The 72,089-nt window shown below is 46.8% G+C and overlaps 3 protein-coding genes across 7 annotated transcripts; all 3 read right to left on the bottom strand.

The window, feature by feature from the left end:
* Positions 1 to 34,225: 34,225 nt before the first annotated feature.
* On the bottom strand, positions 34,226 to 42,155 carry LOC123113004 (protein DETOXIFICATION 21). 5 transcript variants are annotated; one of them, XM_044534104.1, is made up of 11 exons: positions 41,742 to 42,154; positions 41,335 to 41,473; positions 41,133 to 41,254; positions 36,841 to 37,276; positions 36,177 to 36,718; positions 35,964 to 36,050; positions 35,696 to 35,752; positions 35,364 to 35,602; positions 35,081 to 35,199; positions 34,871 to 34,957; positions 34,226 to 34,672 (listed from the first exon to the last, which is right to left on the bottom strand). In XM_044534104.1, exons 4-11 carry the CDS (start codon positions 37,132 to 37,134, stop codon positions 34,592 to 34,594), a joined length of 1,506 nt encoding a protein of 501 aa, XP_044390039.1. In that variant the 5' UTR covers positions 37,135 to 37,276; positions 41,133 to 41,254; positions 41,335 to 41,473; positions 41,742 to 42,154; the 3' UTR covers positions 34,226 to 34,591. The 5 variants fall into 5 exon arrangements, with proteins under 5 accessions (XP_044390039.1, XP_044390040.1, XP_044390042.1 ...); XM_044534105.1 differs by having other exon boundaries at positions 41,335 to 41,413; XM_044534107.1 differs by lacking the exon at positions 41,335 to 41,473 and having other exon boundaries at positions 41,742 to 42,155.
* Positions 42,156 to 48,725: 6,570 nt separating this feature from the next.
* Positions 48,726 to 52,784, bottom strand: LOC123116785 (uncharacterized). The gene has a single exon (XM_044537692.1). It carries the CDS (start codon positions 52,014 to 52,016, stop codon positions 49,914 to 49,916), a length of 2,103 nt encoding a protein of 700 aa, XP_044393627.1. The 5' UTR covers positions 52,017 to 52,784; the 3' UTR covers positions 48,726 to 49,913.
* An 8,171-nt stretch (positions 52,785 to 60,955) lies between these two features.
* On the bottom strand, positions 60,956 to 64,596 carry LOC123113003 (uncharacterized). The gene is made up of 2 exons (XM_044534102.1): positions 61,697 to 64,596; positions 60,956 to 61,514 (listed from the first exon to the last, which is right to left on the bottom strand). Exons 1-2 carry the CDS (start codon positions 63,275 to 63,277, stop codon positions 61,314 to 61,316), a joined length of 1,782 nt encoding a protein of 593 aa, XP_044390037.1. The 5' UTR covers positions 63,278 to 64,596; the 3' UTR covers positions 60,956 to 61,313.
* Positions 64,597 to 72,089: the final 7,493 nt, after the last annotated feature.

The raw sequence follows: 72,089 nt of genomic DNA, 5'->3' as shown, positions 1-72,089 counted from the left end.
CCATCAGCGAACAGAAGGTGGACGTGGGGAAGGGGACGATAATGGAGCCGAAGGAACCATTGTTCCACAGCCGGTCGATCCCCCCGAACGTCTTCAAGGTTTCCGTGGCCAGTGTCAAACCGGGCCACGAGAATTTGCCTCCTCTAATACTAGTGGGGGATGACGACGAGACCCCGCGGCGGCTTGGTGATTGTTGCAATGGGTGGGTCCTGTTGTGGCCAAAGAGTCTGCTTCGTCTGGAGGCGGCCGGGAGCACACCCACGAGCACGCAGCCTCAGCAAGGTATGAACATCAACACCCCACCTACCCAATTAGCGTCGGGTGTCGGGTTGGGTGATAGCGGACGGGGTAAGCAGGTGGCTCCATTAGAGGCTGATGACGTCGCCATGGATGAGGATGAGGATGACGATGGCGCTGAACAGTATGTCTATACTGGCGCCTCCTCAGGGTTTGAGCATCATGAGTCGGTGCCTGAATTACCGTCTCAACGTGTTATTGACGACCATCCGGTGGTAAAGAAGCCTAGGAAGAGAGCGAGGAAAGGCAAAAAAGCTGATTCTATGATCCAGCCGCCTCAGCAGCCTCGGCTTCGGGACCGTGTAGATATCCCCGATGCGGATAAATGGCATATCCCCGGTAAACCAATCCTACCTGAAACAGCGCTACGGGCCAGATTCGGCGATCTAAGGAGACTTCATGACGATGTGCTGCGGGTAGAGAAAGGCCTCATCGCCTCGAAAGATCCAGGATACCCACTCTACGTGGTTAACGTTCCGCAGCAAATGTCGTACGTCAAGGGCTTCCCCGCGGATAAGTTCTTCCTCCGATTCGATTACATATTCGACATGTTTCACGTGAAGAAGCTGGATTTTACTTTTGTCCGCCTTTATGCCTTGCACATGAGCTACATCATTGGGGTTGAGCAGATAGCTCATATCTGTGTCGCTGACCCGTACTACATGCACGAGGCCTTCTTGGGAGTCTGTGCACAGCATCATGAATACGCGAGGGATTAGATCGTCAGTTTCATGCTCGCCAATAAGGACAAGGAGGCGATTCTCGTGCCTTATCATCCCGTGTAAGTCATCCGCGCTGCTATCCTTCCTTCGATTTCAATAATTCATTTGCACGGTGGAGGCTAATTAATTTGAGGTGTACTTATTTTGCGCAGCGGCGGGCGCGCCGTCCTCATCATCCTCTACCCTGATTCTCCCATGCTCTTTACTTGGACTCGTCGAAGAACATTCACAAAAAGGATTACACCCACATCAAAGATGTTCTCGACAGTGCTATGTTTTACTACCAAGCAAGGGGTGGAGAGGTTAGGGACAAGAAGAAAAGGGGCGGCAGGCACGCCTTCAGCCATAAGACCGACTTCTGCTGCATCCAGCAACCGAACGATTCTCTTAATGATGGATTCTATGTCCTACACCACATGCTGGAGTACCGACGGGATCACCAGAACCTACACATGGCACCTAGATCTAGCGATGCCCATATTCTGCAATGGGCAAAGGACATAGGAGATATCGAGGATCATCGACTTTGAGCTGAGTTCTATAACATCCAGTGCGAACTTGCCCAAATCATCATGAATGAGGTCGTCGGAAAAACAGGGATGTTCCATGCAGAAGGACAAATGTCGCGGGAAGACGTCCGAACATGGATAGCCTCTCAGCGTCTCGACATGAAGCCTTTCACAAAGCTCGATGACTATCTCCCTGACTTGGATGGATGGCACGACATGATGGAGTGATTGTCGATATATGACAATGTGTCCGTTTAGTCCATAGTTTCTTTTATGACAAAACTTTGAGTTATGCACGGTGAAACTTTATTTGTGATGTAATTAAACCGTCCTCCTCGACTAGCGAAAATCACTCTAGTTAGGTCATTTCGGTACGATGAACTTTGTTATTTATGCTTATGATATGTTGTTTCTATTTTTGCCAAGTCTATCTCTTTGTGTTGCTCAACTATATATGTTGCATATCATCGACTCATGTGACGATGCAGGTGCATAGATCATAAATGGCGAAGAAGTGCTACGCCAGGAGTATATATACGACAAGTGGCCGGAGTGTCAGGCCCAGGTGTACCGGTTTTCGGTTTCCGAGCGACACGCAGTACTTAGTTTAGGTTCACGCTAATGCGAGAGAGGGATACGAACTCATGTACTCAAAGTGATAGCTATTCTCATGTATATCATTATTTAGATGGATGATGATGTATTTGCAAGTAATCGAGACTTGTATCGCTATTTTCGAGATTGATGACGAGAGACCACTTTGTGTTGGATGATGATTATGATGATGACATGATTTGATGAGACTAATTGTATGTATATGCTATGATTACATTTGTATGTGGATGATATGCTAAAGATTATTGTATAAAGCCTATTCAAATGCAAAACAAATAAAAAACAAATCTGCAGGGAAAAAAAACTAATAAAACTAGTAGTAGCGAGGGGGGGATTTAGCAGTAGCGCCGACTTACCATTAGCGCTTACACCAAAACAGCACTGCAGATAATACCAGTAGCGTCCTTTTCTAAACAGCGCTGCAGCTATTCATGTGTAGCAGTAGCGTGTGTCAGCACGCGCTACTGCTATACGTTAGCTGTAGCGCCTTATTAGTAGCGCCGGTACCCGCGCTACTGAGAGGGCCCAAACCCGCGCTGCTGCTAGGCTTTTCCCTAGTAGTGGTTTCTCCTCGGCAAACACGGTCCAGGTCAGGTACCATCAAGGAAAAAAAGTACAATGATGGTACAATAAGGTATGACAAAATCAAACGTGCTTTTCTTACCACCACTGGTGAACCACTAAGTTTGGATGATGCTCTTGATAATAAGAATTGGAAGGAAGCTATGGATAGTGAATATGATGCACTTATGAAAAATAAAACCTGGCATTTGCTTCCACCAAAGTATGGAAACAATGTTATTGATTGCAAATGGGTGTACAAAATCAAAAGAAAGTCTGATGGAAGCATAGACAGGTATAAGGCTAGACTAGTTGCCAAAGGGTTTAAACAGAGGTTTGGAATTGATTATGAAGATACATACAGTCCTGTTATTAAGTCAACTACTATTCGCCTTGTCTTGTCTATTGTTGTTTCCAGAGGATGGAGTTTAAGACAGCTAGATGTTCAGAACGCGTTTCTTCATGGTGTTCTTGAGGAAGAAGTGTTCATGCGGCAACCACCAGGTTATGAGAATCCTAGCACACCACAACATGTCTGTAAGTTGGATAAAGCTTTGTATGGTTTGAAGCAGGCCCCAAGAGCCTGGTACTCCAGACTAAGTATGCAGTTGCAACGTCTTGGGTTCAGACCATCCAAGGCAGATACCTCATTATTCTTCTTTAGCAAAGGCAATGTTACTATTTTTGTGCTGGTTTATGTTGATGATATAATTGTTGCAAGTTCAAGTTCAGATGCCACTACTTGCTTGCTTAAAGATCTGAAGCTGGAGTTTGCTCTTAAGGACTTGGGTGATCTTCATTATTTTCTTGGTATAGAGGTAAAGCAAGTTAAAGATGGCATACTTCTCTCACAGGAAAAATATACAACTGATATTCTCAGGAGAGTAGGGTTGGAAAATTGCAAGCCAGTTAACACACCGATTTCTACCTCTGAGAAGCTTACAGTGGAAAGTGGAGAAGTTCTTGGACGAGAGGATGCAACAAATTATAGGAGTGTTGTAGGTGCCTTGCAGTATTTAACTCTCACCCGTCCTGATATATCTTATTCAGTGAACAAGGTATGTCAATATCTACATGCACCTAGAACCACACATTGGACTGCAGTCAAAAGAATTTTAAGGTATCTCAAGTTCTCAAAAGGTCTTGGTCTCAACATTACCAAGTCCTCTTCTCTGCTTGTTACTGCATACTCTGATGCTGATTGGGCAGGATGTGCTGATGATAGAAGATCTACAGGTGGTTTTGCTGTATTTCTGGGAACTAACCTTGTGTCATGGAGTGCAAGAAAACAGGCTACAGTGTCCAGGTCAAGCACAGAGGCTGAATATAAGGCTCTGGCTAATGCCACAGCAGAAGTAATGTGGATACAAACATTACTTTATGAGCTTGGAGTTAAAACTCCACAGGCTGCGAGATTATGGTGTGATAATATTGGTGCAACGTATCTCTCAGCAAATCCTGTTTTTCATGCACGGACTAAACACATTGAAGTTGATTTCCATTTTGTCAGAGAAAGAGTAGCTCGAAAGCTTCTGGAGATTCGGTTTATTCCCACAGGAGATCAACTTGCCGATGGTTTTACAAAACCCCTTATTGAAAGGAGGTTGAATGATTTCAAGTACAATCTTAACCTTGGCAAAGCTCCTTGAGGTTTAGATTGAGGGGGAGTGTTGGAATATACGTATAGTAGAAGTGTAGTAGAAGTTATATAGAGATAGAGTTGGTTTAAATTCTGTATTCTGTTCTATCTCTTCTTCTGTCTTTCACGATCCTTCTGTAACGACTTGATCGATCCCATCTGATTGATCTCTCCCCCTGTAAACTTGTGTGCCAAGGCTTCTGCCTAATATATGCATGCGGCCCGAGACAAAGGGTTCTACGCTTCCCAAATCACTTTTACAACCACCACCAGAGGAAACGCCCATCGAACGTTGGGTTTATGGGCGATTACGTGTGTGAGACCCGGTCATCAGTCCAACATGGCGGACGCTCCTGGGCTACCCCATATCTGCTCAGATTTGGGCTTGATATAAGGGGTGTCGGTCATCCCAGTCGTTTGAGATTGGTTTGAAACGCCCGACTATAAATGCTCTTAACTAGTTGTACATGCTTTGCTGCATATCATGGATCACTATACTTGTGTGCTCTACCCGTTTGGTCTCTATTTTTCTGGTCTAGTAACTAGCTTGATGGCATTCACAAAAAAGAGAGCATCATCTTCAGTATGTTCAAAGTGACCGATAGATAAACATGTGGCCTTAGGGAGGTTCATATTACACATAATATATTTTATTGTGCTATATTAGTATTTTCATGTAGAATTATGACATTTTATTGTATATTTATCTAATTTCCCTATAACTTTCACTTTCAGTTTTTCCTTTCCCTGTTTCCGTACACCTTTTTGTTGCACTTTTTAATTTTGGAAAATATGCCAATGACCGGTGTAAAATAACACATTGACATACCAAAAATTATGGAATTGAAAATTCAAATTAATATAGCACAAGAAATTACATTAGTTGCAATTCTATCTAAAATCAACAGGCGAGAATACCATTCATTGGGAATGGCAAGTAATAGGATGTGCCATGATGACTTATGTTTTTTATATTTGGTTTCCAAATGTAGCTTATGCATATATTCTATCGCCAGTATTTTAAAAAATTAAAATGGTTTGTAGAACTTCACCTCCTGTTAAAGGAATTTGGTTTGTCATCCTTGTCAATGACCTCATCATGTAATTCAAAGGCCACATACAAATGATGGATCAAGTTCCGCCAGTCGGCCACACAACTGTAGTGCATGCTCGCTAGCCAAAACAATAAAAAATTGTAAAACAATCAAACGGAACAAAAAAAAGAAAAATATGCATCAATCTTCGTGTAAATCCATACCGTGTTGTTGAGTGAGATTTAGTTAATTCTCATCGGAGTGAGAATTGGCAAAACCAAATTTATTATTCTAGTGGCTAGTCTTAGTAGTATGGCCAGTACACGCTCCATGTGAAAAGACAAGAGAGGTAGACAAGCCTTGATTTTCCGGACGAGCAACTTGAGTACAATTTTTTTTTCGAAAAGGAGGAAAACCCTCGACCTCTGCATCTTTTGATGCACACAACCATTTTATTTATAATCCAAGTTCAACACGAAGTCTCAAACAAAAGTACAAGTCTCAAAAAAGGAATTTGCCACAACTAAGGAAAATAGGGTAAGATGACTAAAACCTATCCTATTATTGGACCGCATCCAAACCGGTTATAAGTATCCCGTGCAATCATCTCCCATCGGTTGCACCCAATATCCATATATGCTCCCTGTGGTCCACATGGTTGAGTAATGACCACATACAGATCCAAGTAGACGCCTTGAAGATAACCTGCAAAAAATTGGTGATGGTTTGTCTGTAAAAGGCAACATCGTTTCGATAATTTCAAATGAGCCAAAGTAATGCACATACCCCAACTCAAATGTGTGTCGCTGTTTTGGGCTCTATCCAATTTAACCAAGACCCAAATAAATGTGAGACCGAGGCGGAACAATATTAAAAGCAACATGAATGGTTCGCCACAATAATTTAGCAAGTGGGCATTGGAGGAATAGATGCTCTATTGTTTCGTCTGTGTCACAAAAGCAACATCTTTTACTTCCTTCCCAACTACACTTAGCCAAGTTATCTTTTGTCAAAATTACTCCTTTATGCACAAACCACATAAACACCTTGATTTTCAATGGTACCTTAATCTTTCAGATGTGGATCGCCCTCAGGATGGGCCCGGTGTTAATCAAGTCTGTCTACATAGATTTAACTAAGAACTCTCCTAAAGCGGACAACTTCCAAAATAAGGAGTCTGCTGCATCAGATAAGTTTACCTGCATTAACATGCGCACGAGATGCAACCATCTATCCAATCTTTGACCCACTAACGACCATCTGAACTGAATGTTAAGAAGAACGTATCACAACACTATAGCAACATAAACTTTTTTCCGTTGTGCAATTCTAACCTACAAGGACCCTAGCCAACTTGCTTCCATGGTGAGCTCTCGATTTGTGGCATTCCTGGCCATCAGATCTGGTCAACTCAACCATTTCAGCCATTGGATTTTCACCGACCGCTCATTCTGTTTTCATGTTATATAAGGACGGATACTGCAAGGCTAGTGGAGTCTCACCCAACCAAGTGTCCGTCCAAAACCTAGTCCCATGTCCATTCCATACAATAAACTTACTCCAGTTAAAGAAGGCAACCTTTGTCCTCATAGGCTCCTTCCAAAACGGAGAGTCGGATGGATGTGATGTCCCTTGAGCCAACGTTTTACAATGTAAATATTTATTATGCAACAGCTAAATCCATACTCCATCCCTCTCTACCGCCAATCGGTATAACCATTTGCTAAGTAATCACTTATTTTTCACTTCAAGGTTTTCAATAGGTAAGCCACCTTGGTCCTTCGGTCTACAAATAGTGTCCCATTTGCCAACCTGTATTTAGTTTTATTTTCGTCGATTTGCCAAAAAAATCCAGATCGATAAAAATCCAATCTTTTCCGTACCCCTACCGGTACTTCAAAGAAGGAAAGGAGGAATGTCGGTGTCAAAACCGACGGATCTCGGGTAGGGGGTCCCGAACTGTGCGTCTAGGCGGATGGTAACAGGAGACGAGGGACACAATGTTTTTACCCAGGTTCGGGCCCTCTCGATGGAGGTAAAACCCTACGTCCTGCTTGATTAATATTGATGATATGGGTAGTACAAGAGTAGATCTACCACAAGATCAAGGAGGCTAAACCCTAGAAGCTAGCCTATGGTATGATTGTTGAGATGTAATGTTGTCCTACGGACTAAGGCCCTCCGGTTTATATAGACACCGGAGAGGCTAGGGTTACACAGAGTCGGTTACAATGGTAGGAGATCTACATATCCGTATTGCCAAGCTTGCCTTCCACGCCAAGGAAAGTACCTTCCGGACACGAGCCGGAGTCTTCAATCTTCTATCTTCGTAGTCTGGGAGTCCGGCGGATATTGATAGTCCGGCTGTCCGGACACCCCCTAGTCCAGGACTCCCTCAGTAGCCCCTTAACCAGTCTTCAATGACGATAAGTCCGGCGTGCATAATGTTCGGCATTGCAAGGCGGGTTCCTCCCTTGAATAATCCGGAGAAGATAATGAATACCAGGATAGTATTCGACTCTGCAAAATAAATTCCACACTCCAACGTAGAGAGGATAAAATATACACTTAGCTCAATCTGCTGACGTATTATGCGGCGTGACATCACACCGCAGCCAAGCCCTTGTTCGAATCGTTTTTATTATTCCGCCTCAGCACGTTTAGCGAAGCAATTTCCTTGGCACGTCCTGTCGAAGCAGAGATCGTGTTCCCTTTTATTCCGGGATCCTCATCAATACGTGTGTGGGTAACCCAACCGTCCCCGTCGCCACGCCTCCTCTATCGAACAGGAATCTCAAACGGTCACGGAGACGGGCCTTGGTATTTCTTCCCCCTTTATAAGAGGACCAAGGCCTGTCCTTGTTCTTCAATCTCGCATCGAATCTTTCCTCTGCTCCTAGTTCCAACACCCCGAGCTTCAGATTCGAGCGCTTCGGATCCTATACAATTTCCGGCTCCGACCTCCAGGGCCGGTGGATGCCCTCCTCCGTCACGGAGGAGGACATTTTCAAGTTGCGGGAGGCCAAGTACCTGGCCTACGAAGTTTCGCACAGGTTGCCTGCCCCAGGGCAGGCCGTGCCAGCCCCCGAGCCCGGCGAGCGCGTCGTTTTCGCATCTCACCTCCGTCGGGGATTAGGCTTCCCGACGGATCCCTTTGTGAGAGGGCTCCTTTTCTACTACGGGCTGGACTTCCATGATTTGGCTCCGGAGTCCATCCTCCATATCTCCGCATTCATTATCGTCTGCGAAGCCTTCCTCCGCGTCATCCCCCACTTCGGCCTGTGGCTGAAAACATTCAAGGTGGAGCCGAAGATGATCGGGGGGCGTCAAGCGGAGTGCGGCGGGGCGACCATAAGCAAGAAGGTCGATGCCCCGTGGCTCGAAGGTTCCTTCCAAGAGGAGCAGGGATTGTGGCAGCAGGAGTGGTTTTAGATCACTGCTCCAAGGGGCAGCAAGCAAAAGCCACCGCCCTCCTTCCGCCCGGGACCTCCACGGCAACTAATGTCGTGGGTCAACCAAGGGCTCAACTGGGGGCCGTCCGAGGACGTGCCCGCACTGCAGGGCCGGATTCAAGACCTCCGAACAGGGGAGATCGACCTGGTCAAGGTGATGCAAGTCATGCTAATCAGGCATCTCCTGCCCTGCAAACGTCGTCCTCTCCGTCTATGGGAGTTCAATCCGGAGGGACCTCGTATTCTCCAGCATTTTATGGGCGCGACACCCACGGAGATGTACAAGCTGTTCTTCGGACCGCAGGTAGCGTGTCCGGATTCGGCCGAGGACGCGGGCTTAAGCCGCGATCGCCCGGATACTCAGGTAAGTAGCTCAGAGCTCGGACATTCTATTTGTATGCCTTTCAAAAGATCATCTCCTGACCCTTTTTGTTCTTTATAGGAATGGGTGGCGCGATCAAGGCTGATAAGGTGTCCGGCCCCCCTCCCAGAGACCGCACTGGAGCCCGTGCTGGTCAGAATGTTGGAGGTTGCGCCCACAGAGGGGGGCGACGGGGGAGATAAAGGAGCTAATACTTCGTCCAAAGGGGCGACTGAAGAGGAGGGAACCAAGGATCCCTCCCTTCAGAGGGAGAAGAGGACCGCCTCCGAAGATCCGGAGGTCAAAGCCCCTAAGCGTGGGAAGAAATCCCCACCGGGGGGTCCGGCGTCCGGAGGGAATCCGGGCGCGCAATCATCGCCCAAGGACCGGCCCTCCAACGAGCCGTGAGTATGAAAGAGGAAGTTTAATAAGGAAGTACCTTCGTTTACGCTTCTGTAGGTAACCGGAATATTTATGTCGCAGTTCGGATCTGCAGCCGTCTCAGATGAGTTCATCCTCGGGGGATCTTCTTCCGGAGATGATGGAGAGCGATACGCCTCCGTCTGACGCGCCGCCGGATGAGGCAGGCGAGCCCGAAGTGTCGTCACGGAGGGCGTCCCCGAGTCCGGAGGGGCCAAAGAGTTCAACACCCACCAGAGTCCGGCCGGGAGAACTGAAGAGTTTGCTTGAGAGGGCGTCCATTTCAGAAGATCACCGCGTATTAATGCGTACGGTGGTCGGAAGGATTTCGTCCGCTGAAAGCGGATTGCGTAATGCCGCCCTGAGCTTGCTGGCGGGATTTGAGGTATGCGAAAATGATGCACCCCTTTGTTTTTTAACAGTTTTGCATATAAAAAATGCGCCCTGTATAGATAGTAGCCCCTGAGACTCGGTAGGTTGTCGAAAACGACAGCGTGCCAAGGATCAAAATCTCAACATCTCAGGCAATGAATACCGCCGCTCTGATACAGGTGGCGGATAGTCCGGGGGCCAGCCGGACTAGTGAGTTTGTCGAATTAAGTCGACAACTTGACGTGGCAGATGCTGACATCGCCCTTGTCAATCAGCGACTTGATGAGTCGCAAGGTAAGTAAGTTCTCCGCAGCTGCTTTATTGAGTGGGTCCAAGCCCGCCTCTGATAAGTTATATGTTGTTAATACAGATAGTGCTGCTGCTGTGGAGAGCCTTCGGGCCGAACTTGCTCTGGCTAAGGAGCAAGCCCGAAGGAGTGACGTGGCTGCCGCGAGGGCGGCCGAAGAGTTGAAAGCCGAGAAGGCGGCGCACTGCCTAAGCAGAGGTGGCCGAATTGGCCAAGAAATTAAAGGATGCTACCGACCGCAATGAGGCTCTTGAAAAGGAGCGCTTATCGGAGCGGGAAGACCTGAAGAAGGCCACCGCCGAAGCCAAGGATGCCTGTTCTGCAATGCGGGCTATGAAGGAGGAGCTGCGCCAAGCCGGAGAAATCACGGCTGGCAAGCCGTTTCTTATGCGTCGCCGGTTTATGGATGCCAAGTACGCTCAATTTGAGCGGCTGTGGAGTTCGGAGGCCATATATGGATTTGGCTGCGAGTGCGGCTGATGCCGTTAAGCACTTCCGGAGCCAGGGGGATCACGAGGCGGAAGAGTTATATTGGACTCAATTCCACAGTCCGGATCGCCCTCTTCCGCTGACGGACAGGTTGGCCGAATGGGCCGAACTGAATAGACTGTCCAGGCTGGCTATGACTGACATCGTGGCCCATATATGGCCAGAGAGGTCCAAGGCGACGAGCTACTTCGGCCTACTGCAGCAGTTCCTTGGGGCGGTGCCGCATATCAAGGAGATGAAACGGTCGGCCTACATCGAGGGCGCGCGGATGGCTCTGGCCCGTGTAAAGGCGCGGTGTCCGGAGATGGATGCCACCGCTGTTGCTGCCCAGGGTTCGGATGGAAACCGGCTTCCTGCCGAGCATTATTTCGGGGAAGTTATGCGTGGCGCTCGTATGATAGAGTCGCAGTGCTCAAAGAATGTAACGTTCAGTTGAACGCATTGACTTGTAGTGTTGGGGAACGTAGTAATTTCAAAAAATTTCCTACGCACACGCAAGATCATGGTGATGCATAGCAACGAGAGGGGAGAGTGCTGTCTACGTACCCTCGTAGACCGAAGCGGAAGCGATCACAACGTAGAGGAAGTAGTCGTACGTTCTCCTCGCGATCCGACCGATCCCGGCGCCGTTACTCCGGCGCCCCCGAGTTCTTGACACACGTACAGCTCGATGACGCTCCTCGGGCTCCAATCCAGTAGAGCTTCGGGGAGGGAGAGTTTCGTCAGCACGACGGCGTGGTGACGATCTTGATGTTCTACCGGCGCAGGGCTTCGCCTAAGCTTTGCGACGATATGACCGAGGTGGAATATGGTGGAGGGGGGCACCGCACACGGCTAAGGAACGATCCGTAGATCAACTTGTGTGTTCATGGGGTGCCCCCTGCCCCCGTATATAAAGGAGGGAGGGAGGAGGAGGCCGGCCCTCTCTATGGTGCGCCATGGGGAGTCCTACTCCCACCGGGAGTAGGATTCCCCCTTTCCTAGTCCAACTAGTAGTCCTTCCATGTATTAGGAGTAGGAGAGAAGGAAAGGGAAAAGAGAAGGAGAAGGAAGGAAGGGTGCGCCCCCCTCCCTAGTCCAATTCGGACTAGACCAAGGGGAGGGCGGCGGCCACCCTTTTGGCCCTTTTTCTCCTTTCCCGTATGGCCCATTAAGGCCCAATACGAATTCCCGTAACTCTCCGGTACTCCGAAAAATACCCGAATCACTCGGAACCTTTCCGAACTCCGAATATAGTCGTCCAATATATCGATCTTTACGTCTCGACCATTTCGAGACTCCTCGTCATGTCCCCGATCTCATCCGGGACTCCGAACTCCTTCGGTACATCAAAACTCATAAACTCATAATATACCTGTCATCGAAACCTTAAGCGTGCGGACCCTACGGTTCGAGAACAATGTAGACATGACCGAGACACGTCTCCGGTTAATAACCAATAGCGGGACCTGGATGCCCATATTGGCTCCTACATATTCTACGAAGATCTTTATCGGTCAGACCGCATAACAACATACGTTGTTCCCTTTGTCATCGGTATGTTACTTGGCCGAGATTCGATCGTCGGTATCTGAAGGAAATATGCCCTAGAGGCAATAATAAAGTTATTATTTATTTCCTTATTTCATGATAAATGTTTATCATTCATGCTAGAATTGTATTAACCGGAAACATGATACATGTGTGAATGCATAGACAAAACAACATGTCACTAGTATGCCTCTACTAGACTAGCTTGTTAATCAAAGATGGTTATGTTTCCTGACCATGAACAAGGAGTTGTTATTTGATTAACAAGGTCACATCATTAGTAGAATGATCTGATTGACATGACCCATTCCATTAGCTTAGCACACGATCGTTTAGTATGTTGCTACTGCTTTTTATCCATGACATATACATGTTCCTGTAACTATGAGATTATGCAACTCCCGTTTACCGGAGGAACACTTTGGGTGCTACCAAACGTCACAACGTAACTGGGTGATTATAAAGGAGTACTACAGGTGTCTCCAAAGGCAGATGTTGGGTTGGCGTATTTCGAGATTAGGTTTTGTCACTCCGATTGTCGGAGAGGTATCTCTGGGCCCTCTCGGTAATACACATCACTGAAGCCTTGCAAGCATTACAACTAATAAGTTAGCTGTGAGATGATGTATTACGGAACGAGTAAAGAGACTTGCCGGTAACGAGATTGAACTAGGTATTGGATACCGACGATCGAATCTCGGGCAAGTAACATACCGATGACAAAGGGAACAACGTATGTTGTTATGCGGTCTGACCGATAAAGATCTTCGTAGAATATGTAGGAACCAATATGGGCATCCAGGTCCCGCTGTTGGTTATTGACCGAAAATAGTTCTAGGTCATGTCTACATTGTTCTCGAACCGTAGGGTCCGCACGCTTAAGGTTTCGATGACAGTTATTATGAGTTTATGTATTTTGATGTACCGAAGAAGTTCGGAGTCCCGGATGTGATCACGGACATGACGAGGAGTCTCGAAATGGTCGAGACATAAAGATTGATATATTGGAAGCCTATGTTTGGAGTTCGGAATGGTTCCGGGTGAAAACAGGAATTTACCGGAGTACCGGGAGGTTACCGGAACCCCCCGGGGGGTAAATGGGCCTCGGTGGGCCTCGAGGGAGAAGAGGAGGGGCCGGCCAGGGGTGGCCGCGCGCCCCCTCCCCCCCAGTCCGAATAGGACAAGGAGGGGGGGCGGCGCCCCCCTTTCCTCTTTCCCCCTCCCCCAATCCTATTCCAACTAGGAAAGGGGGGGAGTCCTACTCCCGGTGGGAGTAGGACTCCTCCGGCGCGCCCCCCTTGGGCCGGCCGCACCTCCCCCCTCCCTCCTTTATATATGGGGGCAGGGGGGCACCCTAGAGGACACAAGTTTGATCTACGGATCGTTCCTTAGCCGTGTGCGGTGCCCCCCTCCACCATATTCCACCTCGGTCATACCGTCGCGAAGCTTAGGCGAAGCCCTGCGCCGGTGAAACATCAAGATCGTCACCACGCCGTCGTGCTGACGAAACTCTCCCTCGACACTCGGCTGGATCGGAGTACGAGGGACGTCATCGAGCTGTACGTGTGTCAAGAACTCGGGGGCGCCGGAGTAACGGCGCCGGGATCGGTCGGATCGCGAGGAGAACGTACGACTACTTCCTCTACGTTGTGATCGCTTCCGCTTCGGGTCTACAAGGGTATGTAGACAACACTCTCCCCTCTCGTTGCTATACATCACCATGATCTTGTGTGTGCGTAGGAAATTTTTTGAAATTACTACGTTCCCCAACAGTGGCATCCGAGCCTAGGTTTTTTCTATGGTTTGATGTTTTGCACGAGTAGAACACAAGTGAGTTGTGGGCGATACAAGTCATACTACCTACCAGCATGTCATACTTTGGTTCAGCGGTATTGTGAGATGAAGCGGCCCAGACCGACATTACGCGTACGCTTACGCGAGACTGGTTTCACCGCTACGAGCACTCGTTGCTTAAAGGTGACTGGTGGGTGCCTGTCTCTCTCACTTTAGTTGAACCGAGTGTGGCTACGCCCGGTCCTTGAGAAGGTTAAAACGGAGTCTATTTGACGAAGTATCGTTGTGGTTTTGATGCGTAGGTGAGACTGGATCTTGCTTAAGCCCGTAGCAGCCACGTAAAATTTGCAACAACAAAGTAGAGGACGTCTAACTTGTTTTTGCAGGGCATGTTGTGATGTGATATGGTCAAGACGTGATGATATATTTTATTGTATGAGATGATCATGTTTTGTAACCGAAGTTATCGGCAACTGGCAGGAGCCATATGGTTGTCGCTTTATTGTATGCAATGCAATCGCCCTGTAATGCTTTACTTTATCACTAAGCGGTAGCGATAGTCGTAGAAGCATAAGTTTGGCGAGACGACAACGATGCTACGATGGAGATCAAGGTGTCGCGCCGGTGACGATGGTGATCATGGTGGTGCTGCAAGATGGAGATCATGAAGCACAAGATGATGATGACCATATCATATCACTTATATATTGATTTGCATGTGATGTTTATCCTTTTATGCATCTTATCTTGCTTTGATTGACGGTAGCATTATAAGATGATCTCTCACTAAATTATCAAGAAGTGTTCTCCCCGAGTATGCACCGTTGCCAAAGTTCGTCGTGCCCAGACACCACGTGATGATCGGGTGTGATAAGCTCTACGTCCATCTACAACGGGTGCAAGCCAGTTTTGCACACGCAGAATACTCGGGTTATACTTGACGAGCCTAGCATATGCAGATATGGCCTCGGAACACGGAGACCGAAAGGTCGAGCGTGAATCATATAGTAGATATGATCAACATAAGATGTTCACCATTGAAAACTACTCCATTTCACGTGATGATCGGTTATGGTTTAGTTGATTTGGATCACGTGATCACTTGGATGACTAGAGAGATGTCTTTCTAAGTGGGAGTTCTTAAGTAATATGATTAATTGAACTTAAATTTATCATGAACTTAGTACCTGATAGTATCTTGCTTGTTTATGTTTGATTGTAGATAGATGGCTCGTGTTGTTGTTCCGTTGAATTTTAATGCGTTCCTTGAGAAAGCAAAGTTGAAAGATGATGGTAGCAATTACACGGACTGGGTCCGTAACCTGAGGATTATCCTCATTGCTGCACAGAAGAGTTACGTCCTGGATGCACCGCTGGGTGCCAGGCCTGTTGCTGATGCAACTGACGACGTTAAGAACGTCTGGCAGAGCAAAGCTGATGACTACTCTATAGTTCAGTGTGCCATGCTTTACGGCTTAGAACCGGGACTTCAACGACGTTTTGAACGTCATGGAGCATATGAGATGTTCCAGGAGTTGAAGTTGATATTCCAACAGAATGCCCGGATTGAGAGATATGAAGTCTCCAATAAGTTCTATAGCTGCAAGATGGAGGAGAATAGTTCTGTTAGTGAGCACATACTCAGAATGTCTGGGTACTACAATCACTTGACGCAATTGGGAGTTAATATTCCGGATGATTGTGTCATTGACAGAATTCTTCAATCACTGCCACCAAGCTACAAAGGCTTCGTGATGAACTATAATATGCAAGGGTTAGTAAAGACTATACCTGAGCTCTTCGCAATGCTAAAGGCTGCGGAGGTAGAAATCAAGAAGGAGCATCAAGTGTTGATGGTCAATAAGACCACTAGTTTCAAGAAGAAAGGCAAAGGGAAGAAGAAGGGGAACTTCAAGAAGAACAGCAAGCAAGTTGCTGCTCAGGAGAAGAAACCCAAGTCTGGACCTAAGCCTGAAACTGAGTGCTTCTACTGCAAGTAGACTGGTCACTGGAAGCGGAACTGCCCCAAGTATTTGGCGGATAAGAAGGATGGCAAGGTGAACAAAGGTATATGTGATATACATGTTATTGATGTGTACCTTACTAGAGCTCGCAGTAGCACCTGGGTATTTGATACTGGTTCTGTTGCTAATATTTGCAACTCGAAACAGGGACTACGGATTAAGCGAACACTGGCAAAGGACGAGGTGACGATGCGCGTGGGAAATGGTTCCAAAGTCGATGTGATCGCGGTCGGCACGCTACCTCTACATCTACCTTCGGGATTAGTTTTAGACCTAAATAATTGTTATTTGGTGCCTGCGTTGAGCATGAACATTATATCTGGATCTTGTTTGATGCGAGACGGTTATTCATTTAAATCAGAGAATAATGGTTGTTCTATTTATATGAGTAATATCTTTTATGGTCATGCACCCTTGAGGAGTGGTCTATTTTTGATGAATCTCGATAGTAGTGATACACATATTCATAATGTTGAAACCAAAAGATGCAGAGTTGATAATGATAGTGCAACTTATTTGTGGCACTGCCGTTTAGGTCATATCGGTGTAAAACGCATGAAGAAACTCCATACTGATGGACTTTTGGAGTCACTTGATTATGAATCACTTGGCACTTGCGAACCGTGCCTCATGGGCAAGATGACTAGAACCCCGTTCTCCGGTACTATGGAGAGAGCAACAGATTTGTTGGAAATCATACATACAGATGTATGTGGTCCGATGAATGTTGAGGCTCATGGCGGATATCGTTATTTTCTCACCTTCACAGATGACTTAAGCAGATATGGGTATATCTACTTAATGAAACATAAGTCTGAAACATTTGAAAAGTTCAAAGAATTTCAGAGTGAAGTTGAAAATCATCGTAACAAGAAAATTAAATTTCTACGATCTGATCGTGGAGGTGAATATTTGAGTTACGAGTTTGGTCTACATTTGAAACAATGCGGAATAGTTTCGCAACTCACGCCACCCGGAACACCACAGCGTAATGGTGTGTCCGAACGTCGTAATCGCACTTTACTAGATATGGTGCGATCTATGATGTCTCTTACAGATTTACCGCTATCGTTTTGGGGTTATGCTCTAGAGACGGCCGCATTCACACTGAATAGAACACCGTCGAAATCCGTTGAGACGACACCTTATGAACTGTGGTTTAGCAAGAAACCAAAGTTGTCGTTTCTTAAAGTTTGGGGATGCGATGCTTATGTGAAAAAGCTTCAACCTGATAAGCTCGAACCCAAATCGGAGAAATGTGTCTTCATAGGATACCCAAAGGAGACAGTTGGGTACACCTTCTATCACAGATCCGAAGGCAAGACATTCGTTGCTAAGAATGCATCCTTTCTAGAGAAGGAGTTTCTCTCGAAAGAAGTGAGTGGGAGGAAAGTGGAACTTGATGAGGTAATAGTACCTTCTCCCTTACTTGAAAGTAGTTCGTCGCAGAAACCGGTTTCTGAGACACCTACACCAAGTAGTGAGGAAGTTGATGATGTTGATCATGAAACTTCAGATCAAGTTACTACAGAACCTCGTAGATCAACCAGAGTAAGATCCGCACCAGAGTGGTACGGCAATCCTGTTCTGGAAATCATGCTACTAGATCATGATGAACCTACGAACTATGAAGAAGCGATGGTGAGCCCAGATTCCGCAAAATGGCTTGAGGCCATGAAATCTGAGATGGGATCCATGTATGAAAACAAAGTATGGACTTTGGTTGACTTGCCCGAGGGTAGGCAAGCAATAGAAAACAAATGGATCTTCAAGAAGAAGACTGACGCTGACGGTAATGTTACTGTCTACAAAGCTCGACTTGTCGCAAAGGGTTTTCGACAAGTTCAAGGGATTGACTACGATGAGACCTTCTCACCCGTAGCGATGCTTAAGTCTGTCCGAATCATGTTAGCAATTGCCGCATTTTATGATTATGAAATTTGGCAAATGGATGTAAAGACTGCATTCCTGAATGGATTTCTGGAAGAAGAGTTGTATATGATGCAACCAGAAGGTTTTATCGATCCAAAGGGAGCTAACAAAGTGTGCAAGCTCCAGCGATCCATCTATGGACTGGTGCAAGCATCTCGGAGTTGGAATAAACGCTTTGATAGTGTGATCAAAGCATTTGGGTTTGTACAGACTTTTGGAGAAGCCTGTATTTACAAGAAAGTGAGTGGGAGCTCTGTAGCATTTCTGATATTATATGTAGATGACATATTGCTGATCGGAAATGATATAGAATTTCTGGATAGCATAAAGGGATACTTGAATAAGAGTTTTTCAATGAAAGACCTCGGTGAAGCTGCCTACATATTGGGCATTAAGATCTATAGAGATAGATCAAGACGCTTAATTGGACTTTCACAAAGCACATACCTTGACAAAATTTTGAAGAAGTTCAAAATGGATCAAGCAAAGAAAGGGTTCTTGCCTGTGTTACAAGGTGTGAAGTTGAGTAAGACTCAATGCCCGACCACTGCAGAAGATAGAGAGAAAATGAAAGATGTTCCCTATGCTTCAGCCATAGGCTCTATCATGTATGCAATGCTGTGTACCAGACCTGATGTGTGCCTTGCTATAAGCCTAGCAGGGAGGTACCAAAGTAATCCAGGAGTGGATCACTGGACAGCGGTCAAGAACATCCTGAAATACCTGAAAAGGACTAAGGATATGTTTCTCATATATGGAGGTGACAAAGAGCTCATCGTAAACGGTTACGTTGATGCAAGCTTTGACACTGATCCGGACGATTCTAAATCGCAGACCGGATACGTATTTACACTAAACGGAGGAGCTGTCAGTTGGTGCAGTTCTAAACAAAGCGTCGTAGCGGGATCTACATGTGAAGCGGAGTACATAGCAGCTTCGGAAGCAGCTAATGAAGGAGTCTGGATGAAGGAGTTCATATCCGATCTAGGTGTCATACCTAGTGCATCGGGTCCAATGAAAATCTTCTGTGACAATACTGGAGCAATTGCCTTAGCAAAGGAATCCAGATTTCACAAGAGGACCAAGCACATCAAGAGACGCTTCAATTCCATCCGGGACTTAGTCCAGGTGGGAGACATAGAGATTTGCAAGATACATACGGATCTGAATGTTGCAGACCCGTTGACTAAGCCTCTTCCACGAGCAAAACATGATCAGCACCAAGACTCCATGGGTGTTAGAATCATTACTATGTAATCTAGATTATTGACTCTAGTGCAAGTGGGAGACTGAAGGAAATATGCCCTAGAGGCAATAATAAAGTTATTATTTATTTCCTTATTTCATGATAAATGTTTATCATTCATGCTAGAATTGTATTAACCGGAAACATGATACATGTGTGAATGCATAGACAAAACAACATGTCACTAGTATGCCTCTACTAGACTAGCTTGTTAATCAAAGATGGTTATGTTTCCTGACCATGAACAAGGAGTTGTTATTTGATTAACAAGGTCACATCATTAGTAGAATGATCTGATTGACATGACCCATTCCATTAGCTTAGCACACGATCGTTTAGTATGTTGCTACTGCTTTTATCCATGACATATACATGTTCCTGTAACTATGAGATTATGCAACTCCCGTTTACCGGAGGAACACTTTGGGTGCTACCAAACGTCACAACGTAACTGGGTGATTATAAAGGAGTACTACAGGTGTCTCCAAAGGCAGATGTTGGGTTGGCGTATTTCGAGATTAGGTTTTGTCACTCCGATTGTCGGAGAGGTATCTCTGGGCCCTCTCGGTAATACACATCACTGAAGCCTTGCAAGCATTACAACTAATAAGTTAGCTGTGAGATGATGTATTACGGAACGAGTAAAGAGACTTGTCGGTAACGAGATTGAACTAGGTATTGGATACCGACGATCGAATCTCGGGCAAGTAACATACCGATGACAAAGGGAACAACGTATGTTGTTATGCGGTCTGACCAATAAAGATCTTCGTAGAATATGTAGGAACCAATATGGGCATCCAGGTCCCGCTGTTGGTTATTGACCGAGAATAGTTCTAGGTCATGTCTACATTGTTCTCGAACCGTAGGGTCCGCACGCTTAAGGTTTCGATGACAGTTATTATGAGTTTATGTATTTTGATGTACCGAAGAAGTTCGGAGTCCCGGATGTGATCACGGACATGACGAGGAGTCTCGAAATGGTCGAGACATAAAGATTGATATATTGGAAGCCTATGTTTGGAGTTCGGAATGGTTCCGGGTGAAAACAGGAATTTACCGGAGTACCGGGAGGTTACCGGAACCCCCCGGGGGGTAAATGGGCCTCGGTGGGCCTCGAGGGAGAAGAGGAGGGGCCGGCCAGGGGTGGCCGCGCGCCCCCTCCCCCCCCAGTCCGAATAGGACAAGGAGGGGGGGCGGCGCCCCCATTTCCTCTTTCCCCCTCCCCCAATCCTATTCCAACTAGGAAAGGGGGGGAGTCCTACTCCCGGTGGGAGTAGGACTCCTCCGGCGCGCCCCCCTTGGGCCGGCCGCACCTCCCCCCTCCCTCCTTTATATACGGGGGCAGGGGGGCACCCTAGAGGACACAAGTTTGATCTACGGATCGTTCCTTAGCCGTGTGCGGTGCCCCCCTCCACCATATTCCACCTCGGTCATACCGTCGCGAAGCTTAGGCGAAGCCCTGCGCCGGTGAAACATCAAGATCGTCACCACGCCGTCGTGCTGACGAAACTCTCCCTCGACACTCGGCTGGATCGGAGTACGAGGGACGTCATCGAGCTGTACGTGTGTCAAGAACTCGGGGGCGCCGGAGTAACGGCGCCGGGATCGGTCGGATCGCGAGGAGAACGTACGACTACTTCCTCTACGTTGTGATCGCTTCCGCTTCGGGTCTACAAGGGTATGTAGACAACACTCTCCCCTCTCGTTGCTATACATCACCATGATCTTGTGTGTGCGTAGGAAATTTTTTGAAATTACTACGTTCCCCAACAGTATCCAATACCTAGTTCAATCTCGTTACCGGCAAGTCTCTTTACTCGTTCTGTAATACATCATCTCACAACTAACTCATTAGTTGCAATGCTTGCAAGGCTTAAGTGATGTGCATTACCGAGAGGGCCCAGAGATACCTCTCTGACAATTGGAGTGACAAATCCTAATCTCGAAATACGCCAACCCGACATCTGCCTTTGGAGACACCTGTAGTACTCCTTTATAATCACCCAGTTACGTTGTGACGTTTGGTAGTACCCAAAGTGTTCCTCCGGTAAACGGGAGTTGCATAATCTCATAGTTATAGGAACATATATAAGTCATGTATAAAAGCAGTAGCAACATACTAAACGATCGTGTGCTAAGCTAATGGAATGGGTCATGTCAATCAGATCATTCAACTAATGATGTGACCTTGTTAATCAAATAACAACTCTTTGTTCATGGTTAGGAAACATAACCATCTTTGATTAACAAGCTAGTCAAGTAGAGGCATACTAGTGACACTCTGTTTGTCTATATATTCACACATGTATTATGTTTCCGGTTAATACAATTCTAGCATGAATAATAAACATTTATCATGATATAAGGAAATAAATAATAACTTTATTATTGCCTCTAGGGCATATTTCCTTCAGTCTCCCACTTGCACTAGAGTCAATAATCTAGATCACATCACCATGTGATTAACATCGACAGTTCACATCATCATGTGATTAACACCCATAGTTCACATCGCCATGTGACCAACACCCAAAGGGTTTACTAGATTCAGTAATCTAGTTCACATTGCTATGTGATTAATACCCAAAGAGTACTAAAGTGTGATCATGTTTTGCTTGTGAGAGAGTCTTAGTCAACGGGTCTTTCACATTCAGATCCGTTATGTATTTTGCAATTTTTCTATGTCTACAATGCTCTGCACGAAGCTACTCTAGCTAATTGCTCCCACTTTCAATATGTATCTAGATCGAGACTTAGAGTCATCCAGATCAGTGTCAAAACTTGCATCGACGTAACCCTTTATGACGAACCTTTTGTCACTTCCATAATCGAGAAACATATCCTTATTCCACTAAGGATAATTTTGACCGCTGTCCAGTGATCTACTCCTAGATCACTATTGTACTCCCTTGCCAAACTCAGTGCAGGGTATACAATAGATCTGGTACACAGCATGGCATACTTTATAGAACCTATGGCCAAGGCATAGGGAATGACTTTCTTTCTTTTTCTATCTTCTGCCGTGGTCGGGTTTTGAGTCTTACTCAATTTCACACCTTGTAACACAGGCAAGAACTCTTTCTTTGACTGTTCCATTTTGAACTACTTCAAAATCTTGTCAAGGTATGTACTCATTGAAAAAACTTATCAAGCATCTTGATCTATCTCTATAGATCATGATGCTCAATATGTAAGCAGCTTCACCGAGGTCTTTCTTTGAAAAACTTCTTTCAAACACTCCTTTATGCTTTGCAGAATAATTCTACATTATTTCTGATCTATAATATGTCATTCACATATACTTATCAGAAATGCTGTAGTGCTCCCACTCACTTTCTAGTAAATACAGGCTTCACCATAAGTCTGTACAAAACTATATGCTTTGATCAACTCATCAAAGCGTATATTCCAACTCCGAGATGCTTGCACCAGTCCATAGATGGATCGCTGGAGCTTGCACACTTTGTTAGCTCCCTTTGGATCGAAAAAAAACTTCTGGTTGCATCATATACAACTCTTCCTCCAGAAAACCATTCACGAATGCAGTTTTTACATCCATTTGCCAAATTTCATAAATTGTGGCAATTGCTAACATGATTCGGACAGACTTAAGCATCGCTACAGTTGAGAAAATCTCATTGTAGTCAACATTTTGAACTTTGTCGAAAACCTTTTTGCAACAAGTCGAGCTTTGTAGATAGTAACACTACTATCAACGTCCGTCTTCCTCTTGAAGATCCATTTATTTTCTATGGTTTGCCGATCATCGGGCAAATCCATCAAAGTCCATACTTTGTTCTCATACATGGATCATATCTCAGATTTCATGGCCTCAAACCATTTTGCGGAATCTGGGCTCATCATCGCTTCCTCATAGTTCGTAGGTTTGTCATGGTCAAGTAACACGACCTCCAGAACAGGATTACCGTACCACTCTGGTGCGAATCTCACTCTGTTTTACCTACGAGGTTCGGTAGTAACTTGATCTGAAGTTACATGATCATCATCATTAACTTCCTCACTAATTGGTATAGTAATCACAAGAACAGATTTCTGTGATGAACTACTTTCCAATAAGGGAACAGGTACAGTTACCTCATCAAGTTCTACTTTCCTCCCACTCACTTCTTTCGAGAGAAACTCCTTCTCTAGAAAGGATCCATCTTAAGCAACGAATATCTTGCCTTCGGATCTGTGATAGAAGGTGTACCCAACAATTTCCTTTGGGTATTCTATGAAGACGCACTTCTCCGATTTGGGTTTGAGCTTATCAGGATGAAACTTTTCACATAAGCATCGCAACTCCATACTTTAAGAAACGACAACTTGGGTTTCTTGCTAAACCACAGTTCATATAGTGTCGTCTCAACGGATTTAGATGGTGCCCAATTTAACGTGAATGCAGCTGTCTCTAATGCATGATCCCAAAACGATATTGGTAAATCAGTAAGAAACATCATAGATTGCACTATATCCAATAAAGTGCGGTTATGATGTTTGAACACACCATAACATTGCGGTGTTCCAGGTGGCGTGAGCTGTGAAACTATTCCACATTGTTTTGATTGAAGACCAAACTCGTAACTCAAATATTCATCTCCACGATCAGATCGCAGAAACTTTATTTTCTTGTTACGATGATTTTCCACTTCACTCTGAAATTCTTTGAACATTTCAACTATTTCAGACTTATGTTTCATCAAGTAGATATACCCATATCTGCTCAAATCATCTTGTGAAGGTCAGAAAATAACGATACTTGCCACGAGCATCAACACTCATTGGATCGCATACATCGGTATGTATTATTTCCAATAAGTCAGTAGCTTGTTCCATTGTTCCGGAGAACGGAGTTTTAGTCATCTTGCCCAAAAGGCACGGTTCGCAAGCATCAAGTGATTCATAATCAAGTGATTCCAAAATCCCATCAGCATGGAGTTTCTTCATGCGCTTTACACCAATATGACCTAAACGGTAGTGCCACAAATAAGTTGCACTATCATTATTAACTTTGCATCTTTTGGTTTCAATATTATGAATATGTGTATCACTACGATCGAGATCCAATGAACCATTTTCATTGGGTGTGTAACCATATAAGGTTTTATTCATGTAAACAGAATAACAGTTTATTCTCTTACTTAAATGAATAACCGTATTGCAATAAACATGATCAAATCATATTCATGCTCAACGCAAACACCAAATAACATTTATTTAGGTTCAACACTAATCCCGAAAGTATAGGGAGTGTGCGATGATGATCATATCAATCTTGAAACTACTTTCAACACACATCTTCACTTCACCCTTAACTAGTTTCTGTTTATTCTGCAACTCCTGTTTCGAGTTACTACTCTTAGCAACTGAACCAGTACCAAATACCGAGGGGTTGCTATAAACACTAGTAAAGTACACATCAATAACATGTATATCAAATATACTTTGTTTACTTTGCCATCCTTCTTATCCACCAAATATTCAGGCTAGTTCCGCTTCCAGTAACCTGTCCCTTTGCAGTGTAAGCACTTAGTTTCAGGCTTTGGTTCAGCTTTGGGCTTCTTCGTGGGAGTGACAACTTGCTTGTCAATCTACTTGAAGTTCCCCTTTCTTTCCCTTTGCCCTTTTCTTGAAACTAGTGATCTTGTCAACCATCAACACTTGATGCTCTTTCTTGATTTCTACTTTCGTCGATTTCAACATCACGAAGAGCTCGGGAATCATTTTCGTCATCCCTTGCATACTATAGTTCATCACGAAGTTCTACTAACTTGGTGATGGTGACTAGAGAATTCTGTCAATCACTATCTTATCTGGAAGATTAACTCCCACTTGATTCAAGCGATTGTAGTACCCAGACAATCTGAGCACATGCTCACTAGTTGAGCGATTCTCCTCCATCTTTTAGCTATAGAACTTGTTGGAGACTTCATATCTCTCAACTCGGGTATTTGCTTGAAATATTAACTTCAACTCCTGGAACATCTCATATGGTCCATGACGTTCAAAACGTCTTTGAAGTCCCGATTCTAAGCCGTTAAGCATGGTGCACTTAAACTATCAAGTAGTCATCATATTGAGCTAGCCAAACGTTCATAACGTCTGCATCTGCTCCTGCAATAGGTCTGTCACCTAGCGGTGCATCAAGGACATAATTCTTCTGCGCAGCAGTGAGGATAAACCTCAGATCACGGATCAAATCCGCATCATTGCTACTAACATTTTTCAACACAGTTTTCTCTAGGAACATATCAAAATAAACATATGAAAGCAACAACGCGAGCTATTGATCTTACAACATAATTTGCAAAATACTACCAGGACTAAGTTCATGATAAATTTAAGTTCAATTAATCATATTACTTAAGAACTCCCACTTAGACAGACATCTCTCTAGTCATCTAAGTGATCACGTGATCCAAATCAACTAAACCATAACCGATCATCACGTGAAATGGAGTAGTTTTCAATGGTGAACATCTTATGTTGATCATATCTACTATATGATTCACGCTCGACCTTTCGGTCTCCGTGTTTCGAGGCCATATCTGCATATGCTAGGCTCGTCAAGTATAACCTGAGTATTCTGCGTGTGCAAAACTGGCTTGCACCCGTTGTAGATGGACGTAGAGCTTATCACACCCGATCATCACGTGGTGTCTGGGCACGACGAACTTTGGCAATGGTGCATACTCAGGGAGAACACTTCTTGATAATTTATTGAGAGATCATCTTATAATGCTACCGTCAATCAAAGCAAGATAAGATGCATAAAAGATAAACATCACATGCAAATCAATATAAGTGATATGATATGGCCATCATCATCTTGTGCTTGTGATCTCCATCTCCGAAGCACCGTCGTGATCACCATCGTCACCGGCGCGACACCTTGATCTCCATCGTAGCATCGTTGTCGTCTCGCCAATCTTATGCTTCTACGACTATCGCTACCGCTTAGTGATAAAGTAAAGCATTACAGGGCGATTGCATTTCATACAATAAAGCGACAACCATATGGCTCCTGCCAGTTGCCGATAACTTCGGTTACAAAACATGATCATCTCATACAATAAAATATAGCATCAGGTCTTGACCATATCACATCACAACATGCCCTGCAAAAACAAGTTAGACGTCCTCTACTTTGTTGTTGCAAATTTTACGTGGCTGCTACGGGCTTAAGCAAGAACCAATCTCACCTACGCATCAAAACCACAACGATACTTCGTCAAATAGACTCCGTTTTAACCTTCTCAAGGACGGGCGTAGCCACACTCGGTTCAACTAAAGTGAGAGAGACAGACACCCACCAGTCACCTTTAAGCAACGAGTGCTCGTAGCGGTGAAACCAGTCTCGCGTAAGCGTACGCGTAATGTCGGTCTGGGCCGCTTCATCTCACAATACCGCTGAACCAAAGTATGACATGCTGGTAGGTAGTATGACTTGTATCGCCCACAACTCACTTGTGTTCTACTCGTGCAAAACATCAAACCATAAAAACCTAGGCTCGGATGCCACTGTTGGGGAACGTAGTAATTTCAAAATTTTCCTACGCACACGCAAGATCATGGTGATGCATAGCAACGAGAGGGGAGAGTGCTGTCTACGTACCCTCGTAGACCGAAGCGGAAGCGATCACAACGTAGAGGAAGTAGTCGTACGTTCTCCTCGCGATCCGACCGATCCCGGCGCCGTTACTCCGGCGCCCCCGAGTTCTTGACACACGTACAGCTCGATGACGCTCCTCGGGCTCCAATCCAGTAGAGCTTCAGGGAGGGAGAGTTTCGTCAGCACGACAGCGTGGTGACGATCTTGATGTTCTACCGGCGCAGGGCTTCGCCTAAGCTTTGCGACGATATGACCGAGGTGGAATATGGTGGAGGGGGGCACCGCACACGGCTAAGGAACGATCCGTAGATCAACTTGTGTGTTCATGGGGTGCCCCCTGCCCCCGTATATAAAGGAGGGAGGGAGGAGGAGGCCGGCCCTCTCTATGGTGCGCCATGGGGAGTCCTACTCCCACCGGGAGTAGGATTCCCCCTTTCCTAGTCCAACTAGTAGTCCTTCCATGTATTAGGAGTAGGAGAGAAGGAAAGGGAAAAGAGAAGGAGAAGGAAGGAAGGGTGCGCCCCCCCTCCCTAGTCCAATTCGGACTAGACCAAGGGGAGGGCGGCGGCCACCCTTTTGGCCCTTTTTCTCCTTTCCCGTATGGCCCATTAAGGCCCAATACGAATTCCCGTAACTCTCCGGTACTCCGAAAAATACCCGAATCACTCGGAACCTTTCCGAACTCCGAATATAGTCGTCCAATATATCGATCTTTACGTCTCGACCATTTCGAGACTCCTCGTCATGTCCCCGATCTCATCCGGGACTCCGAACTCCTTCGGTACATCAAAACTCATAAACTCATAATATAACTGTCATCGAAACCTTAAGCGTGCGGACCCTATGGTTCGAGAACAATGTAGACATGACCGAGACACGTCTCCGGTCAATAACCAATAGCGGGACCTGGATGCCCATATTGGCTCCTACATATTCTACGAAGATCTTTATCGGTCAGACCGCATAACAACATACGTTGTTCCCTTTGTCATCGGTATGTTACTTGCCCGAGATTCGATCGTTGGTATCCAATACCTAGTTCAATCTCGTTACCGGCAAGTCTCTTTACTCGTTCTGTAATACATCATCTCACAACTAACTCATTAGTTGCAATGCTTGCAAGGCTTAAGTGATGTGCATTACCGAGAGGGCCCAGAGATACCTCTCCGACAATTGGAGTGACAAATCCTAATCTCGAAATACGCCAACCCAACATCTGCCTTTGGAGACACCTGTAGTACTCCTTTATAATCACCCAGTTACGTTGTGACGTTTGGTAGTACCCAAAGTGTTCCTCCGGTAAACAGGAGTTGCATAATCTCATAGTTATAGGAACATGTATAAGTCATGGATAAAAGCAGTAGCAACATACTAAACGATCGTGTGCTAAGCTAATGGAATGGGTCATGTCAATCAGATCATTCAACTAATGATGTGACCTTGTTAATCAAATAACAACTCTTTGTTCATGGTTAGGAAACATAACCATCTTTGATTAACAAGCTAGTCAAGTAGAGGCATACTAGTGACACTCTGTTTGTCTATATATTCACACATGTATTATGTTTCCAGTTAATACAATTCTAGCATGAATAATAAACATTTATCATGATATAAGGAAATAAATAATAACTTTATTATTGCCTCTAGGGCATATTTCCTTCATGTAGATCAATCATTATAGTATGAATGCTTTTTATACTTGTGCTTCCAAGTAGGAAAACTTCTCCTGTGTGGCCGTTTGCGTATACTTGTGTATAACCTGAAAGATGCAGTCTTCGGCTTCAGCCCCCTTGCACAAGGTGCTGGGGTGTTCGCAAAATAGCGCTTTTTCACACTTAATCCGACGTCTCGGTCCTGTTATAAGGAGGTGGTAGCGTAGCGAACGAGGCAATCCGGACTATGATGCTTTATTTCTTTCACTTAGCCAATGGAGCTCGAGGGTGGGGCTACGATATAGCCCCTGATGACACCGCACAACTCCGGATTCGGGGTGCGTATGTGCCTGACCGGGAAACGGCCCTTCATCAAAGCGGGGAATTCTAAACATTCCAATGGTCGATCAAGTGGCTGACCAGACTCTCGCTGTATCATGACAGTCAGTTTTCGGCTTTCTCTACTGAGGTGCTCGCCCAGCCGAACTGGGGCACAATCGCAGTAGTTCTCCTGGTGCCGCCCAGCCGAACGTAAGGCAGCAAAACACAGGAGCCGGGCAAACCCAACATTTGACCAAAGACATGATTCGGAGCTGATGCATATAATGCCTAACTTGAGACGCCGAACACTCCCGAAGGTGTTCGGACTTTATAATAATGGGCAGAATTATGCCCTAAGCCCCTAGTGTCCAGGTATGGGCATGGTCTTCTGACGCGGCCGATGCCAAGGCGCCAGGCTCCGTTTTGGCTATAGAAGGAAGCCAAGGGAGAGTAACAACAAGAGACAGTGATAAAAAAGGTCTACGCAGGGTCTTAATCTGAAAAGAATCCTTGCAACGGGTCCCTACTGCACGTCTGCGCCTGTGTCTCCGTTGCGCCATTATCCTGGACGGGTAAGCACGTTGTTCATCTGTAGAAAAAGAGGAACGTTTAGTTGTAGAAACAGCTCGTGCAAAAAATGTACAAAAGAATGAATATAAATAATTAAATCAAGGTTTATATGAAACCACGGTTGGTTGTGCGCGCAGCCCCCCGTGAGAAGGGTATGCGGCTAGGGAGCCCCTAGCCTGTTGAGTCCGGATTCGTCTATCCGAGTCCGGGGTCTTTAAGTGACCCTCGCACTGAAATGGCGCCATGTGGACCGGGCATCTTAAGTGTAAGAGACGCGTAATGTGGTATGGCGTTGAAGCGGACAAAAGCCTTTCGTCCCAATAGTGCTTGATATTCACTTTTAAATGGGACGATATGGAAAATTAACTTTTCGCGTCGAAAATTGTTCGGCAACCCGAACACGACTTCTAGTAATATCGAGCCTGTGCACTTGGCGTAAGGGCCTGGCGCAACTCCTTTGAAGGAAGTGCGGCTGTGTCGAATTTTGGTAGGGTCTATCCCCATCCGACGGATTGTGTTTGAATATAGCAGGCTTAAGTCACTGCCTCCGTCCATTAGGACGTTTGTGAATTGTAGTCCGTCTATTACCGGATTCAATATTAGGGGAGTCCGTCCCGCGTTTCGAACACTTCTGGAGTAGTACAGGTGGTCGAAAGTGATTGGTTTTGATATCCAATCTCTACGGTCTGCTGGGTTGGACCGTGCGAGGCTCTTTTTAGAAAGTGCCGCGCTGTTTTTCCGTGTCCTCACATAAAGTGAGTTTACTGCTTTGACCCCTTGGGGGAAAGTTTTTTGTTTTCCGGTGCCCTGCTGGCGGGGTTTATCTTCTTCGCTTGACGCGTCGAGCCCCTTGTGTTCGGCGTTTAATCGGCCGGACTGTTTGAAAACCCAACAATCCCTATGGGTGTGATTTGCGGGCCTTCCGGGGGTACTGTGGATTTGACATATCCGACCCAGAATTTTGTGTAGGTTGGACAGTTCGTCGCTGTCAACCTTGAGGGGCTGAGCTTTATTATTTGGCCGTGAGCTTTTAAATCCGGCGTTGACTACCGTGCTCTTTGGGCTTTTCTCTTTATTCCGGCGCTGCTCTTTTCTGCGCCGTGATTTTCCATTTCCATCTCTTATCTCGGATGTACTTGGGTCGCTGGTGCTGCATCTTGCCAGCCAGCTATCCTCTCCTGCACAGAAGCGGGTCATGAGGCTTGTTAATGCGGTCATTGTCCTCGGTTTCTCTTGACCGAGGTGTCTGGCGAGCCATTCGTCTCGGACATTGTGTTTAAAAGCTGCTAGGGCTTCGGCGTCCGGACAGTCGACTATTTGGTTCTTTTTGGTAAGGAACCTGTTCCAGAATTTCCGCGCTGACTCTCCGGGCTGTTGAGTTATGTGGCTTAGGTCATCTGCATCCGGAGGCCGGACATAAGTCCCTTGAAAATTTGCTCTAAACGCTTCCTCGAGCTCTTCCCAACTTCCAACAGTATTTTCTGGGAGGCTTTTGAGCCAATGACGGGCTGGCCCTTTGAGCTTGAGGGGTAGATATTTTATGGCGCGGAGATCATCTCCTCTGGCCATATGTATATGCAGTATATAGTCTTCTATCCAGACTCCAGGGTCTGTTGTTCCATCGTAGGCTTCTATGTTTATGGGTTTGAACCCTGCTGGGAATTCATGATCCAGCACCTCGTCGGTGAAGCATAGTGGGTGTGCGGCGCCCCTGTACTTGTACGTGCCGCTATCGTCGGACACTTGACGTGTTCCTTTGCTTATTGGGGCTTTCCTTTTGGGTCCGTAGATGGACCTGGCTAGGCCATTGGACGGTGGGGGCTTTATGGCCTCCTCGTCAAATTCTGGGAGCAGCTTGCGCTTCGGGTAGCTCTTCGATTGGTGGCCGTTGCCGTGTTTATCTGCGGTTTTGAGTACTTTGCTCCATCTTATTCGGAGCGCGTCTTCCGCTGTGTTGAGCTTCCGTTTTTCCTTCTTCAGGCTTCTTGCTGTAGCGATGAGCCTGTATTTGAAAAGCTCTTGTTCGACGGGCTCCTCGAGTTCGTCGTCATTGCGACTTGTTTCGTCTTCGGAGGGAGGTATATAGTTATGATCCTCGACCTTTTTTTCTGCCGCCCTTTCGTGAGGGTTTGTTTCTGCATCCTCCTGCGCTGAGTCTTGCTGGAGGGGTTTGTCTTCGGCACTCTCTGGGGTATTGTTATTTCCTGTGCCGGAATCTCCATTCTTGTTGTGGCGGGATTTAGAGCAGCGCCGCTGACGGCGGCGTTTGGGCTGCTTCTTTAGAGAATCTTCCTCCGCTGCTTTTTCGCAATCCCCTTCTTTTGGGGTATCCACCATGTAAACGTCATATGACGAGGTGGCCTTCCAGTGCCCCGTGGGTGCTGGGTCCTGTTCGTCTCCGGCATCATCGTCCATAGCGTCGATGTCATCGGAGTCGTAGTCTAGCATGTCGGTTAGATCCTCGACAGTGGCTACAAAGTGGGTGGTGGGTGGGCTCTGAATTTCTTTGTCGTCCGAACTCCAACCGTCCTGGCCATAGTCCGGCCAGGATTCTCCTGATAGCGAGAGATGCTTCAGAGAATTCAGGATATCGCCAAAAGGCGAGTGCTGAAAGATGTCCGCGGCGGTGAGTTCCATAACCGGCGCCCAATCCGGTTTAATTGGCAGGGGCGCGGGAGGCTCGGAGTCCGGCGAGGAGTCCGGCGCCTCGGGATCACGAGTTCCGCAGGGGACGAGATCGGTATTTGGCTCCATCGCCGTGGATGTTGAAGCCCCCAGGGCGGCGTCTATCCACCGGCCCTTGTCATGGGCGATCGGCTCCGGGCTAGTAGCCGGAGCGGATTCGAGTGCGGCCACCAAAGCACTGTCCGGCGGCAGAGCTAGATCATGCCCATCGTCACAGTGCGGCGCGCTTGGCAGTGGCTCGAGTCCGTCGAAGATCAAGTCTCCGCGGTCATCGGCCGTGAAGTTCAAGCTTCCGAATCTGACCTGACGGCCAGGGGCGTAGCTTTCGATCTGCTCCAGATGGCCAAGAGAATTAGCCCGCAGTACAAAGCCGTCGAATACGAAGATCTGTCCGGGGAGAAAAGTCTCACCCTGGACAGCATTGATGGTTGAAGATGCCATCGAGCCTATCGGGGACGACACAGGGGAACTCTCAATGAAAGCACCAATGTCGGTGTCAAAACCGGCGGATCTCGGGTAGGGGGTCCCGAACTGTGCGTCTAGGTGGATGGTAACAGGAGACGAGGGACACAATGTTTTTACCCAGGTTCGGGCCCTCTCGATGGAGGTAAAACCCTACGTCCTGCTTGATTAATATTGATGATATGGGTAGTACAAGAGTAGATCTACCACGAGATCAAGGAGGCTAAACCCTAGAAGCTAGCCTATGGTATGATTGTTGAGATGTAATGTTGTCCTACGGACTAAGGCCCTCCGGTTTATATAGACACCGGAGAGGCTAGGGTTACACAGAGTCGGTTACAATGGTAGGAGATCTACATATCCGTATTGCCAAGCTTGCCTTCCACGCCAAGGAAAGTACCTTCCGGACACGAGCCGGAGTCTTCAATCTTCTATCTTCGTAGTCTGGGAGTCCCGCGGATATTGATAGTCCGGCTGTCCGGACACCCCCTAGTCCAGGACTCCCTCAAGGAACATTGGCATACTCATGAGCACCAAGTTTACAAGAACCAACCTCCCTGCATAAGGTAAGAGTTTGCCGTTCCAGCAACTCAGATAGACACGTACTCTATGCTTATCTCTGGTCAAGAGGATTGTGGAATTGAATTGTTTCCGAATCCGAATAGAACATGTTCATTAAATTGTTGATCCAACCAAGCGACCATTGAACGAACTTAGATGATGTGGATTCACGTGTGCCTCAACGAAAAAACAAGTATTGTGCTTTCAGTATATTATAGATAGATTGTTAATTGTGAGATCTTTAGCTATTTAGATGATGATTTCTTTTAGCTATTTTCAGTAAGAATAATCACTGTTCAGATTATTTTTGAAATTTTTCTGTTCAGAATGTGATGGTATTTACTAGATGTTTGATCTAAGCAAAATATACTTTAAAGGAGTTTGTATTTTGTATTCTCACTGGAGCTTGCAGGATGTTCTTCTTTTAGGTCGGTGTGGAACTTTTAAGTTTTTTGTCTCATAAATATAAGACATAGAGCTGGATGAATCGTCTGCCGTTTCAGTCTTTTACCCAGTTTCCTTCACCTTGAACAATTAATTAGGCTCTCTATAAAAATAATTTAGCTCTGGACAGCAAGGGAGGCACTAATCAAATCACTCGTGTGCATCTTGGTTGTGTGTTCATTCTAAAATGTGCCAGTTGTTGAGATGGTATCGTATTGAATAAAGGCCGCTTCGCTCCGTCTAAGTTCTGGTGTCTACCACACAGCTGTCCATAGGTGTAGCAGTTTTCAGGCTTGTATTTCTTATATTTATTTTTTCGTTTTGTTGGCAGTTCATATTGTATTTTTGTTTCCAGTCTTGTATTTTGTATATGTTTTCATAGTTTTCATATTGTCTAAGTTCCTGAGATGTCGTGTCTAAAACAAAAACTGCATTGTACTTTTAGTATATAATAGATATGATCACGACAATATTATCATGTTCCACTCTACCTTATAAACTGTGACAAGTTTCATATCGACCTGTAAATTGTAACAAACCGATAGAATTTACAACAAACCAATCGTTTGATGATCACACCGAAGATGACACGAAGCGAACACAGTCGATATACAAATACCATGTTTGCTATTGCTAAGCACAACCAAAATCCATCAATACAGAACAACACTTGTACCACCAGCTCACAGCGATCCAAGGCATATTTTACATGCTGAGGCAGTGGCAGATTAAGTGTTTTCCTTGAGCAACATGTTTTTTCTTCTCAAGTGGAGCACACGTCACTGCTATCATTTGGTCGATCTTGAGGAACAACCTCCGACACGTCTACGACACCAACTAATGTTCCACCCCTTTCATTCTTAACATATTGAAAGAACAAGTAGTTATCCTCTAAAACGCCGCAAACTCTGGTCAAGCAGGGCACACAAGTTCTACCTTGATGGTGATTCGTTACTTGTGCCAGATTTTTAATCTCATGGATTTCCCCTTGAATCTGACTTCCCTTTGTTCCCATCCATGTACCATCTCTTCAATCTCTCCTCGGTAACCTCTACCTGCAAAATTAGATAGAATAGAAGCCATATATGAGTGTATCTCCTACACCCTTCTAGTCTAGCACACAATATATACTTATGAACTTCTGTAAAATAGGTTAGATATATGGAGACTTTTTTTTTTTGAAAGAAGACACATGGAGACTTTACTTAACAATGTTTCAGTGCTGTGAAGATTGAACCGTTAACAAAGCTAACCTGTTTATCCCAGTCAGTCCTGATTGTTATGAACACAAGTACAATTGTTTGGACCAGTGTTCCGAGCAGCATGCCAACCCAAATGCCCTATAGCAACAACCAAGGAGATCGAGTAGGACCACAACTTATTAGAGCCAGGAGGCACAAGGACAATGATTTCAGTAACTGATTGGCTGATACACCAGCATCACCTGACAATAATTATCTTACCATCACATGATATCCAAGAACATAACCTAGGATTGCTCCAAGAGGGATACCAATCAAGTAATATGTTGTGATGTTGACATAGGCAACTACACTTTGCCAACCCGCACCAACAGCAACACCTACAGGATGATCAATCGAGGCAATAGTTTTAGTAAACCAAACAAATCTTATACTGGTATAAAAGGAAAATGTTTTGCCTTGTTTAAACAAGAAAAAAATATTAACAAGACCCGGTGATTGTAATGTATATGCATTTGGAATTCAGTCAAATGCTAAAGCAAACCTGATAGCACTGGTTGAACACTGTTCAACAAGATGGAGAAGGCTAGAAGAGGCGACAGCTCAGCAACTGCGGCAGCTACCTCTTCACTCGTAGTAAATATGTAGGAAAGCTTTCCGCGGAAGAAAAGGAAAAACACGAACAACACAAGGCCTATTGAGAAGGAAGTGGTGACGACATTTATGATGGCGAACTTGGCCCTTCTTGCACTTCCAGCTCCAAGCTCATTTGCCACACGCACTCTATAACACACAAATCACTATCATCAAAAATCTGAAAACCTATTCAATAACATGATACGATTAATCTCCATATTTCTAAGATGAACAAGTTACCCTGCTGCAGACAAAAAGCCAATAGAAATCATCATCTCCCAACCATTGATGTTAAGGCTGCAGATTTCACAGGTAGAAATCAGATTACTTAACTAGCTCATATGCGGTGACAGGGAAATACTATGAAACAGTGAAATGACATATGTGGACCAGTGATTAACTACTGACCTATGAACTAATAGCAATATCCAGTGTGCATGGAAAAACCAAAGCTTATGCAATAAGCTTCAAGAACAATGAAATAGTGAAATAAATTAGTATGTATTACCATATTGAAAGAGCGTCAAGTGCAACCTCTGCATTCTTCATGTACCCGGTAAGGAGCACCAATATGGTGCTGTACCACAATTCCAAACTGAAAAATGCAAACAAGAAAAGACATACAAAATTTTAACAAGGACAGTAAAGTATAAAATGTAGGCGCGCACTTGGTCCACAACTGAAACTGCATAATATAATGGAACATCAAGTTTGTTCATACCAGAGCATGACACCAGAGGATAGAGATAACTTGAGGATAGGGACAAGGTCGGTGAGTGCTGTGAAGGAGAACCCGGTCCATGTGAGAGGGCAGCCACCAAAGAAGACGAAGATGAGCTGCCCAAACACAGGAATCCACATGGCAATGACCATGGAGGTCATGGCCCCAGCGAGCCCAAGGTGCAGCCTGACGGTGAAGAGCCACGGCAGGAACACATGGAGACCGAGGGTGACAAATGCAAGGTAGGTGATGACCATGTTCTTGCTCTGTGCCTGCAGGTACATCTGGAGAGTGAAGCTGAAGACGTTGGCGAACATGACAGGGATGTACCAGAGCGAGATGGTCCCCGCGACAGCGCTGATCAGGGGGTCCTGGCCGATGGAGACAAGGAGAGGCTCAGTGAAGATGAGGATGGGGAGCATGAGCACGGCGCAGCCGGTCAGGATGATCCAGGAGCGCTGCAGGGAGATGCCCATCATGTGGTACTGCTTCGCCCCGTACGACTGCCCGCACAACGTCTCCAGTGTGCTCGCCATGCCCAGCTGCATTGCATTCAGTCTAAGCACATCCAACAATAGTTTTTCATAGATATACAATCGAGCAGTTCGATTCTTTGGCAGACAGATTGATGGAAGGAAGGAGCGATGAAAATAGCAATTGTTACCAGTATGCCGTTGCTGAAGCGCATGAGGACGGTGGAGACGAGGGCGTAGGCGGCAAGCTGGGTGGAGCCGATGTGGCCCATGAAGGCCTGGCTGATAACGGTGACCCCGAAGGTGGAGAAGCGCGTGCAGATGGCTGGCCCCGCCACCGCCCACAGCGTCCGGTTCTCCTCCAACAGCCGGCGCCCCAGCCGGGCCTCTCCGTCGCCGCTCACATTATGCTCCGCCTTCCTGTGCTCCAGCAGCGGGGCCTCCTCCCACTTCTCCATTGATTGAAGGCAGGTCTTTCGGCTCATCTTGCCTAGAATCTTGTTGCCTTGGAGAGAATCTGGTTATGGTGCTGATTAATGTGGTGATCCACACACACTAACACGCACGCGCTGCCTTGGAGAGAGCATGCTTGTTGGTGAATGCCATGACCCATGAGTAGCATTGTCACTGTCAGTGTGTGTCATTAGTCAGTAAGCACACCGGTTAAACAAGGTAGTAGATAGGATGCATCGATCTATCTGCCGATTGGCCGATCAGTCCCAACAGTTATTAATTGGCCGTACTTATATCAAAAGCTTTTATTTAGTTAATCCCTAGCACGTGTAGGAATCTTGCTTTAGCTTCAGATCAGAGATCCAGGGAATAGAGTATAATGTACCACTCCTATAATCCAATCCGACCAAGCTCACAAGTAGAACTATAGGAGTATACATATATATATAATCCAGGCAATTAGCTCCCATACGCATCTATGTTTCTTTAGCCTCACCGGGTTCTATCTTCTGTGTATGTCTCCATTTTTAGAGAAAGGGCACTTTTGCCGTGCTTCGTAAAGAAAGCAAACAGCTAACTACTGGGGGGGGGGGGGGGGGGGGGGACAGTAAACAACGACAAGAACAACCAAAAACCACCCACTAACAGTACCAGATCACCAGTTCACCGCTATGAGACTTGCAAAGGACGAACACCTGAGCGCATCGACGAGACGACTACCTCCAGGGGACCAACAACTACCACCACTCCACAGGAAATGGCTCGCTCCCTCATGCCCGGATCACCACGTGGGTCTCCTGTGCTCTGCAGTTTTAGTACACTTGTTACCGGTGGGGTGGGGCCGGAAGTGGATGCTTGTGTATGCTGGAGTAGGTCGACGACAAGCCCAGACCTCCGAGAGGCCGTGGGGCTGCCTGTAGAGTCAGAGATCCCGTCAACCTTTCCTCTGGGGTGGTGATTGGTGGGGCACAATGTTGGGCACACCGGGTGAGTCCAGCACGGCCGCACCACAACTTCACAGGCGTTCCTAGCTTGCCTCTTCGAACCAGGCATGGCGAATCCTACAAGAACCACTGAGTCTAAGTGCACGAGTTCTAAAGGCTGTCTGTTTTCCATCTTCTCGCTTTCTTCACATGATGCCTGATAGTTTTGTTTCTGGACGGCACTTCACGTATTAGTGTGCGCGTCGATAAAATGGCCGTTACTGATAATATTTCTAGGGATGTTTCCACATCGTGATGCCACCAAACACGGTAACCTACTACTCCTTCCATCCCATAATACCCAAGCCTCTATTCCAGGGAGCTTTTTCGCTCCAAGGATCGGCCACTTGGGTGAAAGTGATGTATGTTGTATAATTTTTGTGACGCGTGGTATTAGTTTGGGACCTGGGGGTGTAGAAATGCGTTGTGGATTCGGTGTTTTTTCTCAAATTTTTTGAACTAGCGTACAGTTTATTTTGGTAAGTTTGGTGTAAGTTTAGCGTTTTTTTGCTTTGTTTATGTTTCGTGGACAGCGGCGCCGTGTTGATCGCATCTCCTGGTTGTTCTTGTCGCTTGGTACTGTTTCTTTTAATCGCTGGCGCTAACCATGTGTTCTCTCGAGTTTTCCTTGCGTACGTGTTCTTCTTGGTGCCGTTTTGATCGTTGGTTCCAGAGCGCATGACTCCGACGCCACCGCTCCACCGTCGTACGTGACTATAAAGCTCCCCTGATGCTCCTGCCTTGCCTGGCTAGCCCTGCCTACCCCACCATCGAGCTCGGTTTCCCTATCCGCCGTGGCCCCCTCTCGCTCTCCTCGAGCGACGGCGGCGGCGCCGTCCGGTCGTCCCCGTCCAGCGTCCTTTTCTGCCGCGGTTCTTCCCATGCCGGCCTCGGACATAGCGACCAGGTCCTTTGCACCGGCAGTGGCTGGAGCCCAAGAGGACATCCCAATTCTCAAGATACGCAGCCTTGGAGCGGAGCAGCGTGTCGCGGGCTCACGACGCCGTGGTTCGGAACGCGGCGACGATGGCGTGGTTGTGCTCGGCGGCGTGATCATCTCCGCCATGATCGCCGGGAAGTCCGGGTCCCCTGACTCCTTTACCACGACGAGGCTCTCCTGCAGCCAGCGCCAGCGCCTCGCGCGTCGCCTCTACGGCACGGTGGTCGCCACCGGAGTCTGCAGCTGGCATCCTCCTCTTCAGCCCGCCGCACGGCTTCACGTGTAGGCTGTAGCCGCCGCGGCGCCGCCGCTCCCTGGCCGTCGGCGACGGGCTGTTGCTTCCCGAGGTCTCTTCCTCCTGGATGAACTTCTCTGTGGCGTCGACCGTGGGCATGGTGAGCATCAGCTGTAGCTTCAGCTCCGGTATCAATGGGCTGCGGGCTGCACCGGACGATCTCTGCTCGGGATGTAGTAGGACGCCATGTTCGGGAGCACGGATGCGGCAGCAGCACCCCCCGATAATGACGACGATGACGGCGTCACCATCGCCGGAGCACGATCACTTCTGTGATGCTCGCACAGGAGCCCGGCGGTGACATTACTTTTGTTAAGGATTAGATAGCCCTGCATAGTTTCAGACAGTGCGTGTTGTGCCTTCTTGCTTTTGGTTTCGGTCTGCTTAGTCTAGATGGCCCGTCTATTCATATAATCATATACTAATCCAACACTACTGGACTTTCACTGATTTGTTTGATTTTCAAAACTAATGAACTTGGACCTGCTTACAACACGTGTTCATTAGTTAACTGCACTTCTTTGGGGTAATTGCACTTTCAAATCTCCATAAGAGGGCAAAAACACTACTCTTCACGAGATGATCTCAATCAGCTGGACACGCTCCACTCTTCCCGTGCCACTTTATATCTTTTAAATTACACTTCAGAGAGCGTTCACCAGTTGACTGAAACTTTTTGTGCTCTAAATTTTACTCCAAGTAGTGTCTTTGGACTAAGGCCACTCTGGAGAGGTAACATTAGCACAACTGATGGTTGGTTTTTCTTCCCTGTTGACATGTATCTCCTTTCGTTAGATGTGAATACATCAATAGAATAAGGGATTTCTAATATTACTATCTTACAGAGTTCACAGATTATTGAAGCTTTTTGCAGCTATGGAAATCTGACCAGACACTATTCGGTCTTATCTCTGAATTGATGATATGAAGTGTAAATGTTTAGATATGTATGTTACCCCTTTTGTAAACTAATATATGACCGTTTAGACTACTACTTTAGATCACTAAAGTAGTGATCTAGACGGTGTTATATCAGTTTACAAAGGGATTGCCTCCTAACCACTCTTTACAGATTTATTATCTATGAAATGCATCCAAGCAAGTCCTATCTTATAGGCAATTACCCCCTTAGATATCTGGAGTTTAGAGCTCACTATCCTTCCAGGTTCTCTACTGGTTATATTTCTTTGACAACTTCGAGAGAGGAATAAGTACTGTTAGTCATTCTTTGACATGTATAATACAATACTAGAGATGTGAATTGTTGGAGTTCATTTAGTGGAGTATTAGTAGATGATGATTTCTTTTCTTCGCATTCAACTGGTGTAAATATGTTTAGTCCCTTCCCAAAATGATTTGTAAAGTTGCCTTAACAACTAAACAGTCTCCATGTCTATTAGTAATCTGTTTTTTGGGCAGCTGGAAGAAATCAGTTTACCAATTACCAAAGATGTTTGTGAAATAGTTAGTTAGGCATCACAATGAAGCTTGGCGAATGGACATATTGTGAGGCCTGCAAGGCTGGATGCACTGTATCAAAGTGGTACCATCCGATAGCCCATTTGTCAACTAATACATGACCATATTAGAGAAGTGCGCATTCACAAGGGCCCTAACATGTTCTAAATGTGTACATGGACGATCTTTAAATATCCGGATGATTATTCTGCATAAACAAAGCCATATTGCCATTTTAACATAAGAAGCAAGAAGTGTCCCATGACACAAATAGCTGATGTTTATGCTGAGTAGCGAATTCAGTAGTTATGGGGCGTCAAGAAGAACAAACGACACCCATGCGTGGAAACATACCTGTTCCATATAACCATGTGGAAAGTAGTAAACCCTTTCACCTTGTGAGGCACTGTGATCAACGGTCTAGCACAAGCATCCCATAGCTCCTTGTATATTGTATAATACGTCGTTAGAACTCCCTGTGCAAAGTATTCATTATGTAAACGAGGCATACAATTCAAGGAACCTGTCACCTTAATTTATAGTGCCAGATTCTAACCATTGATTATGAGTTGATTTAACCAGTATTACAATCTGAGCTAGCACTGCATGCAGGCATCCACCACTTGCCTGATTCTCTGTCAGGCACGGTGAAAGCACCAGTCCATCAACCTAGAAAGCATGTAAGTTTCTTTTTCCTACATAATAATGTCGGACCACTTCGAATTATAAGAATTTGATCACTATTCTTATTAGGAAACTACATAACAATGTCGGGCCGCCTCGAATTATAAGAACTTGATCACTACTCTTATTTACGAAACGGGTCAAGCACTCAAATACACGTCTCTAATTCTTAGCGTCCACATAGGAGCTCATTACTCTCCAGGGAAACTCAATTCAGGTAGAACATGCCGAGGAAACACATAACAACCAAAAACAACAAGCGAGGTAAAGGAACCGAACCTGAGCCACCTGAGGTGTTGAAATTCGCCATATCTGCCGCTCAGCCCAAACGATAGCCAGCCAGAATTTAGCAACACGGGCCGATATGCTCACCCCATGCGCAGCTCCGTGGATCTTGCCCCACTCCGCAGTCATGGCGACAGCCAACGCTGGCCACGTGCGACACTGCGGTAGCGAGCACGAGGCCATGGTGGGGTTCAACGCGGTGCAGGTGGCTCGCAGGTCGACCGTGCGCACTGGGTGTCGGCAGAGCTCACGTGTGACTACCGCAGGGCGCGGCCAAGCGGAGCTCGCGGCGCGACGGCAGATGGTGCGCGTAGTGGCCGTGAGCGGGGATCTATGGTGTGGCTGCTCCTCTGTAACTCACGCCGGCAAGCCGACGAATGCGAGCTAACGCTATTCTGTCCGCACAGAGGCGGAGAGCACCACAGGATAACCTTATCTCTTCAGTCATTTTACATTTTAGCACTTATAGTTTCCCTTATTCATAAGTAAGTTCTATAGCTTGCATGTATGCCCAAATAATGTTATTTTTCAGTTACTAAGTCATTCATTTTTATTTACTTTTTTATTCATATGGACCTGTACAACTATTTTTTGGCATTCCACCACAATCGATTGTTGAAAGAAATGAATGTTATCATTCGACATAGCATGGAGTATGATTTCGACGTGTCATACTATTCTAAAAATTTACGAGGTGGTTACCAAAGTTATGACTAGAATATACACTAGACCAAAAAGGTTTGCTTCCATTTAAAAAATTGTTATGTAAATTGAAGAAATATCCATTTAATTAATACTACTTATGTTGCCATGTATTAGTTCATTCTTTGATATTTTCCTTTAGTCCTTGATACCAATCAATATGACCTTATTTGATCTACTATTTTAACAAATGGAACTCTGCATATGAAATCTTGCAATGAAACATTCCCATGAAAATCATTATCTAACAACACAAAAGAGAAGAATATATGGGAGGGAAGAGGGGACATATGATTGATTGAGAAATTTATTTCTACTTTCACTCACCTTTTTGTGTACTGGCAGAGCCACGATAGTCAATTTTGAACCAAATGCATGTAATATTGCTGCCTCTTTTATTTGTTCAAATACATTGTTGGATACAACAGCGCTATGCACCTGGGTCACATGCAGCATTTTGCAAAGACTTTGTATCACTTCATCGCAGGTACTAATCCTGCGGGAGGTTCCACTGGAATGATATAAGCTACAAATGAATGTAATGTTCAGTTCTGCTTCAAAAAAATGGCAATGTGTACTTACCATCTTGCAAGATGTAGCACTCACGGTGATAATAAATGTATCCCTTCCAAATTGTTCCTATGCATGCCTTATGCTTTTGTGACTACAAAATTATGATCACATATCGTATGCTCATGAAACTCTTATTTTCCATCACACACAATAAAAAAAGGCATATACACATAGCATATTGATCTGTTTAGTAAGGCTGGTCACAACGGGGAGGAACTTAAGAGTAACATCACACACTCCAATACAACTTTGCTTATGTGGCACATATTTAATGAAGAGAGAGGTGCTTGTGGTAACTAGCTAAGTTACCGGAACATCACACACTCCAAGAAACAATGAGTCTATAACCTAATAAATACATCGTTACATGACACTACATAGATGTTCCTACCCACTATGGAGGTAGTAACATAGTCTAGGGAAGTGTGTAGGTTACTACCTTATGTTCTTGCCCATTGTGACCAGCCTAATATGCAAGATGCATGATGGCAATAAATTTGCTTCGTTTCATCTTATTTCCTACATCCACTATTTTACATACAATAATCAGTCATCTTAAAGTAGTAGCACTTATTATAAAAAATAAATACAATCCATATAGTCACACGGTATCGATAGGCACGGCGTGCCGCCGCGCAGGGATAAGCTAGTATAAGCTATCAAGCTATAGCTACTCGAGCAACTAGTATAACGCAGGGGAAACGTACGGGAATAAGCACAAGCACCTGGCGTGCAAGCAGGCAAGAGCTGCTGACCTGAACCCGGTGCCTTGCTTGCTTCTGAGTTCTGACGGAGGAGAGGGAGCCGGCCACGCCGCGGTACGCGGTTCAACCGGAACACGTCGTTGCCCAGCTGGATGTTGACGAGGCCACCTCCCTGCACGCGACCACGCGCGCAACCCCCTGCCGTCGCCATGCCGGGCGGCTGGCTCCTCGTGCCCCCCGCATCTGAGGTTGCTCGTCTTCAGGCCACCGCACGCACGGACGACGAGTGACCGTACGGCTCCCCCTGCTCACGAGCGCGCGACCACGGTGACAACTCCGGCGCTGCGCTGCTCGACTCATCAAGTTTTTTCTTTCTTTCTTTCTTGAGAAACATCTCAGGAGCAGAGAAGAGGAAGGAATGGGTTAGTTTTTTTATGTAAATAGGCGAACAGTCCCTATTCAAAAACAATGTTCAATATGTTGAAATATTGTTTATAAGGTCAAAATTTTAAATATTATTCGAAATTTCAAAAAACTATTTGTGTTTTTTTTTTGAAAATTACAAAAATCACAGGTGCTTTTCAAAATTGTTCATAAATTTAAAAAATACAATTTTATTTACACGATCCACACCAGCACTCTGAACCTACGTAGGCCAGGAACTCGACGCACATATTCAGGATGAAGAGGGTGGCCAGGACGAGGATGCGTAGCTGCCACTCCTCCCACCATTTCACGGCACTCGAGGGCCTCATGAATGCAATGTGTTTGCTTCCTCTCCCGCTCGAGGTCAGGAGTTATTGGCATTCCCTAATGAAGGCTAGCTAGGTTATATATCCATTTATTTATTTTAGAAAAGGAGGTGGGATGGAGTGCACTGTTGCTTTTGATGGTGTTGTATCTTGACTCATGAGTCTTGGAGGCAATTAACAAGTATTCGTGCCGTGCTCGTGTACCTTGACTCTAAGTGGACGAGTTCTAAACACCGTCTATTTTCCATCTTGTCACTTTCTTCAGATGATGCCTGATATATAATGTTGTTTCTGGACGGCACTTGACGCACTATAGTGTGCGCATCAATGAAATGGCCGTCACTGATGATGATTTCCGGCGCATCGTGATGCCACCAAACACGGCATCCGTGCTCTGTCAGTGACCGGTAACTATAGCTACTAGAGCCAGGAAACAATGGAACGGATGGGAATAAGCACGAGCACCTGTCGTGCAAGCAAGCGAAAGCTGCTGACCTGAACCTGGTGGCGTGGTGCTTCCGGCAGACGGAGGGTCAGGGTCATGCCTTGAGACGCAGTGCACCCGGCAGACGCCGTTACCCGGAAGGACGTCCACGAGGCCATCTCCCTCCGCGCCCTCCTCGCCGTCCTGAGTCTTGCGCCGTCGGCTGGCGCCTCGCGTCCCCCGCACCTGAGGTTGCTCGTCACCAGGCCACCGCCCCCGCACGGCCGAAGAGGAATGGCGAGCGCCTGGCTGGGTCCTGCTTACGGGCGCGCGGCCGCGGCGGGAACTCATCTCAGGGAAGGAATGGGTTAACTGTTTTTTTTTTTTTGAGAATCGGGAATGGTTTAACTTTTTTTTTTTGAGAATCAGGAATGGGTTAACTTCTTTGTTTGAGTGGTAGAAATGGGTTACTCGTTAACTAATGGCTGTAATTGGTGTAGGGCCGATCAGATGGGCCTGACCGACTGGCCATGAGAAGCCCAGTGGGGGCAACAATGTTCTTTTTTTCTGGGTGTGTGTAAATCGATGTTTTTATCACTGTAATTGTATAGCTCAGGTAGAAATAGTAAAGTAGAACTACTAATCAAGTAGAACCCGCAAAGAAAAGAAGAACTAATCAAGTATATATGGCTGCTACATATCTAATGAACTGCATGAAGCTTCACAAGAAGAAGAGCTGCTGCCAGTAGCCAAACCCGACAGGCAACCAAGGAACAGAGGAAAGAAGTCCACGTAACCCCCTCAAATTTCACAAATCGGCCACTTAACCCCCTCAACTCTAAAACCGGGTATTTAATCCCCTGATGTTTAGAAAACCAGACAAAACACCCCCACACATTGTTATAAGCGGTTTCACTAGCAGTTTTGCAATGTGGCACGAGTAAACAGACCTACAGAAGGAAAAAGCTAAGGTGCACATAGGGCCTAACTGTTGACGATGCGACTCGTACTGCCTGATGGTGCTGCTCCTGCTGCTTCTTCTGTCGTTGGCAGCATGGGCGAGCAGTGGTTGGAGTTGTTCATGGTGAGAACGCGAAGGCTTGTCCGAAACTGGCACTGCTTGTGGCGATCCGATCATTTTGAGTTATACGTTCGTTGCTATTAGGAGTAGTACTGAATCGGACAAAGCAAAGATTGATAAGAACCTTGTGTACGCGTGTGTGTGTTGCCTTCCGGCCGGGTGCATGATCAATCAGCCGGCTCTATTGTGCATGCATATGTGTTAATTAATTGGGATAGATAAAGCTAGCCACATAGCAGAGTCGTAGCAAGGATTGAGCGAAACCGTCAGCATGCTTCGTTGACGTCGGAAGTGCTTGGCTGCATGGAGCTGGAGCTGAGGGCATCTCCAGCCGCGCCCCCAAGAAGGCCTCCCCAGGCGTTTTTTTCGCGCCGGCGCCGAATAAACGGCCCAGTCGCGCCCCAGGAGCCCGATTTTCGCCGGCTTGGGCCGAAAACAGCGCCGGCGGACCCAGCCCGAACCCGGCGCGCTGGAGGGCGCTCGGGGGCGCCTGGCGAAGTTTTTTGGCGCGAAGAAACCGCGGGCCCGGCGCGCTGGAGGGCGCTCGGGGGCGCCTGGCGAAGTTTTTTGGCGCGAAGAAACCGCGGGCCCGGCGCGTCAGCGACTAGTTTGTTTCTCGCCCCTTCGTCGTCCTCATCGCCTCGTTTCCCGCGGCGAATCAATGCCAAAGCTGCCGCGCTGCGCGCGCCGGTCAGCCTGCGCCATTGATGCTCACGGGCGGCGCAGTGAAGCCGGACGACGCGCGTCCCCTCGCCCTCGCCTCGCCCGCCACGCGTACGCACGGTGCCACGCGTGTGTGCGTCGCGTCGGCCTATATATGCCGCGCCCCGGCGCACTCGGCCGCTCACTCCAACTCCGCCGTCGTTCCTTCCCTCCGCAGTCGCTCCTTCCTCCCTCTCCTCTCCTCCAATGGCCGAGCGTTTCCCAGGCGACGGCGCGGCGGCGAACGGCTTCGGCCGCCGCCATCTTCATGAAGACGAGGCTCGCCTCCTCTACGAGGCCGAGTACCCGGTCCCGCCGGACATGCGGGTGCCGGGGGCGTGGAGGATCAGCGCCGGCGGCGTGCCGGTGCCCCCGGTGCCCTCCGGCGTGGTGCTTTGCAAGGAGATCGCCCGCATCAGGTCAAATCTGCCTCCTGCGGCGAGGGACTCGCCGCGGTACGCCCCCGACAGCTCGCTATGGGAGCCCTACTTCCGTCGCCGTCACGCCCAGCAGCTCGAGGCCACCAACGGCGTCGTGCCCTCCGGCAGGCAGAACTCCGCCGGCCGGCGTCGATGGTGGGGCGTGCCAGGGCGCACGCTTGACGCCGTCCTCGAGTACATCGAGGGCGGCAACACGCCGCGCCTGGAGTACCCAACCCCCCTCCTTTTCACGCCGCCGGGGAAGTTCCTGGACCCCGAGGCGCATGGAGACCGGCGGGTCCTCCTCTTCGTCCGGCGGCTCGCCCTGCCTCCGCCCCGTCAAGCCGGAGCCCCAGGACACGCCTGTGGCCGCGCGCACCCGGAGCTCCGGCGTTCGTATCGGCGCCCCGTCAAGCCGGAGCCCCGCCGGCCGCTTTGTCCTCGTCGAGCCCAAGCCGGAGCCCGGCCTCGTCGAGCCCAAGAAGGAGCCCGGCCTCCCCGCGGAGTACGAGGAGATAGCCCGGCGCGGCTTCTCCGACGAGGACGCCATGCGGTGGGCGCGGGAGGACTACCTCCGCGAGGAGACGGTCCGGCAGTGCCGGGCCTTGGAGGAAATCGCCGCCCGCAAGCGCGGGCGCGAGGACGAGCACGGCGTCGTGATCCTCGACAGCGACGACGACGACGACGTCGCCGGGCCTTCCAACCCGCCGCGCCAACCGGGGGAGGGGTGCAGCAGGGACGGCGGAGGCGGGGCCGGCAGCGGCGACGACGACAACGACGACGACGACGACGACGACGACGGCGACTACACGCGGTTCTACAGCCTCCTCGGCATGTAGACGCGCGGGCGGCGAGGCGGGCGGCGAGGGAGACGGCGGGATTAGCCCGCCGGGTTTTTTTTTTGTAAAATATGTTTCTGTTTGAACGAACTCGCCGAAGTTTGTTATGTTTATGTCGTGTTTGCGCCGTGTTTGTGCCGTTTTCGAATTTTTTGAAATACCGTGGGCGCCGCGACTGGGGGGCATCACGCCCCCAGTGCGCCGTTAGCGCCGGTGCGCCCCCAGGGGGCGATTTTTTGGCCCTCCTGGGGGGCCAACGGCTGGAGATGCCCTGAGCCTGCAATGTGAAAACGGATATGGCACCAACGGCCGCATACAGCATGTGCGTGTGGTAGCATGGAGGCGACCAACTGCAACTGGTCTCGTGTGGAGATATAAATCAACGTTGAGATGCGAGTGAGGGCGAGTAGCAGCATCTAGTGGCAAAGTGGATACTGATGGCAAGGAAGCACGGCCGAAACGGTGGCGTGAGTGTCGATCGGCACTCCACGAGAAATCATGTGGTTGCAGGCCTGGTGGATAAAACCGCTCTCAAAACCACCTCCAAAGCTACCAGGGGGTGTTATGTCTGGTTTTCTAAACATCAGGGGGGCAAATACCCGGTTTTAGAGTTGAGGGGGTTAAGTGGCCGATTTCTGAAATCTGAGGGGGTTATGTGGACTTCTTTCGGAACAGAGTAATGGAACAGCGTAACAAAAGCGCGAGATAAAAAAAAACACCATCGATTTATTCCTAGATATAATTACTCACACAAGGTAAATCTCTTATACTGCCGGGGCATCGTTAAGCTCTGCACAAGGTGCAGCTGCAAACCAAGAAATGAAGGAATCAAACGGCAGATTTTTGATGCAGAGACACGATTATTTCCTTACTTGGATTATTCAGCTGGTATTCCTTGGGGTCAAGAGGTAGACGATACACCACCACCACCAGCAGCTTCAGCAGCTTTTTCCCATCTCCTCCCATGCATCTGGTACATCACAGAGAGTTACAGTAGTGGATATTGAGGAAGAATAACAGCACTATTGTAAAAAAGAAAAAAATTAACAGCACTGCAGTTCCCCTAAAAATAAAAAAACACTGCAGTTCTGAACTTTGGGCAGTAAGACAGGTAATCACATCAATAGGGTAAGCGATTGTTCCAATGACTATCACACCAAATCCACTCTTACAAACATGCTACAGAGTTCAACATGTAGCATCCATATTACAGGCATGAACACTCTGGGGATAAGGATAAGAGGGTAATCTGACAGTTCCAACCATACAAGAACAGACTGCTACGCATCAAACTGGACAAGTGCATCAAGCTCCGCACAAAGGAGTAGCTGCTGCAAATCAAGAAAAGATGGAACCAAACCGCATACAAGTAATACAGACATGAGATTATCTCCATGCATAATCGATACAGATATAGTAATTTCTCAGATTAATCAGCTTGTAGGATTTCTTGGGGTTGAGAGGTAGATGCGCCAGCAGCTTCTCCATGAGGCTTCGAGCGTCTGAAGCGTGTTGGATATTGGAATCCATATATCTGGTAGATCACATATTCACATAGTTATAACATATCTCCAACCTTGTTGGCATCAATGAAGAACACTAACACCAGCAAAACTACACTGGTAAACAACACATCACAATGAACAACAAAAGCTTCCACGGGTAAGCAAATATGCAACTGAGATGGAAATGTAGAAGTAGAAATGGTCTCCATAAGCATCATTTTTCAAAAGATGGTTTCTCAGTGGTGGTGCTGACCTGGGAAGTCGATGGAGTGGTGCCGGCATATCCTTCTCCAATTGAAAGCTCCGTCCTCTGCAGCCTCTCCGGCAAGGTCTCCATCCCCATGCGTGACAAAAGGAACCAGATATAAGTGAGTAACTCTATGCCGGTGCCCATACTCTTGGCGTGCAGGAACCCTCGGCACCTACTGGCAGAGAAGCAGAGCATCTCCACCCACACACCTTCAATCACTTCCCACATCTTCTTATCATCCAAAGCCAACAAAACTTTAGAAATCTTCCAGGCATCCTGGATAAAACCTTCTTGTGCAGCTGGACACTGCTTTCAACCGTCGGCGATTCTATGCATCCTGGATCTGTTTCTCTGCATTTCAAGGACTCCAACTTGGCGATTATTCTGCCCATAAATCTTCTTTCAATCTCCTCAGGTGATGGCCCTTTTCCCTTCAGGAACTGAGGCAATGGCTTCTTTCCCTTGAGGATCTCCATGAGCGATGGCTTGTCGTCATTGAGGATGGCCTTGAGTAATGCCTTATCATCCTCGAGGATCTCCTCCAGTTCAGCATTAGCTTCCAAGAACAGATTTCGCCTCGTGCCGGGCAATAGCATCTCAGGATTGACAAACAATAGGTACATCATGTAGTTGGAAATTTCTCTGCACCCTGTGGCCTTTTCCTGACTAACTGATTGAACACCGTTTTGGAAAAAGCACAGGTCTGTTGCGATGTGCCACAGAAGGACACTCTCATCAAATGGCTTGTTTACACTCCATGCCAGATCTTGGTAGCATCCTGTATGCTGAATAGTCCATTGGCCCCTGTGATCATTGAACCTCCTGTAACTGGCAGCATCTAATATGTGTTCCTTCCACCAACCTTTCACATGTCCAAGAACCAACTCTGTAATTCTGGAAGATGAGGGGCATGACTTCATGCACCAACGCTGGTCAAGAAAGTCCTTGCACTTGAAGGAACTAAGGATCCGCGTCTTCTTGCTATGCCTTTTGTTGCGGGCAAAGAAACCTACAAGGCTATATTGGGCAACCATGCCAGAAGATGTCAGCTTAATCCTATCTGCAAACTGGGAAAATAACTCCAGCACAGCAGTACAACACAACAAGGCATATGTAACCTTGACATCATTAACATTGTAAGCTTCTCTGTGACTCTTGTGGAAGAGTCCGATAGCTGCAAATGACAGGTACGTAGTTGCTTCCCGTACGTAAGAAGAACAAATTTGCACCAGTGTAATTTCTCTGATGTGTGCCATCTTTGCTTTTGTGTAGAGAAGACCAAAGGTCTCGGATAGCCCTTCTTGCAATGATTCATATGCCATATTAGCATCATGCAACAGGAAAGTTTCCAGGATATTTAGCCGATCACGATATGATGATGCAAGGTCTACAAATAACTTACGGGCCTCAGAGCCCAATATCCTTTTACGGATTCTGCGCTTTTCTTCATCACTTAATACTCGGGCTTGAGGAACATGGTTGGGCTCAGCTGTATCCTCTTCTCCTTGCACTTGAGGAGTATGGTTATGCTCAAGGTCAATTGTGGCGTCTCTTCCTATAGCTTGAGGATGACAATTGCCCAGGACATAATCCCTTGCTTGTCGCACATAGTCTTCAAGCCTAATGTCCTTGCGAATCTTCTTTCTGATCATCAAACGGAGAGCAGATGGGCTCACCCACTCTGGAAAGTTAAAATCAATCAACTTGCGCATCATCATTGGTTGCTTATCGATGAGCATCTCAAAAAATGCATATGGACGCGACATCCTCTTTAGATGGCTATAAGGCTCGGATACGCTGGCTAGGCTATTGAAGCTAGCGCTCTTGAGCGCCCAAGGCTTCTCTAGGCATTTGAGGATCCCCGGGACAAAGAGCAAGATTGATGCCTGCAACAGCCTCTTGTCGTCGCCTGGCCATGATTTGCAGAACACATAGATGGCCACAGTGATCTGGGTGATGGCAGTGAGGACGTGCCTCGTCCACAGCTCGTTGTCTTCGATGTTGTAAGCGGTTATACCATCCTGACCACCGAGGTGCATCAGGAGAATGGGAGCCCAAACTACTTCCAGGACGCTATTGCTGTGGACAGAACCATGATCCTGCTTCATCTGGCGGCTAAAGAGGGTAGCCATGGCGTATATGGCTAGAGCATCGCTGCCTAGGTATGCAAGCCATATTAGGGACCTGAACCAGGAAGGGATAGCAAGCTTACGCACGGCAGACAAAATAAGGAGGAGCCACTGGAGGAAGAGGCTGCCCAAGACGAGGATGCGCAGCTGCCACTCCTCCCACCATTCCACAGCACCTGAGAGACTCATGCATGCAGTGCCTTCGCTTCCTCGTCCCCTCGAGGTCGGCGGTTATTTTCTACTATTTCTCTGGGGGTCACAGGTGAGGCATGAAAATCATTCCCTAATCAAGGCTAGAGCTTACCAATGGAATGGGGTGCGATGTATGCTGCTTTTTGATGTTGATGTGCCTTGCGTGCTGGAGGCAATTGATTAGTATGACTACATTCCTCCCGTGTTTGTGAAACAAATTGATGCCCTCCTCTCCATCTTTTGCTTTCCTATAGGAATCGGACCCATGATTTTACTTGATCGCCTCTCTTCTTTTCACTTTCCACCACGCCCCGGGTCGGGACTGGATTGTGCAACACTTTTACAGGCCCACTTCTTTGTGACTCTGTCTCACATCGCAGGGTCAAGCAAGCATGTTAGGACTAGGACGCAGTGGAACGGACGGGAATAAACACGAGCACCTGGCGTGCAAGCTGCAGGCAAAAGCTGCTGACCTCAACCTGGTGGCGTGGCGCTTCCGGCACCTGATGGAGGAGTGGACGCCGGTCATACGGCGTTTCCCGGCAGGAGGCTGACGATGACGAGGCCATCTCCCTTCGCGCGACCACGCGCGCAGTTCCTCGCTGTCGCCGCCACCTTGAGTCTCGCGCCGTTGAGGTTGCTCGTCGCCGGGCCGCCGCACATACGGCCAACGAGGAATGGCGGGCGTCGGCCTGGATCCCTGCGGCTTACGGGGCGTGCGGCCACGGCGCGAACTCCGGCGCTGCGCTGCGCTGCTCGACTCATCTCAGGACCAGAGCAGAGGAAAGAGTTGGTTGACTGACGGCGGGCCATTCTGTAGCTGTAATTGGTGTTGGGCCGGGCAGATGGGCCTGGCCGACTGGGCATGAGAAGCCCAGTATGGGCAACGATTTTTGTTTTTAGTGCGATGTATGTATCACTGTTAGTGCCTTGCATGCTTTGACTGAGATGACGATGCATTCACCTAAAAAATCATTCCAGATTATTGCTAGCAGGCAGGGTCGTCAAGTAGAAGCAATCAATTTCGTAGAAAAAAACAAGAAACAGATAAAAAAAAGCGCCATTATTTATCCCTTGATTTTTTTTTTTACTTGTAATTGTTCGTAGATATAACTAGTCACACTAAGGTAAAACTCTCACACTACTTTCGGAGCATCATTAAGCTCTGCACAAAGTTCAACTGCAACCAAGACACGGAAGGATCAAACGGCACACTGCTAACGCAGACACAAAGATTATTTACTTTCTCAGATTATTCAGCTAGTATTCCCTGTGGTCGAGAGGTAGGTAGATACACCACCAGCAGCAGCAGCAGCTTCTTTCCATCCCCTCCCATATGTATCAGATGGTAGATTACACATGCACAAAGCAATGCAATCAAGAGTATTGAGGAAGAATAACAACACTACGATTTCTGACATTCGGTGATAATAAATTTGATTACATCAACATTCAACACGGTAAACAGTGGTTCACGTGACTATCACCACACCAAATCCGCTCTTGCAAACATGCTGCAGAATTAGCATGCAGCATCCGTACTAAAGTCATGATCATTGTAGAGATAAGAAGTAATCTGGCACTTCTAAGAGCACACAAACAGACTGCTAGGCATCAAACCGGACAAAGGAGCAGCAGCTGCAGATCAAGAAATGAAGGAATCAACGGAAGGCAGTCGGCAGGGATTGCTTCAGAGCATAATCAATAGAGATAATAATTTCTCAGACTAATCAGTTGTTAATATTTCCTGGGGTTGAGAGGTAGATGCGCCCACAGCTGCAACTTCTTCTTCTTCATGAGGTCTGAAGCTTCTGAAGCGTGTTGGATACTGGATTCCATGGATAGGAAACTAAAGATTCAAATGCTGACCCAAAAACACACTATAATACTGAAATGCAGAGTACAAATGTCTCCATAACTATAAGCATCATCGTTCAAACAATGGCTTTCCTAGTGGCGGTGCTGACTTGGGAAGTCGTCGGAGTGACACCAGCATTTCCTTCTCCACTTGAAAGTTCTGTCCTCTGCAGCCTCTTAAGCAAAGTCTCTATCCCCACACACATACGTGAGCAGCTCCCCACCGGTGCCCAAACTCTTGGCATGTAGGCACCCATGGCATCTACTTGCAGAGAAGCAGAGCATCTCCGCCCACACGCCTTCAATGACCCCCCACATCGTGTTCTCATCACCTAGATCCAACAACGCTTCCATGCATCATGGATAAACTGTGTAGTTGGATATATCTCTGCACTAGGCGACAATTCTGTGCATTCAGAAACTTCTCTGTAGTTGGATATATCTCTGCATTATTTGCACAAGTTCTCCTTCGATCTTCTCAAGCCATTCCTTTTCGGCCTTGAGGATCTCCTTGGACAGGCCGTTGCTAACCTTCCAGCAAAGTGAGCCTTTGCTCCTGAGGATCCACTTCGACACGTGTTAGAATTAATCCGAGGCACTCCGTTGATCTACCGAGGACCAAGCAATCACACGAGGCACGACACCGAGATTTGTTAACGAGGTTCACCGATATGGCTACATCCCCGGGGCATGACTACGGGCGCTCCTCCCCGTGACACCGTCACAATACCGCACCCTGGCCGCCCGGGCGCCGGCACACGCCGCCGGCTCCCCCGCGTGCCCGTGATATTATGTTGGCATAGGTTACATGGTGTGTCTACCCCCGATATATATGAGAGGCCTAGGATACAGGTGTCCTATTAGGACACAACTCCTACCCTGTCTACACATAGTCCAAACCAAGTCCAACTGTAACCTACCTTGTACAATAATATTCGACACAATTCTAACAAACTCCACCTTGGCGAATATTCTTCACCACCTTGAATTCATCCATGCATCGAACCCCCTTGTACATTGGACTTGAGATACGCCATGAGCACCGCTGCTACTCCCAGACTCCATGTGACTTCACCTGCAACTGTAGTCCCTTCTTGTCTTCTCCACAATCAACACTCGAACAAAATTAAGTTCCTCATTACTCTACCTTGTGCTTCCAACTTCTGGAGAATCCGTTCAACGCCATCACACACCGACCACTGTCTGCATGAAAATGAACAATTCACATATTGGACGCCACATATAAGAGTTACCTGAACTCAACATCATCGCTCTTTCTTGACTGCTTGTCTGAAACTTGAAGGAGTTTCACCGTCGCCCTGTCTCACCCTGAGTCAAATTCGCAGTTGTCTCACCTTTCTCCCGGATAGTCTTTGGCATGTCCCACAACTGTAGCACTCCGCCTCCTTCTGTATTTGTCATCCACACTTTGCCATGTGCACTGAACACCACAGAATATACGGCCATGTACTATCTCAGCTTTTGACAATTCCAGACTTCCCGTCACTTTCTCAGATTCTCCATGGTCAACTCTTGTCCATCAACTAGCACTGATAGACCCAGTCACCAACTTAAATCTGGTACTCATCAACACTGTTTCAGCACCCCTGCACAACTTTGTCTGACCACATGTCTGACCACCAGTGCCTTGGTCTGTCGATGTGTCCCGTGCTTACCGCACGCCTCGCCGCTATCACCGCGTCGAGCCTCTGCTGTCCTGGTCGAGTCTCCCGGGTAGCTAGCCCCACACTGCCTCAACCCCTACTGCAGAGAACCACCGATCATTACCGACCGATGCCGAGTATCACGTCTCCATCAGACCACTGGTACCTAGTCCGATCCACGTGTCTCTCGCTATCCCGCTGAAATAGGCTTCGACTCTCCGTTAACTTACGCCGTAGCCCCTCCATCAGCACAGAGTGTAGTCATCTGTCAGACTCCAGCTCCACCTTCAACATGACTCCATGATGGTTGTACGTGTGATTGTTTGGTCCTCAGTAGATCAACGGAGTGCCTCGGATTAATTCTAACAACATGTCCTTAAGAACCTTCCATGGAAGTGAATCTTCGCTCCTGAAGATGTCCTTCAGCCGTTGCTTTTCTTCCGTCGGGATGTCTTTAAGCCATTGCTTTCTCCTTTGAGGATGTCCTTGAGCCATGGATTTTTGGCCTTGAAAATCTTCTTGAGTGATGGCTTCTCATCCATGAGGATCTCCTCAACTTCAGCATTAGCGGTCATAAAAAGATGTCTTCTGGTGCCGGCCAGTAGCATCTCAGGATTGACAAACAGTAGATATATCATGTAATTGGACATTTCCCTGCACCAGATGGCTCTTTTGTGATGAGGAGTAGGTGTTATGCAGTTTGATCGGCCCACAAGGGCACACACAACTACCCCCTCCGTTCGGAATTACTTGTCGCAGAAATGGATGTATCTAGACGTATTTTAGTTTTATATACATCCATTTTCGAGACAACTAATTCCGAACAGAGGGAGTAGCTCTCAGGTAGAACAAAACGAGTATATATATGCCTGCCTTATATCAAATTCACTGCTTTAAGCTGCACAAAAGGTGCTGTTGCAAATAGCCAAAGATGGCAGGCAATCAAGAAATAGAGGAATGGAATAACGTAACATAAACACTGGATAAATAAAACACGATACTTAATATTCTCATGTATAAATAGATGTAATCTCTTGTACTGCTGGTATTTATTGAGGTTGACAAGTACATGTTCCATCCCTACGTCTGATATACTCCCTCCGTTCGGAATTACTTGTCGCAGAAATGGATGTATCTAGACGTATTTTAGTTCTAGATACATCCATTTTCACGACAAGTAATTCCGAACGGAGGGAGTATATCACACAGTTATAAATTCCACTGAATTCAGAGGAATCTTTGTGACCTTTGCATATTCGGCACTATGTTTTAAGATGGGGAAACATTGCAACACCACCTAAAAGAAATTAAAGAACAGACACAACAATGACGTTTTGAGCTTGGTAGAAACTAATACATCAGTTGGATTATCAAATGTTGAAATGATTGTCTCACGAAATCCATTCTTACACTTACTACACGCTATAGCAAGAAACATACAGACACATACATGCTTATATTCTGCTCGAGAACATGAGCACCACACCACCAATCAACATTCCAGTAAGAAATCAAGACAAAATCTTCCACTGGCAGCATCAACACCATTTGTCAAGCAATGGTTTCCCCAGGGGGCGGCAATGGCCTAGGGCATGTCACCTTCTGCAGATTGACCGTGTCTGCCTTGGGAATCGAAAGGAAGAGGCTCTGACATGTGATGCCTATCCGCCAGTGTCTCCATTCCCATGAACGACCAAAGGAGATAAATGTAGGTGAGGCATTCCCCGCCGTCACCCAAGCTCTTAGCATGCAGGTAGCCCCTGCATCTGCTGGCGGAATAGCAGAGCATCTCCACCCACACGCCTTGGATCACAGTCCACCTCTCATCGCCACCCAACTCCATCAGCGCTTTGGCAAGCTTGCATGCATTGGAAACCATATCAGGTGCAGAGGGCGACAAGTTAAAGATCTCACGCGCCAGACTTTCTTCTGTCGGTTCGAGTAGTCCCTTGCTGTTTTTCACAATTTTATCGCTGGCCAAGGTGACGATATATGATTTGGCACCAAGCATTAGCATCTCAGGACGGATGAGAAGCAGATAGAACATATAGTTGGATATCTCCCTGCTGTGTTGTGTGGCTTCTCCTTGCCGGCATTGAGGGGATGTGTCAGGGTGATAAAAGCAGAGGTCTGTGGCGACATGCCAGACAAGAACGCTCTCATCGAAAGGCATCTTCAAGCTCCAAGCTAGCTGATGATGGTGCATCCTTACAGCCCACTGACCTCGGAGCGCACTGAAGCTCCTGTAACTTGCAGCATCACATATGTACTCCTTCCAACCAACTTCCATGTGCCGGCGAACCATACCCGTGATCTGGTAGGCTATTGGTACTTTCTGAATATACCAATGTTGGTTAAGCAGCTCCCTTAGAAAGTCAAAGGTAGCAACCTTCATCAGGAATGTGGGCTTCTTCTTGCGAACACACAAGGACATGATGTTGTGCTGTGAAACCATGTCGTGCCACCCCTCGACAGGATCTTGAATCAATTTATAGATAGATGGAACTACTAGGGATAAGAATAACATGAAAGGAAACAAGAGCTCCAACACGGTGGTACAGCATAATAGGATGTATGTCACCCTAATGTCCTTTTCGTTCTGACCATCCTTGTGGCTCTTGGCAAACAGCACAATAGAAGCCAAGGCTAGTAGCGGAAACAAAAAAAATTCGCTAATGCCAAGTCCAGTGACAACTGATCTAACTCTGGTGTACATGCCATCATATGTATTAGATATCCCCTTCTGCAACTCACTGTATGCATGCTTATCTTTAAGCTTCAGGAAAGATGTTAACCCTTCAATTCGAACAGAGTATGGAGCAGACTGATCAACGAACATGCAATCCATATTGTATTTATATTCAATATTTACCTTCGTGTCCAGTACGCACCTCTTTGCTGCTTCTACATATTCCGTAGGCGTATATTCTCTTTGCCCCCTTCTCAGGGGCACCGTGCTGGACTGGAGGCTGTTGAAGCTGGCGATCCTAAGGGCCCATGGCTTCTGAGCGAATCTGAGGACGCCAAAAATAAAGAGCACGACCCCTGCCGCCAGCTGCGTTTTCTCGCCGGACCACCATCTGCAGAAGACGTACAACGCGACCGTGACCTGAGACACAAGGGTTACTATATGTCGTTTCCATAGCTCGTTGTCTTCGAGGCTGTAGGCAGATATCATTGATTGGCCACCAAGGTGGATTAGGAGGACAGGCACCCAAAGGACCTCCAGGTTGCTGCCCTCCTCATCACAAGTGTGCCTGTGGCGGTTGAAGAGGGTGGCAAGGGCAAAGATCGCCACGGCATCGCTGCTTACATATGCGATCCACACCAGCACTCTCAACCTGCGTAGGACAGGAACCCTACGAACATAGTCGGAAAAGAAGAGGATGTACTGGATGAAGAGGCTGATGAGGACGAGGATGCGCAGCTGCCACTCCTCCCACCATGCCACAGCACTTGAGAGTCCCATGCCAATATGCGGCAGCCACCTACTCAATTTACCAGGAGAGGGAGAACGGGAGAAGGAAGGTGCTCAAGTGAGAGTGAGATAGTTCGATCGACGGGTTCATATATAGGCTCAAGTGAGAAGGCAGTATGGATGGCTTTTGGGTGGTCTGTATGGCTTGGAGAAAGCTATATGGTCCAAGTCGTCGTAAGTCGTCTTCCTCATGTTCGTCGACGACGCCGCTGGGCTCTCAAGTAGTTGATACCCTTCTTGGCTCGGAGCTGGGAGCTTTGTTGGCTTGCGCTCGCCAGTCAGTAATACCTCTACACATGACACCGACCGGCCTACCAGTACTAGCCATCCGGAACCTCAACCCTATCATACACAGTATACTTCTTTCTTAATGTTACGTACAACACTCCACACTTGCTTACATAAGCTTCTCGCGAGAAACATTTGCAAACGACCTTTTTAAAAATATGTTATGCTAGCTAAAAACAAACTTGTTCATCTATGCTAGAAAATATGTTAAGACAAATTCTAAAAGTTAACTCATGGGGATAAAAAAATTTGCATTACCATTTTGAGAAGATACGGTTAGGCATCTACTATGAAACAATCATCTGTATTAGAAAAATGACCATGTTTGTCAAGTAAATGTTTACATCACGTGTAAAATTAGTTTTGAAAGATAAAAACGTTTCATGTTCGTCGACGACGCCACTGGGCTCTCAAGTGCCAGTACCCTTCTTGGCTCGGAGCTGGGAGCTTTGTTGGCTTGCGCTCGTACCAGTCAATAATAGCTCTACTCATGACACCGACTGCCTACCAGTACCAGCCATCCGGAGCCTCAACCCTATCAAACCTCTTTCTTAATGTTACGTACAACACTCTACAGGTGCTTATATATGCTTCTCGCGAGAAACATTTCCAAACGAACTTTTAAAGAAACTTGTTATGCATGGTTGCTAAAAAAAATTGTTCATCTATGTCAGATAATATGTTGAGACAAATTCTAAAAGTTAACTCGTCAGATAAAAATACTTGCATGTGCATTTTAAAAAGATACGTTCGGGCATCTATGAAACTATCATGTAATGTGCATGTTTGTCAAGTTGTTCACATCACATGTAAAAGTATTTTTGCAAGATAAAGAATGATTCATGTGGGAATACCTTTTTCTTGAAATATATACTCACCGTGTATAAAATATGTCCATATGTATATTCGAAAATGTTCACAGATCTCTTAGGAACAAAGATTCGGTAAATATTAATATTTTTCAAATAGAAAATATTACTATTGAAACAAAATTATACCAACAACGGGAACGAATAATTCCCTCTAGTTGATATATGACATAAAATTTGAACCGGAGAAACAATAATAATTCATATATGACATAAAATTGATGCAGTCTGTGTGACCGGCCAACCGGCAGCACAACAGCTCCTTTCCCTGCCGCTTCCTCTATTTATTTGTTCCGAAGCGGTCCGCTTCCTCTATTCAGGTGCTAGCTCTTTGCTACTTTATCTCTTTTTAAATTTGAAATTTTGAATAGCTTTAGATATGCTCATTGGCATGTTGTAGCTTTATTTAGATGGCGTTAACTGATCGGTAGCTTTATTTAGATGGCGTATACTTTCTGGACTGTAGCCAATAGTTCCTGTCATGCTGATCATAGATATCTATCTTGTTGATGCACATTTACCAGACTTTAACACGGGGGACCGGTGCTACAGACATGCTCGCTATAGAAGTATAAGAGGTCGACTGGCAGTTGTAACAACAGACGAACACGACTGTAGGGCATTAAGCTCTGCACAAAAGTGCAGCTTCATACCAAGAAAATGAAGGTATCAAACGGCAGATTGCTGATACAGACACAGGATTATTTCCTTTCCCAGATTATTTCAGCTGGTACTTCTTGGGGTCAAGAGGCAAATGCAGCAGCAACAGCAGCAGCAACAATTATTTTTCCTTTCCATCCCCTCCATGTATATATCTGGTAGATCATGGATATTGAGCATTCTGGCCTTTGGGTAGTTTTACATTATTACACAACAGGGTAAACAATTGTTCGAGTAATCAAATGATATCACACCAAGGCTACAGAATTTAGCACCGAGGCGTCCGTGGAGTAATCTAGAATCCATGATACAGACATGATCACTGAAGCGATCAGAGGTAATCTTGCATACTACGTACAGACATCATCATTGTAGAGATAACAGGTAATCTGGCAGTTCTAATAGCACAAGAACAAAGTGCTAGGCGTCAAATTGGACCAGTTCATTAAACTCTGCAGAAAGGAACAGCTGCTGCTAATCAAGAGATAAAGGAACCGGACGGCAGATGGGTAATAGACACGGGGTTATCACGATGCATAATCAATACAAGGATATAGTTTCTCAGACTAATCAGCTGGTAGTATTTCTTGGGGTTGAGAGGCCGATGCGCCAGCAGCTGCAGCTTCTTCTTCATGTGATCTAAGCGCCTGAAGCGTGCTGGATACTGGATCCCATATATCTGGTAGATCACGTATTCACATAGTTATAATATCTCCAAAACTTCATGTATAAGCAAATAAGCGACAGAGCTTGAAATGCCGATGGTACAGAAAACTAAAATTGAAATGCAAAATAGAAATGGTCTCCATCACCGCAAGCATCATCGTTCAAAGAATGGTTTTAATACTGGCAGGTGCTGACCTGTGAAGTCGACGGAGTAGCACCGGCGTTTCCTTCTCCACTTGAAAGGTCCGTCCTCTGCAGCCTCTCCGGCAAGGTCTCCATCCCCATGCAGGACAGCAGGAGCCACACATGCGTGAGAAGCTCCTCACCGGTGCCCAAACTCTTGGCATGTAGGTACCCACGGCCTCTACTTGCAGAGAAGCAGAGCATCTCCACCCACACGCCTTGAATAACTCCCCACATCTTGTTGTCATCACCTAGATCCAACAACGCTTTAGCGAGCTTCCATGCATCATGGATAAATTGCGTAGTTGGATATATCTCTGCATCCGGAGGCAATTCTGTGCATTCAGAAACTTCTCTGCATTCTGTGGGCTGCACCCTGGAGATTATTATCTGCACGAGTTCTCTTTCAATCTTCCCAAGCCATTCCTTTTCAACCTTGAAGATCTCTTTGGACAGGCCGTTTCTAACCTTCCAGCAAAGTGAGCCTTTGCTGCTGAGGATCCACTTCGACACGCCCTTGAGAACCTTCCATGGAAGTGAATCTTCGCTACTGAAAATGTCTTTCAGCCGTTGCTTTTCTTCCGTCAGGATGTCTTTAAGCCATTGCTTTTCTCTTTTTAGGATGTCCATGAGCCATGGACTTTTGGCCTTTAAAATCTTCTTGAGCGATGGCTTCTCATCCATGAGGATCTCCTCAACTTCAGCATTAGCGGTCATAAAAAGATGTCTTCTGGTGCCGGCCAGTAGCATCTCAGGATTGACAAACAGTAGATATATCATGTAATTGGACATTTCCCTGCACCGGATGGCTCTTTTGTGATGAGGAGATCTTTCACACCAAACAGGACACCCATGGCCATCACCAGATGCATCTTGAATACATTGAGCAGTGGCACACCGGTGATCTGCTGATGCTCCCATGAAGTAGAAGCAGAAATCTGTGGCGATGTGCCAGAGAAGGATGCTCTCGTCGAATGGCCTCCTCATGCTGCAACCGAGGTCTTGCTCGCACTTGTTGGCCTGAAGTGTCCATAGGCCTCTGCGGTCATTGAACTTCCAATAACTGTCAACATCCTTCATTTGATCTTCCCACCCGTTCTTCACATACTTAAGAACCAATTCTGTAATGGCAAAAGATGTGTTGCAGGGCTTCATGGACCAATGTTGGTCAAGAAAGTCTTTGCAATTGAAGAAGTTCACGATGCACATCTTCTTGATGTGCCTTTTGTTGCGAGCAAAGAATCCTACCAGTGTATATTGGCCTACAAAGCTAGTTTCCAGTACCTCATTACTCGGAGCACTTAGTAGGCTACCAATAAGGCCAGCAAGCAGAGATTCCAAATTGAATTTCACTTGACCCTTTGCAATACTTTCTCTCATCAAAGAAATACTGAAAAACTCCAGCACGGCTGTACAGTAGAATAAGGCATATGTAACCTTGACATCGTCAGCATTATAAGCTTCACTGTGACTATTGTGGAAGAGGCCGATGGCAGCCCATGGCAGAAGCAGAGCTGAACCCCGTAACCAGCTAGAAAGAAGCCCCAAGATACTTACGTTTACCTTGCTTCTTTCATCCCATAAGATGAACATCTTTCTTTAAGTGTAGAGAAGATCAAATGCTCCAAATAGTTTGTTTTGCAACAAAGCATATGCTTGTTTTCCCTCGAGCACCCAGAAGGATTTTAGGATACCAACTCGATCAGAATACGGTGATGCAAGGTCCAGAAACAGCTTATAGGCCCCGAGATCCATATTATAGTCATCAAGTCGGCTTCTTTGTTCCCTTTCTTGGTTTCCGAGGCTTCTCATTTTTACATTTATTTGGTTTAGGCAACTTCTCCATATGCTTGATGTCTGAGGGTGGCTGTCAGACTCAAGATCCATCACAGCAGCTTCTCCTTGTGCTCCAGGTTGATGATCGGCCTCAAGGTCCAGTGCTTCATCTTCTCCTTGTGCTTGAGGCACATGGGTGTCAGCCTGAAGGTGAACTCCATCACTTTCTTGTGCTTGACGATGAGGGTTGGTCTGGACAAAAGCCCTTGCCACTTCCACATAGTCTTCAAGCGAGTTTATCCGGCTTTCTCTGTTTGTGGTCCTCCTCGGACAAGGGCTGACTAGACTGTTAATGCTAGCGCTCTTGAGAGCACAGGGCTTCTCTATGCATTTGAGGATCCCGGGGACAAAGAACAAGATCGCTGCCTGCAGCAACCTCTTGTCGCCGCCTGGCCACGATTTGCAGAACACGTAGATGGCTACGGTGATCTGGGACACGGCCGTGACGACATGCCGTGTCCATAGCTCGTTGTCTTCAATGTTGTACGCAGATATACAGTCCTGTCCACCGAGGTGCGTCAGGAGAACCGGCGCCCACACCACCTCCAGTATACTATTGCCCTGCCCAGAGCTGCAATCCTGCCTCCTCTGGCGTCCGAAAAGGATGGCAAGGGCGTATATTGCCAGGGCATCGCTGCCTAGGTACGCAAGCCATATTATGGATCTGAACCAGGAAGGGATAGCATGCTTACGGTAGGCAGCGGAGAGGAAGAGGAGCCACTGAACGAAGAGGCTGCCCAGGACGAGGACACGCAGCTGCCACTCCTCCCACCATTCCGCAGCACCTGAGGTACCCATCTCTGGCTTTTGCCTGCTGTCTCCGGCTCTCACTCAGTAATCGGTTGAAGAGAGCTCCATCTCCATCTTATTGGAAGTAGAGGAGAGGTAGTGGAGAGGAAAAGGATGCGCAGCTGCCTGCCACTCAATTCACACAGATAATTGGACAGTCTTGATGGCTTGAAGAACCATTGGATGGTCTGGATGGATTAGAGAAAGCTAAGTTTTCCGTTGGGCTTCACGGCCAGACACGCCCATACCATTAGCAACTCAAGTCGTCGGAAGTCGTCTTCTTACTGTTCATCAACGCGTAGGGAACTAGGGATGCAGGCAGATGTGTCCGCGCGGCCGCGCCGTCCCCATCTGCCCGTGAAGCAAAAAATTGCACCAATTCTCGTTACTTTAATAATCATGTTAGCTGGATTTTTCTGTTTGCCGACATGCGGACGCAGTCCGCTTACATCCCCATCAACACGGCTCCCCTGAAGTCAATAATAACTCCATAACTCCATTATCTCCTTTTGCCATCCCTGAATCATATAGTAGAGGCCGTCGCCATTGCAGCTCCGTAATATTCATGCATAATGTGCTACTCCTAAATGCTCAAGTACGCCCAGTGCAGCTCATCAATCAAACCTTCCCTCCCTTTAGCTCTTCCCGTCCTACTACAGTATGCACTCACCAGTGAGAGAATCCAAATCTCGAACCCGAACAGCTCTGTTGAGTGTTGGTGATGAAAGAAGCACGCTCTACAATTCCCATCCTACTTATAATCGAGGTCAAGCACTCCGGCAGTTCTAGTTAGCTGGCTAATTCATCCAGCTAGGTACGCAGGCCGGTATCAGGACGCAGTGGAACGGAATGGGAATAAACGCAAGCACCTGACGGGCGGGCGAAGGCGGGCCGGCCTGGCGCGGCGACGGGGGCTTCGCGAGCCCGTCTCGGACTCGGCTGGGCCAGGGGTGGCCCGGTTTGCCCCTGTGCTGCGTCCGGCCGGATCCCGCCAGGGGCGGTGGAGGATGTTCCCTCCCGCGAGGCTGCTGATGTTGCCGCTCCTGGTTCCCGGTTGCGTCGTCTTGTTTCCGTCGGTCCCGTTTCGTTTGCCATGGTGAGACGGCGATGGAGACTGCTCGACCGTGGTGGTGCAAGTTGGTGGGCGGTGTGTTTGGTGGCGTGGGATGGATTGTCTGGGGTCGTGGTTGGTTGGTGGTCGGGAGAAATCCTTGTCGGCCGGGCCGGCACCGACGCGGTGACGCTCGTGGGCGCCGCCGTGCCTTCCTGAAGGGCGTCGGGCATACCCCTTCCACCTCACCCCTCGCGTACCGGGGGAAACCCTAGGACATGTCCGGGCAACAGCGTCGTCATCGTCGCGATCCCTCTTGAGGGTGTTGTTTGGTATGCGGCGGTCCGGAATGCTAGGAGCGTGGTGGTATTTTCCGGTGGGCGCGGCGGTTGCGGGTCCTCATCGTTTTCGTTGATCTGCCGTTGTTGGCATTATTTTCTCTTCAGTTCTTTTTTTGTTTCTTTTGGGCTTGCTTGTGCTGTGGCCCCAACATTTGTATCGTGTGGTCGTGGCTTTATAATATAAAGCGGGGGGGCAACCCTTTTTCGGTAAGGCGGGCCGGCCTGGGTCCTGGCGCTCTTCCCAGCTTCCAGCGAACGGAGGAGGCCTTCAGATTTAAGACGAGGTTGATGAAGTGATCCGGCTCGTCGTAATCGCCCGGCGGCTGGACGTCGACGAGACCATCTCCTCGCCATCGCCCTCGCCTTCGCCCACTCCGCCGCCTGGAGTTTCGCGCGCCGTCAGGTCCACTGGCTCCCCGTGCCCTGGTTGCACGACGGCGGCGTCTCGTCTCCACGCCACCGCCAGCACGGCCGACGAGTCTGGCTGGTGCCTGCGTACGAGCGCCGGTAACTCGTCTGATTTTAATTTTCTTTTTATTTTTTGATTTTTGAGGTGACGGTGAGCTCTTTGTTGGATTCTCACTTGGAACGGGATTGGCAATTTGGCATCAGAGAGCAGAGGAGAGGGCAGTGGGGGCTGTAGTTGCTGTAGGGCCGAAGTCGATGGGCCTGACAGGTTGATTTTGCAAAGCCCAGTGTGGGGGTACGCGGCCGTTTTGGGAGAAAAAAAGTGAGCACACGCCCCGATCGCGTCTGCCAAGTGGAAAAGAATTCTATGAGACCATGTCTCACGGGTTAGCAAGTGAGACCCATTCTGATGGATGACACGTGTCTTATTCACAAATCACAAAGCATCTACCCCACCTCCCACCTGAAATTAGGTGGAAGAGATTAAATGTTTTGTGATTTGTGAATGGACATGTCATACATCAGGCTGGGTCTCACCTGTTAACCATGAGACCTGGTTTCATATAAAAAAATTTCCCTGCCAAGTGCCAATAGACCTGGCCAGCGGAGATTTTGTAAAGACAAAACGAACCGATGATGCACATTTTTCGATCAAGGGTGGATTCTATTAGCTTAAAATGAAGTATCAAAAGGATACAAGCACAATGAGCAAACATATGACCTCTGCACAAACAACACATGTCAGCCTTAGGCTTTTGCCCGGAACTCGAGACTGGGTGCTCGAGCAGCACCTTCACTAAAATAACTAGAGAACCGCATCACCAATAGTTCGAATGCCGCGGCGACGATTACTTGCCAGGACTGGGACAGACAGATCGCGCCATGCTCCCCGTGTTCAGGACATTTGTGTTCGTCTTGATGGCTCGATCGGTATGGTTTGTTCTGGTGCCGGATCCGCAAGGCCGGTATCAATGCGACAATTTACAGGGACTATCTGACTTGCCATGCCTCGGTGGAAGCGTTGGCATGCAGTGAAGCCCAAGCACCGTCTTTGGTGCTGGACGTAAATATGCACGCATGATGTTCAGGTATCTGTGATCAGTTAACTGTCTCTGAAAGGGAGATACAATAAGTAAACAACTTGACAAATGACGAGATTTTGTTTGGAGAGCCGCAGTACAATCTTCTTCTTTTTTGAGAAGTCGCACTACAATCTTGATGGAACTACTCCCCCAACAGAGGAAGCAACAACAGCGGTGATTCAAACAAACTACTCCCTCCGTCCGGAAATACTCCCTCTGTAAACAAATATAAGAGCGTTTAGATAACTACTTTAGTGATCTAAACACTCTTATATTTCTTTACAGATGAAGTACTTGTCATCAAAATGGATAAAAGGGGATGTATCTAGATGTATTTTAGTTCTAGATACATCTCTTTTTATCCACTTTGATGACAATTATTTTCGGACGGAGGGAGTATCTACGTCCTGATAGAGCAAGGAGCAGATCCATTGATATACATGCAGAAAGTAATCAAGGTCGCGTTTTATTTTCAGACACAACAGGGACACAAAATGCATGCATATACATATCTACAAAGCTCTACAGAAAGAAAGAAAAACATTGTTAGCAATACATTAAGTCCATAGGGTTTTCAGGTTCAAACGAATCTCCCACACACGGCCACACCAAATCCACAATCGTATTGCAAAGTACAAACATGGTGATAACTGGAAATAAAGAGACACCACATGGTTCTTATTTGGCTGAAGACCAAGAGAACAAGAGAACCGCACCAATGAACAACATATCACACAATGAAGAATAAACAGATGATACAAAATTTCCACTGATAAGCAAATAACAACCATGTTCTTTTCCTTTGTAAATTGATGTAGATGTATCACTAATAGTGTTTTGCATACTCATATATTGGATGTAATAACATCTTATATTATGGGAGGGAGGGAGTAGAATATAACTTTAACTCAGATCACATTTCAGATTGCAAATAGCCCATGGTGATACCGAGCTATAACCTATAACGCCGTTCTGATTACTCTGGTTTTCTCAAGCGAACGGATATTAACTGGTTCAGGGTTATTATTATACCGTTCATGGCGGATGGTAGTAAGCAATTCGGCTCACAAGGGCACAACTAGCTCAATCAGGTAGATCAATTCAAGTATCCAGTACACTGCATTTAACTGCGCAAAAGAAAGAGCTGCTGCAATCTCTTCTCTTGACGTACAATCAAGAAATGGAGGAATGGAACAACATAGCTAGGGAAGACAAAACACGGGACTTATTGTTCCCGTGTAGTATAAAACTACAAAATAGATAGATATGATGTTTTTCTCATAATAAGGTAAATCTCTTATACTCCTAGCTAGTATCTCTTCTCTTGGGGTTGACACAATTAAGGAAGAACGGAATGAACTTCTCACATCAACAACTAATTAGATGACTGATACTAGCAATGACCATTGTCAACAACAAGATCGAATCTTAAGGCTCTAACGGGACGGGAGTAATGAAATGATCAGACCCTACGGAGATAGCTAGAGCTTGAGAGTCAAGTCTATCTTGCCGGCGATCTCCTCCTCTTGCTTCACCTCATTGCCGCCGTTATGATCGCCGCCGTGGCCACTGCCGCTGCCGCCGGAGCTGCCACCTGCAGCCCACCGGATCGGCGCGGCCATCGCCGGCGCCGCGTCAGGGACTTCCGGCGGGTGCATCGGGCGGTTGGCAGCGGCGTGACGCGCGAGCCCGGCCAGCGACGGCAGGGCCGCCGCGCCCCATCCGTGGTGGTGCATGTGCATTCCGTAGAACGGCGCAGCGGCGGAGCCCCGGCCGAGGAACAACCTGCCGGGGGCGGAATAGGGCCAGACGCTGGGGTAGCGGAGGTGGTGCGGCACGAGGGGGTCGGCCGCGCCGTACAGGGCGCCAGGGCCGCCGCCCCGCCCCGCGGCGACGCGCTTGGCGATGGAGCGCTCGCGCTTGTGCGCGTTCTGGTGGCCGCCCAGCGCCTGCGACGTGTAGAACTTGCGCTGGCAGTAGTTGCACTTGAACATGCGGCGCTTCTCGCCGCCTGCGGCCGCCACCGCCGCCTTCTGCTCCACGGACGGCCCCGCCGCCTCGCTCGACATGGCCTTTCCCTTCGCGTCAGCACCGAGGGCGCCGAGGAGGTTTAGCTCCAGGGCCGGCGCCGACGGCTCCCCATTGGCCGGCGGCACCTCCTGTTCCCCCTCCACGCTCTCCACTGGCACCAGCTCCATGGACGTGGTGCCAGAGCTGTGCTCCATTGGTTTTTGCACGCGAGTTGAGTTCTTGGATGCGATCTGCGCGTGCTAGTTATAGAAGGTCGGGACTGAATGCGGAGATGATCAAGTTCACTTTGCCAAATTTGAAGATTGTGCGAGATCACAGGCTGGCCGGGGGTTAATGTGGTCGAGATCACGGCTTAATTCGTCCTAATCTTGCTCCATCTCTGCCCTCTCTCTCAATACTTTCCATACTTGCAGAGACCAGATTTCCAAGGATCTCTTCACGTAGGTTTAATGTTTCCAGTTTTGAACTGCATGCATGGCTTGGCTTCACGTAGCTTCTAATCTTTTGCTTCTTCGTATGGCCGTTGGATCAAAGGCACGTGCATCGTCCGATCCGCCAGTAAATCCCCGGGCCTGATTTGCTGGATTGTACTGTTAATTGACTGCGTATATAATATGGTCCCAGGATGGGCTTGGTGGTAGTTAGTTTCTGTCAATTACTGTTTGCAAACAAACGCTTCCAAGAATCACGTCTGGTATGCAGAAATGAATAGCTAAATTTTCGAAGTTCAAAAAAGAGAATAGCTCAATTTTCGGGAACAATTTTTGTAATTATAACAACCAAATCTGGCATATTAATTAGTCATGCATGATGGAGTACTTTCTAAGATATATTTTTGGTGATGGTAATATGTTTTCCCAGCCAAGGAAACATTCTGTTTAGTGGGTTGAATCATCACTATTACTGTGTGATCGGAACGAGTAATTCACGTGATGATACATTTTTGTGAGCGAAAAAAATATGTTCTATCCTACGGTATCGGAAAAAGTTCAAAACAAACCTTAAACTTGTAGACAAAATCTAAATTGAACCATGAACTTGTAATCCTATAAATTAGCACATCGAACTTTCTGATCCTGATCTATTTTAAACCTCAAGGGCGTTTAGCTGGTACTTGCTGATGTGGCAAGTCAAATCCTAGGATATGGATGTATTTTCTATTATTTCCGGTGTTCGTTGTACTGAAGATGAATAGATCGAAAGTTTCCTCAAGGAAAAAAAATATCCTAGGATCGTTGACTTTTGTAATGAACGAATCGGGCTGGCCCATTAGTGCAGTATCTCACGCTGCTTTGATTTTTTTGTTTGTTTTGCATTTTCCTTTTTATTTCTTTATTTTTTATTTTTATAATGATAATAATTTTTAATTTTTTGTAATGACAATAAACATTTTTTAAACTACACAAATCCACTTGTCTTCTATACCAGTTAACGAGCGACGAGAAATTACTGGGCAACTAAAAAATTACTCTATCCAAAATGCTTACAGCACACTCGAAATCAGGATCTCGCACTGAGAACGAGCGCAGCTGGACAATCAGCTCCGAGCGCTGCTAATGACAACAGATAGCACGACCACCATAACAACAGCCACGGGAACGTTCATATATGTAAACAGAACTTTTGGAATTTTGAAATGCCGAATATATTCTTAAACACAAATAATCTACGAAATTTCAAAAACATTTTTAAGGAGAATGTGACGCAATTTTTGGAAATTCAAACAATTTTAGAAAAGATGTGAACAACTTTTGGAATTCCAAACATCTTTTGTTAAATGTGAACAATTTTTTAAATCATGAAAGTTCTTTAAAATGTAAACAGAACTTGAAAATTCCAAACACTTTTTGTAAAACACGAAGCATTTTTCAATTTGTGGCCAAAAAATAGAAAAAAATAGAAAACATGAACATTTTTTTAACTTCTGAACAATTTACGAAATGATGAAGACTTTTTGAAATGGATGAGCTATTTTTGAAAGTTTGTGCAAATTTTTTTCAGGATTCAAAAATTGTTTCCCCTTTTAAAAAAATATGTTTCAAAGTGTGTTCGCTTTTAAAAATTGATTGCATTTTCAAAAAAATTGTTCTTAGTATTTGGAATTTCAAAAGGTGTACGTACTTTAGCAAATGCTCAGGACTTCAAAGTTGTTTATGTTTTCAAAATTTGTTTGCTCTTAAAAAGTTTTGAAATCTCGACATTGCAGTCTCTGTTAACACTACAAGAAATATGTCAACTTATGACCTTCTGTGAGTGACCCTGAAAGAATTGGTCATAGATTTATGACCATTTGAGACCAACTGGTCAAAAGCTGTTCGAGGGGCTCCAAACCCTAAACCATTGCGACCATTTTGGTCAGAAAGGTCATAATTTCCTTACATGAAATGGTCATAAAGCTAACAGCGCTAGTCCGCTGCCTTATTTCTAGTTGTTAACGACCAATATAGATGGTCATAGCCTTGTAAATTGTGGTGGGTTGCTATGACTAGGCGCCACCTCATCAGTTTTGCCTATGTGTCATGTCCATGTGGCAGTTTTTGGCCTAGGTTGTGAAGCAACCTATATTTCTGTCATTCTCAAAATTCCCAAAAAATCTCATAAATTCTTTGGGTCATATCTTCGTCAAATATGTAAAAACCTTCCTTGCCTAGTTCAAAAATAATTCAAAAATATTCATTTTCCTATTCTGTTCAGAGTAATAGTTTGTGAAGGAAGTACCACTTTGGCATGTCCAAATAGTGTCCATTTTCTACAGTGCTTTCCTATGCCCAAATAACCATCCTCCACCAAATGCCAGCTCAATCCATTCATTATTTTGAGCCGAGCTTCAACATTCGTATTTATGTCCAGTGTGGTGGTTTGCAAAG

The sequence above is a fragment of the Triticum aestivum genome, chromosome 5B (assembly GCF_018294505.1).
Source record: "Triticum aestivum cultivar Chinese Spring chromosome 5B, IWGSC CS RefSeq v2.1, whole genome shotgun sequence".
Taxonomy (NCBI): domain Eukaryota; kingdom Viridiplantae; phylum Streptophyta; class Magnoliopsida; order Poales; family Poaceae; genus Triticum; species Triticum aestivum.
Note: the sequence above shows the minus strand (reverse complement) of the source record. Positions and strands in the feature narration are given on the sequence as shown.

What these genes read in the sequence shown, in the direction of transcription:
- LOC123116785 (XM_044537692.1), bottom strand. Translation starts at nt 52,016, where the DNA reads ATGAGTCTCTCAGGTGCTGTGGAATGGTGGGAGGAGTGGCAGCTGCGC.
- LOC123113003 (XM_044534102.1), bottom strand. Translation starts at nt 63,277, where the DNA reads ATGTTCATCTTATGGGATGAAAGAAGCAAGGTAAACGTAAGTATCTTG. An exon ending in CTACTCCGTCGACTTCACAG is followed by an intron (nt 61,515 to 61,696) that starts GTCAGCACCTGC and finishes GTGATCTACCAG; the next exon opens with ATATATGGGATCCAGTATCC.
- LOC123113004 (XM_044534107.1), bottom strand. Translation starts at nt 37,134, where the DNA reads ATGAGCCGAAAGACCTGCCTTCAATCAATGGAGAAGTGGGAGGAGGCC. An exon ending in TCCTCTGGTGTCATGCTCTG is followed by an intron (nt 36,051 to 36,176) that starts GTATGAACAAAC and finishes TGCATTTTTCAG; the next exon opens with TTTGGAATTGTGGTACAGCA. An exon ending in GGACTGACTGGGATAAACAG is followed by an intron (nt 34,673 to 34,870) that starts GTTAGCTTTGTT and finishes CTAATTTTGCAG; the next exon opens with GTAGAGGTTACCGAGGAGAG.